The sequence below is a fragment of the Beta vulgaris genome, chromosome 4 (genome assembly GCF_026745355.1).
Source record: "Beta vulgaris subsp. vulgaris cultivar EL10 chromosome 4, EL10.2, whole genome shotgun sequence".
NCBI classification, from domain to species: Eukaryota; Viridiplantae; Streptophyta; class Magnoliopsida; order Caryophyllales; family Amaranthaceae; genus Beta; species Beta vulgaris.
The window spans coordinates 1,423,159-1,493,357 of record NC_079205.1 but is presented as its reverse complement, the minus strand read 5'-3'; the positions used below and the strand labels follow the sequence as shown (position 1 = coordinate 1,493,357).

Sequence of the window (70,199 nt, the reverse complement as noted above, 5' to 3'; positions counted from 1 at the left end):
AGCGCAGCCCTACTAGTGAAGGGCCGCGCTTTTGTTCAAAAGCGCAGCCCTACTTAGTCAGAAGGGCTGCGCTTTTTATAAAAGCACAGCCCAAAGCGTAGTCCTTCTTAAAAAAATTTGAAATAAAAAAATCGCGGGCTTTCAAATATTGAGCGGGCTTCAAATATATTATCCTTCCTTCTCTCTCCTCTCTCACGTCCCTCATCCATTTTCCTCTTTCTCTCTCCTCTCTCACGACCCTCCTCCCTTTCCTCCTTCTCTCTCAAAAACTCCCAGAATTGCGACAAACGCGACAAAAAGCCTGAAATGATTTGCACGAATCATGCCGATGGAGTCCGATCCGATTGCCTATTGTGATACCTTTTCGGAAGCAGAACGGGCCAACGAGTTCGTTTAAGGCTCCAAATAGGCATTTTAAGTGATTCCGAATTTTTTTTTCCTTAATTATGTATTAGGGTTTTGTTTTATGTATTTAAACATTATTAGGTTAATGTTTGGAGGTAGTTCTTGTATTTTCAGATCTATAATTTCTTAATCTTTGTTTTTATTAATGTTCTTGTATACTTCTCTTTGTTTTGATTAATGTTCTTGTATACTTCTCTTTGTTTTGATTAATGTTCTTGTATTTTCATCTTCGTTTTGTTTAATGTTCTTGTATTTTCATCTTTGTTTTGATTAATGTTCTTGTATTTTCAGATCTATAATTTCTTCTCTTCTGTATATTATTAGTTTTTGTTCCTTTGTGTCATTTTCGTTTCGTTCTTTTTTTTTTTTGTTATGGGTTTAGTAATTTCATTTTCGTTTCTCTTCTCTTCTGTATAATTTCAAAAAATGTGAGATTATGAGTCAAAAAAAATATTATTTTTTTTGGTAGGAAGGGCTGCGCTTTTTAGGTAAAAACGCAGCCCTTCTAACTTAGAAGGGCTGCGCTTTTACCTAAAAAGCGCAGCCCTTCGTTGTGAAGGACTGCTATTGAAAGGGCTACTGTCAAAAAGCGCAGCCCTACAGGCCTTTTCAGCGCAACCCTTCTTCATTTTTCCACTAGTGATAATTGTAATCTAATTATCTAAAGGTGGCAATGGAAAAATGATACAAGAATATGATGGGTAGTTATAACTTTATATGAATATATATTTCTTGTAATGAACGTAGATATTATCATAAAATGAATATAACCAAAAATAAATAGAGAATATAAGGGCATCGAAACAAAAGGTAAAATTGGAGAAAAGAATAGGTATGTAGTTATACTATTTTCCTCTAACTAGACACGAATTCATTTAATAAAATTTTTGTAAATAGGTTGTTCGATTCATTAGGTTTGGCCTAAGTTACGAGTAAGGAAAATTTTCATTTGTAATTATTATACTTTCAAATGATAACACTAAATATCACTTTGATATAGTGGTTAAAACTTTATTATATAACTTGAAGGCACAAGATTGAGCCCTATACTATGAGCTTTTTTTTTATCGTATGTGGATTGCATGGAGTATAATGCCCTTATTGGAGAGCGATATGTGACACCGCTCCTTGTTTAAAAAGCCTTTTAACATATTAAAACTAGTCTTTCGGCTCGGACGATGTCCCGGATCAGTTATAACGGTTAAATATATTATTATTCACAAAATTTTATAATTGAATTTATTAGCTTTTCGTAATATTCTATCTAGTGCGAAATTGAAAAATGAACGTTATGGCTTGATAAGTTGTTGAAAAAAAAATTTAAGTAAATGAGGATAAAAATAACGATTTCAATGAAATTAGGGCAAGAGAAATGTTACTACTTAATATAAGTCTTAGAAATCAAATAGTTGTTTATGTCTTTATAATTATGTATAATTATAGAATTTATTATGTTTTACTTTGAAACATTAAGCATTGAACTTAAACTGGATTCGTGGTTGAACTTTCACATTTCATTTCAAGGTCATGTGTTCAATATATATGAAACACTTGATAGGAGTGTTACGTGACACCATTCCTTTGATAATTCTGCCTTTTATTCCAGTTCAAAATTGTCAAATGGGTTTGAAGTGTGGATGCAGCATTGTCTTTCTCATACTTGGCGCTAAATATTCCACTGAGATAGGAGGGGTGATGAGATTCGAACTCGTGACCTTTTTGTCACACTTGCTCTAATACCATGTCAAATGATCAACTCAACCAAAAGTTTAATCTGATGGTTGAGACCCCATAAATAGATTTATACTCTATCAAAAATCATAACCCGATAACCTTATTAAGAAATGAATGGTCTCAACTTGCAGGCATTCATGAGCTCGTGGAATTTGGCATGCAAATGGAAGGGCAAAACGGTAATTGAGATACCTCGTGGGACCTACTTGTTAAGAAACTTATTACTTGTTGGGCCATGTATGGGCCCAATAAATATCCACCACATAGGTGTTCTTAAGGCCCATAACAACAACATTAAGATTGCTTATTGGCTAGAATTTAAATATGTTGATAACTTAACAATCTATGGTGGTGGTATTTTTGATGGGCAAGGCTCAAAATCATGGTTGAAGATGATAGAAGATGGCAACGTTAACTCCCTTCCAATAGTAACTTCTCTATAACTATGAAGTCTTTTTTTTTAATCTATGGTTGGAAACTTTTGTAATTTACATGTTTTGTAATATTTGAAATATAATTTGCGAATTTTTCACCATATATTCCCGATAAATTCTTTCATTCACCATATACCCTCGATGTTTTCAAAATTCACCAGATCCTCCTCAATTTCTTAATAATTCACCATGTGCCCTTAATGATTAACGATTATCAAGTTCTTTGATCATTAATCCATAATTTCGTCACCAAACCTTAAGTAACCCTATTTGAATCGTTAATCTTAATTGTCCACCATTAAATCACCACAAATGACTCCTTTTATCACTCTTCCACCATAACTCTATTTCTTCTTCTTTGGCCTTTGGTGTTCTTTCAATACTAATTTGTTAGGGTGAATGAGTGAAATAAGGATTAATTAAGGTTTAGCAACGAATTCATGGGTTAATGATCAGAAAGGCTAATAATCAATAATCACTAAGGGTACATGGTGAATTATCAAGAAATTGAGGTGTATATGACGAATTTTGAAAACATCGAGGGTATATGGTGAATAAAAAAATTTCTCAAAGGTATATTGTGAAAAATCCGTTTAATTTTAGTATAAAAGTAGTCTTAGTCACTAAATGGATTAAATTAGTCATCGAAAGAAATTATCCTAGTAATCTCATATATTACTGTGTGTCACAGTCATTGTCATTAGATTTTGTCAAGAACTCAAGGATCGATAACATAATGTTCATCAATAGCAAAGGTAGCCACATCAAACTATTTGGTTGCGAAAATGTTAATATTAACCACATAACAATATCAGCACCAAGTGATAGCCCTAACACTGATGGAATCAACATTGCATACTCAAGGCAAATACAAGTATCAAATTCCAAGATTTCAACAGGAGATGATTGTATTTCAATTCTACCTGGAGCTAAAGATGTTAACATCACGGCTATTCGATGCGGGCCGGGCCATGGGATTAGTATTGGGAGCATGGGTATGAAACCCAATGAGCCTGCAGTGAATGGAGTAAGTGTAAAGAATTGCAACTTCACTAATACACTTAATGGTGTAAGGATTAAGACATGGGGTACTAAGAATGTTGGGCATGTTGATAATGTATCATTTGAGAACATTCTTGTTGATAATGCTAGCAATCCCATCATCATTGATCAGAATTATTGTCCATCACATCATTGTCCCAAGGTAATTCGTTGCGTTTAAATATACTCTACCTCATCTGCTTTTATTTAGTTGCTATATATGTTATTTTTTTTTGGAAATTGAATCACTAGTTTTGATCGATGATTTTGATTTTTTTTAATAAGTAATAAAAATATAGTTATGGGTGGTCTTGTGATGTGTAGATTCATAATATCAATTTTTTTTAATTTTTACTTAATTAAACGAAATAAGAGATATTAAGGGTTATATAATGTTCAGAAAATCGCGCACTAACAATGTAGCAACTAAATAAAAACAGGAGTATTACATTATAGTCTCCTGTATTTAATCAATAGTAACATACATGTTTGTGGTTTATTTTAAAGCTTTAAATTAAAATATCAGACTTAGTCTTCATTGTTCAAATTTACATCTCCGACATTCTATTATTTATTCTTTTAACGTTTATAATTCTTTTTTTCCAAGAGGTGATCTAGTTTAACCCGTCCCAAAACTTTTCGGCAAAATTTTCCGGCTTGATTTTTGAAATATGCCTGGCTTGACCCAATTTCGAGCAAAAGAAACTTCGACTTTGAATATGATCTTTAGGCTTGAAATATAGTTTTAAGAATAAACTAGGCTTAGACTCAAAAAAGCCTACCTGACCAGATTCATTTCCCAGTTCAAGCACAAAAATTCAGTTCAAAAATTAGACCTCACTATTAGTCGAACGTACACTACTTATCACATTATACATTTTTGTATAAACGACAAATGATATAATTTAGGATATGAACTAGTTCGTGTCCCGGACGATATGTTCCGGATTATTTACCAACATGTATTTGAGTCTTCTAAAATAGAAATAATATTTTATCTTTAAGTGATTTTTTCCCTCACAAAGATCAACATAAGTATTTATAGTAGTATTGTAAGCTATTTATAATATAAGCTTTATTATTTTTATACTCTTATAATAATCTATATATGTTTGTTTGTTATTGTAGGGAGATTCGCATGTTGAAATTAGCAACGTGAAGTTCGTGGATATAAAGGGAATTTCCAAAACGTACGTTGCAGTTAATTTTCAATGTAGTAAATATAAAGCATGTGAAGTTGAGACAAAAAATATTAACTTGATGTATGGAATCAAAAAAGGGCCGACAATATCATCTTGTTACAATGTTAAGGGTGTTTCTTCTGGATATCAAAAGCCACCCTCTTGCATTTCTTAAATCTTCAACGTAATGTGTTGTAAGTTGCAACTCCAAGTCTTGTGTAACTGTTTGAATGCAGGAATAAACTCAATAAGTTAAGAGACAATCATATATCCATTATGTAAAAATACATTTGCAAGACACACCAGTTACAAACTAGTTCTTGTTTTGCGCGGTGATACGTCTCGGATTATTTAGCAACGTGTATTTTGAAATTTTCAAAAATAGAAATAATATCTTGTCTTTAAATAATTTTAGGATAAACTAAAAGGAACCAGATCAAGCAATACAGCGAAATCCCTTTGTATTTGCTGAATCAAGTAGTAGCTATTAGTGAGAAAGTTTATCATTTTGACATAGTTTCAGGAAGAGCATTCTTGATCGAACTATGTTGACCACATCCGAGTTTTCAATACCTTCATGTTAATAGTCTTGAACTTCAACTGATGATTACAATTTTCCATACCTAAATACCAACAAATCAGACTCACAACTCCCACAAGAGAGAAGGCGATCTCCACAATAAAGACTAAAATTTTCATAACACGGCTCGAGAAACTATCATAAGATAGATACTTATTATTCAGTTTTACAAGGAAATAAACTAAAAAATGAAAACAACAGAGAAAAAGATACTTAACATGGATAAAATCATCCATGACAGCTCCTAACTGATGAAGAAGAGGCCGGAGAGAAGAAAGGGGAGATTAGAGATAAATTTACACATTGTTTCTTTGTTGATCTTACATTAAAAGTTTGTATCACTCTTAGCTCCATTCGATTGAAAATTCATTCTTTTAGTAGTATCTTATTGACAGATAGCATATGAGTGATATGACTTTCAAATAATAAATTGAGTTCTCTGACTGAGTGGTAGTAATTCAATGGAGTACCAGCTCAAATTTCAGAATAAAGCCCATGGTTCGAATCATTCCAACAATATGTTGGGACATTGACTTGTGGCGACAATGAGCCTTTAAACATGTTGTCTTTTGGACTGTTTAGCCTTGTATCCAACTTGGAGCTAGTGTACCCTGCATGCTAGTAACCTAACAGGGGTTCATATTTAGACCAATTATCTTTCTTAGTAAAAAAAAGAATTAAGCTATCTCTTATATATATAATTCTTACATTAGAAAAAGACATTTTTCTTACAAAAAAGGATTTGGCAGTGTGTAATTGGTTGTTTCAGCCATTTTACTTTCTATATTTGTATTTTTATTAACTATAGATAAGATATTTAGCAACCACCTAAGGTTGGCCACAAGCCCATAGCCAAAAGTCCAATCCCTCTTTATCTCACCCAATAATAATTAATTAATTTTCCAACCAAAAAAAATAATTAAAAATAAAAATAAAAATAAAAAGTTGAAGAAAAAACATGGAGGAAAGAAGAAAGAAAATGGGATCAAAAACTGATAATTTAGAAGTTTAACACACTGCTGATCACTGAACCCTAAACTTTCACATCGATCTACACAAAATTAAATAAAGTACCAAACACCCAAAATTTAAAATAAAAATACCCAAAAAAAAGCAAGAAAAACAGAAAACAGAAAAAAAAAAAAAATTATCACTCAGTCAATCTTCTTCTCCAACCTAATTAGTAATTACCCACTTTCTCTCTCCACCAAAATTCTGCTTCTTTTTGATGATTTGATAAAAATTCATCCTTTTTATTTAGTTTCAGCTGCGAAAATTAAAACTTTTAGCTGGGTTTTTGTTTGATGCTATTTTTGATGGGAAAGAGATAGTACTGTGAACCCATTTCAGTTTGAAGCTTATTTTCTCTCTCCTAAATCATAAACATGAGGTAACTTCTTTTTCTCTGCATTTTTTTGTATCTAATATGTTATGGGTAATCTTGATTTTGCTTTTTTATAACGCAAAGTTTGTTTCTTTATGTGATTATGGATGTTTCAATTTCAAATCATGTTCTGGGTATTTGAGATGATTCCATTTATTTTTCTGTTTAATTTTTTTTTCCCTAATTTTTACGTGTTAAAGTTGCTGTTTTTGGTGAAAATTGCTGATTCTTAGGTAATATTTGCACTCTATAGTTTGTAATTCTCCAAGATTTGGGGAAAAATTTTAAAAAATTCTAATTTAGGTTGATTGTTTGTTGTTGAAGATGTGAAATTTGAATTTTGAAGAATCTTAGATCATTATCCCACTTGCAATTGTTTTAGTATATAGTATGCATCAGATTAGTTGTTATAGTATGGTTATTTTGGATTAAGTTTTCATGCTACCATTACCAATCTGAGAATCAACAGTCTGTAGTGGAGAAATGCTTTAGTGGTGTATGTTAATGTGTGAATGGATGCAGGTCTAATGTGACAGGAGTAGGCTTCTACACCTCTGAACCACGCAACTTTAACCGCGGTTTTGGGCGTGGAACTCCTAAACAGTTTCAACCATCTCAGACTCCAAGTCATCCATCTCCGCCACCACCTCGTAAAGGTGATCTTTTTGTAGAGGCTGGTCGACTAGCAGTCGAGTATCTGGTTTCGCGTGGATTATTGTCCTCTAATGTGCTGTCTGGCAAATATCAGAATGGTATCCTAAGAAATAATGCTGGGGAACCACAGGATCTTCGTAGTTTGCAAGATAGGGACAGTAGTAGAAGGTCCTCAATTGATCAGGATGTAACCCTATCAAGGAGTTATTTGAGGGAGAGGAGAAGACTTGGACCCTCTAGAAGTATCGGCTCTGACTGGAGCCGCGAGAATGAGAAGGAAGGATCATTGACTGAAGAAGCAATTCCTTCGAGGGCCATGGAAATTGATAATGATACTTTAAACAAGGATACATCTAAAGATACTGATACTAGTTTTCAGAATTCTCATCCAGCTGAGCCAGCTAATGAGGTGATGAAACCTTCTGATGATTTAGACTTAAAGATGACTTCTTTGGTGCAAAACAAGGATGATAATGAGATAGTGGAACCTTCAGATGTGGTGAATGCCGTGCGTGAGGAGACCAAAAATGGCTCTGATAATTATGACAAGGACAAAGATACTGCTATGAACAATCTGGCTATTCAGCAAGATGAAGAAAAGAGCAGTTCTTCTACTCTTATTAACAGCAACAACCTGACGACTGATTCACTTTTGATCAGCAAGGAGAACAATTCCAGTGTGACAGAACATGATTCTCTTGACTCCAAAAAATATGATACCATGAATGATTCAGAAGAGACCCCGAGTTCCAAATGTGTTGTTACTGATATATCTGATCACTCTTTCAGGGAGGCAGGAGTACTGAACCCTGCATACACTGTTGATCTGCAAAAATCTATGGAATCTCTGCCATTTACCGATAAAACGTTTTCTTATGAGCAAGAATCTGGTGGATTGCCTGAACTGGGGATGTGCAGTTCTATTGTTAAAGATAGAGGTCAAAAGCGGCCTGTTGAGGAGGATAGTATGATGGAGGGAGCCAAGAAAGCTAAGCAACAATGGCTTTCTGTTGCTCCAAGTGATGAGTTTTCACAGCTTCCGGATCTGAGCGACAAGCATTCGATTTTACCAACGAAAGGGTCTCTTAGCATATTTAATGTGTCTGCCAGTCAGGAGAGCTTTACCAATATCTCTTTGCCTTTGAAAGCCAATGTGGAATCTGATATGAATCAAGGAGAGAAGCAGCTTCTCTCAAGCTCATTTAAAATTTGCGACCTCAACCTGATGGAAGCTTCTGATATGCATGAGCATCATGAAGTTCCTGCTATGTTGTATCCCACAATTTCAGGTCCCAGTCGAAATTTACCAGTCGATATTGATCTGTCCATGAGTAACAGTTGCAATTTAACTAATGATTACAACGACACTGGATCAGTGAGAAAAGATATTGAAATAATTGATCTGGAAAGTGCTTCTTTGGAGGGATGCAAAAGCCCTAATACTTCAATGAAAAAGTATGTTATCCAGATTGACTGTTTCCTTCCCATTTCCCAATAGCTCCTTTTTTTTCTTGTTTTTTCTTTGTTTCTGTTTTGTCTTTTAAGAAGCATTACATTATTTGTATATTTTGATTTGACCTTGCACTGCCTCTTCATGGTGAAGCCTGTATGTGCTAATGAACGTCTTTGACCTTATGTTCCATTATATGTTTTATCAATGAGCAGTACGGAAGCTGGCATTACAAGCCTGGAGAGCTTTCCAAATCCACAAAATACCACCGATAATCCAGATGGTCAGGATGGGTATGGGTTCATGATCTCAGAGTTGCTTGGTAATGATGTCCCAAATTGTTCTTCAGTTCAGCCTGATATGAATTCTTTGCACAATGACATGGGAATAAATCATAGCGAGGTATAAACCCCTGATGATTGAAAAAATTGTGTGATCTCATTATGTTGTTGGCTCAATTCCTTATTCAAAACCTTTTATTCATGCAAAAGGGATCTTTTAAAATGTGGGTGTGTAATTAGTTGGGGACTAGAAGGTCGCTGACTCATTGTGTAATAAACCAGAATGAGTTATACATTGGTGACTTCCTGTTTTGTATATGTGTACTTAGTGGGATAATATCAATGAATTCGTATACGTTTTACATGGTTGATATAATACTAATGTAAGCTCTTTTGGATATTCACTATAATGATGTTTCCCTCGTGTTTCATGCTTGGCTTTTTGAGTCTTTGTATTGGATCCTATACAGAGTGTTCCTTCTGCTTTGCTGTATTGTGTTAAAATATGTTATAGTTCTCTCTTCTCTGTTTAAGTAATGAATTGGCTGATTATTTGGTGCTACTTATTGCAGGGCATGTTCAGTGAAGACGATCCAATCTACATGTCCTTGGGAGAAATTCCTCTAAGTATGCCAGATATTTAACTTGCTGGTATTATTGTTTTTCTTATATGTAGAAACACTTAGCTTCTGAGTTCCAAGCTGTTCGCTGGACAAATAGTTGAATTTACAGGGACACTTACGGCTTACCATTGCCCTTATGTTCACTTGTTGGACCTTGTTATTTTAGGTACAACATTCCTCTATGCATGTTCAGTCTTTTTATTGACTGAGAAGAATCTTGATATTTTAAGACTGTTGCACAACCACAAGTCATTGTTTTTGTGATAGTTAGTGATCCTTGCTTGTATTATAGCTCCACTTAGACCCCCCCTTCCTGTTTCTCCGAAATGAAAAGTAAAAAAAAGAAAACCCGATTATTTGTTGGCTTGGAGAGCTACTTTGGAAAGCAGCTGCTGAGAGGCTCTATAATGGCTTGGTGCTATATTATTGTTTTTTTAGTTCTTAAGGGCTCGTCGAGTATCATTGTCAGTATGTTTATTTTGAAAATTGACAACGAAAAACTGGAAAGTTCTTGTGGCTATCGTATTTATGTTTGTGGTAGTTAAAACAAACTGAAAACCGAAAACAGAAATTGTTAACAAACGGACATTAAGGTTTTTGTTGTTACTGTTGTCATTTTGTGTAGAAGTATTTGTTGATGGGCCACTTCTTATATTTGAATCTCAATTTGCAGCAGGTCTTTTACGTGCTTGGGAGCAGCCTACACAGGAGAGAAATCCTTTTGAACTGTAGCTCAGTAATCATGGGTTGCAGATATCACTGTAATCAGGTATTCTGCCTGTCCTTTATTAATCAGTTGTTTCTAGAAAATTTGGTGGATCATATTTTATCAAAAACTCAATTTTATTGTCACGGATTAATCTATTGGGAAGCAAATTGATATTCCTACGTTTCTATTGGTTTTGTTCTAGTTGCTTTGTCGTGATCTCTAATGCGCACTATTGACCATCAGTGCTTTAGTAATACAGTTTAAAAGTTATAGAAAGTGGAACACAACTAATGTAAACGAAGGGGGTATTTATATGAAATTTTCAGTCACAATAAGCTGGGGTGCTTCTAAAGACGCAATGCTAGTATTTAACTGATCTCTTTTGAAAGTCTCTTATTGGGATGTGCTTTAAAAGGCATGAAGGCATGTGGATTTTGTAGCCTAGGAATAAGGATCTAATGTGCCCTCTTAGCCTCTTGGGCAAAGCAAAGGCACATATCCATGATTAATTATACATTTCATTCATTTATATGAAGAGTATATCAGAAACCAAATTTTGTAAAAATTAGCTATAAAAGATAATGCAATCTCGTTGTACTCTTAAATTAGTAATGGCTAACGCATGCGCCATCATTTCTTCATACAAATATTAAGGGACATTTATAAATCAATGCTAGCCACCACACACTTTAAAGTAATTCAATTGTGACTTTGTCCTATGCTTTGGCTTCGGTTAAATCTTTGCTTGGTTATTTTAGGGAAATTTTTAACAATCCGTTAAGTGTTAGTTAGCTAGTTAACATCTTAGTTTTTTAGAGTATTTAATATATTAATCAAGCACTTAAGAGGGCACCTCCTGTGCCTTTAGGGCCTTGGAGGTTTTTAGAGGTGACTACCTTAGCACCTAATACACGGTAATACCCTGATTGAGGAGCTACATTACTTCAAATTTGTGGGACTTGTAGGAAAGACATACTTTAGGTAATAATAATTATAACAACTTTCACTGATTCGGTATTCCATTTTCAGGGAACTTTACCCTGGGCTTAAGGCTTTGTTCTCCTTATCGTACATTCACTCTTTAAGTTTAGATATATTTTAATGTACGTTCAAAAAAGTGCTCATAAGGCAATAAGTCCATTGCATATAAGCCTTGATAAAGAGGCAATAAGTTTAGATAAGGGCTAAAAGAAGGCCAAATAAGTTCCAGTAAGGTCTAGTTTGTTGTAGTAACGCTCATATTGGTTAGTATAAGCTCAGAGAAAGTAACATAAGTTCACATCAATTCAGGTAAATTAAGTTCACATCAGCTTAGATAAGTTAACATAATAAGTACACATCAGTGTAGATTAATTAATATAAGTTCACATCAGTCCTAGTAAGTGAAACTAAGTTGAAGAGAAGACATTGTAAGTCTTCATTTTTGCCCGTCAAAAAAAAAGTCTTCATTTTTGTGCGACTGCGTCTTGTCATATAAGCTTAAAATAGGGAAACTCATATTCCGAAATGTGCTTGTGGAGTTGCCCCTTGTAGTTATGTTAGACAAGTGGCAATTTTATGAAAATTTGGTGATTTAAACAATATTAGACCATGAAAAACTCCCTCTTTTTTTAAATTTTAACATGAGCTTTGGCTTTTTAAGCGGCTAGAATTAATTGCTGGAAGTTAAAACTTCCATTGATGTTGGCATGAAATTGAATCATAACATGAGAAGAGCCTGTAGGAAAATATAATCTCGTATTCATCTTGTGCAGAACTTGCTTGTTTGGAGTGCCTGTGAATGTGATTGAACTTCATGAGGAGCTTTGATTTGCTGACAAATGATGGGGATAACTGGAGTAGCTTAGAAACATCATAATGTTCCAGCAGGACACCGTTGCTTCGATGAAACTTCTGATTGAGGTCTCAACTCCGATCTACCAAGTTCTGAGATCAAGTACTCATATCGCCTCTCTCTTTCTCCTGCCTCATTAGTACCTAGTGTGAACTTGTTGAATATATACAAACTATATGACCTACTGCGACCACTTATTATTACTGTTGTGGTTTACATCGTCTAGTTATTTCCTAGTTGCCAAAGTATACTGGCTAGTGGCTACATCACTCTATTTCGAGATTGGTTTTGGGGGGAAAGATGTCTTTGTAACATTGATCTGTAAGGAAGATTTGATGACGATTATTCGTCAAATGAAAGCTGATAATCTTCATGGAAGAAAGTTTGGATTAGGAGCACTAGCAAGAACAAGCTTGGAAGGATGTTCTCTATCCTACTCTGTAGAATCAATGTATAAAAGCTGATAGTCTCTTGTGTTGTAAACGGGTGGATAATCTCCTTTGAAATCTAAAGGTGATTTCGTTTATAGTAAGGCCTTGTTCTTTTGGACTTATTTTCAGTTCAGTTTCGTTTCGTTCCGTTCAGTTCAGTTCAGTTTGCCTAGTATCCTGCTCTTCTCCCCCTCTTACTTGCAGGTTGCTTGGTATGTGGAAATGATAGAATGAGTGTGAAAGATCAAGATTTCAGGGAATGGGAAGTGAAATTGGTCATTTTCCTGTGATTTGGCATTAAAGCTTTGGAAATGGAAACGAAATGAAGTGAAATTGGTCATTTTCCTTGTTCTTTGTGTCAATGCTCTTCAACATAATGTCACCAACCTCGTGTCACCGCGTAGAAGACCTTGCGTCATTGCGTCAATGTCAACCTGATATTTCAACCATAACAATCATCAATTTCCTAATTAATACTTTGTACTGATATTTTGGGTATAGTTCACCTCCTAAACTTTTGGAGAACAATTGCATAGCGCCACGTGTTCCAAATTGCAGACCGCCACGTGACCCGTCACAGTATATGACATAGCCCATGTAAGCTTGAATATAATAAAATTTCTTTTTGTTTTAGATAACCCAAGAAGTTGTGCAAGAGGTTTGAATCTCTTGACCACCAAGATACATCACACTTTCTGTAACCAAAGTCTAAATCGACCTACTATATGCTTTTGCCTAGTTAAAAGTGTTGGGAAACAGAAATTGAAGTACATCAATGAGGCCCTAACTAGATCTGTAAGCCGAAATCAAAACTGCCCCTATGAAGACATACTTCTATAATTAATGAAATGTAATCCAAAAAGGTACTCAAGGCACCACCTACTGTCAGGGACGGAACTTATCGGGATTGGCAGGAGTCATGATTTCGGCCAATATTTGAATTTTCTTAAAAATTAAGGTTGAAAATGTAATTTTTTTTTTAAAAAAAATAGTCTAATATTTATATTTTTGACCTCTTCTAAAATATTTTTCTGGTTCCGCCCCTGCTCATAGCCCCGCACCCAATAGTTGCCTTTAAATCATTTATACAGCGAAAAAAATTGAAAAAATAATTTTCCAATCGTTCTTTGAAGAATTACTCAGTTTCACTTGTGATCCGTTCTATGAGAAACTATATAATCAGTTAATCACTATGCTTTAATCTGTCGAGGCAAAAAAATATATAATTATTTAATCATTATTGGCTTACACTCTCTTCTCTTTCATGCTTTTCATATAGTAACCTATTCTTTTAAGATAGACTCTCTATAATGTGATGATAGATTAATGCTCCCTTTCACACTCTATACTCATTAAATAAAGTAAAGAAAAAAACAAGTAGATCCTAACTTTTTATGCCTATTCATACAATCATTAACATTCTCCAATTGGTCTAATGTTTATCGAAATTAATTGGATAATGTTTGTCTTAATGTATAACTTTTCAAAAAAAAAAAAAAGAGGGAGTAATTAATTTAAATAACTTTTCATATTCATCCAATGCAAAGCTAATAAACAAATATTCAATAAGGTAACATTTTAGTAGGATAATTTGATTAATATGCTATTGTTTAAAATATTAAACCTCATTTTAGCATGTATTGCAAGATTTATGTAATTAATTATATCTTATTATTGACATGGATTGCCACCAAATCACATACTTCTTATGATTCCCATTGTACAATTTATAATCATCTATCAAAGGAGTAATTAGCTTTAGAGCAAATAATTTGCAAAATCTTTAAAATAATAAGTGTTAATTTCACATATACTCCCTCCGTCTTTTATTAGTTTACCCCTTTCTTTGGGGCACATTTGCCGAGGTACTAATTTGAACCTTAATATCTCTAATTTTCGATAAGCAAAAATTACAAAAAGTTGATATTTGGATAATACACATTGAGACGAATCCAACAAGATCTCACATGACTATATTTTTCCTTAAATACAAATTACAAAAGATAGTCAAAGTCATGTATGTGAATAGTGTCAAAAGTCAAAAGGGGTAAACTAATAAAAGACGGAGGAAGTATTTTTCATATCATTTTTGCTAAAATAAAGCTCACTACATCTCTACTGCCTCGTTGAATGTTGCTCCGGACTTAAACTCAACTACATACATCAATTACTCACCATCCATCAATTACTCACCATCCTAAATTCGGCAGGTGCTTTCCTTAAGCCGTCGATTCCCTAACTTTCATCCTAGTTCTTGCTAAAAAAACCCTACTTAAGCACTTGATTCTTCTACTCCCTCTTTGTTCTTGTGTGTGATATTTTTCTTGGTCCTACTATAAGGAGTTTCCCACCGCATTTGTCGGATGGACTAATCTCTTACGGGAGTTTGCATGGATACCTTAAAAGATAGCATTTCTCTTAATTGAGATTTTTTCCACACTTAAAGGCCAAAACTCGAACTCGAGACTTGGTTAAAGAGCGAGAGATGTTTAACCACTCACACCAACTCAATTGGTTGTTCTTGGGGTGTGATATAACTATATAAGCATATCAGAAAATGTTGTTCATATGCACGAGTCGTGTAAAACTTTTTAATTCAATTTGTTGAACGATTAATTGGAACAGTCTACACGTTACTGCATGACAGTTACTCCTAATATATAGTTTTGTTAAATATAAAAATCTTAAAGCAAGCTACTAAATGATACTTATACAATATGATTATTTGACTACAAATTGCTTAGATCATGATTATATCATCCAACGGCTATACTTGTGTCATGCTTTGTGTAGATGACATCATACGTCTTCAAGAAACTTTGCTGCTGCCGTTAATATCCAGTTATCTAGTTTATCTAGTTTTCAACTTCCAAGTGTCACATTACTAATATAGTCAAATGCTCACAATTTAACTAGATAACTACTCTAATACTTTCTCTGTAATAAATTACTAACAATATTTGATATTATTTGTGAGAGGTAAAATATTTAATTGTTGCGAGTAATACGTTATGTAGAGAGTAAATTTAATTAAGATCGATGTTATCAGGATCGGGATACTACTTTGGATAGTAGGGGTTGGTAAGATCGAATCGGTGGGATCGGATTGTAGTATCGTAAGATCCTACAATTCTATAAAATAGTGATAATTATGCTAGAATATGGTGAGAAACTTATGTTAAAATTTTACACAAATTAATAATGACTTATTTCATTAAAAAATGGTGATGGTTTTTCAATACTATAAGATTTAAGTAACATGCAACCAAAATCTAATAAGAGAAATATAATATCTAAAATTACTTTATAGTTTTTTTTTACGATAAGATCATATCGTAGAGTCGTAGAATCGTATTAAGATCCTACCATGTGATTTTTTTATAGTTGGGTAGGATCAAAAGATCCTACAAAATTAAGATCCTACGTAGGGTCGAGATTGGTGAGGTCCTTCCGGTAATAGGATTGTAAGATCTGAATCGTGATTTTAACAACAACTATTAAGATGTATCAAATAATTCATAAACAGGCAGCCTCACTTGATCTTACTAATTTTGTACATTAGGAGTTTCATATTTAGATGTAATAATTCAAATTATGTATATTGTTAGTGACTCAGTTTAATTAGTGATCTGTAAAGGATGTAGTTGGTAATCTTTATTGATAAGATTAGTGACTAGTCTTGATGTAATGCAATATGCTGGTCTTAATCATTTTTAAGAAAAGACAAATTTTGATTTGTTGATGAAGATTTGTGAGGCATTGCACTAGATTTCAATTCTACTTCTACAATCAATTGGATGAGGAGTTAAGTACACAGGAGGGTACTGAACTTTGAGAAAAGTTTCAGTTAAGGTACTAAACTTTCAAAAGTTCCAGTTAGGGTACTCAAAATGGATGTCTGTTAACTTAGGTACTAAACTTTGGTTTGTACCGTTAACATCCCCAAAAATAAAAGAAAAATGTGACATGGCATTCATTAAAAAGAAAAAGCTGACATGACATTAATTATAAAATTCCAAACTCTTTTCTCTCTCCTCTGATTCCTCACCCTCTTTTCTCTCTCCTTTAATTCCTCAACCTCTTTTTACTTTTTACTTTTTGCTGCCATTGCAATTCTTGGAACTTTTCTTTATTCACAGGTACTAAGGTGTTGTTTGGTTGGAGTTGATTTCCCTTGGAAATACAGATTCCTAGGAAATGTCTAAATGGTGTTGTGTTTGGTTGGAGGAAATTGGCAAAATCATAGGAATTAGAACTTCCTAGGAAATGAAAATTCCCACAAGACATGGGAATTAACTTACCAAGCCCCCCCTTGGTGATTTGAATTTCCTAGGAATTGCAATTTCCTATGGTTTCAACCAAACACTTTATCTAAATTCCTAGGAAATTAAGAAGGGAAATTACTTCCCATGAAATATCAATTCCCATAGGAAATTAATTCCCATGCGAATCAAACGAATCCTAAGAGACATATCCTCTCCTCAATTGTTGAATTCATGTTGCAAGCTTGACCATGTCTATATAATACTATTCAAAACATAATAGTTCAAATTCACTTAAAAAAAATATGATTGAAAATGTTAATTAAAAATCTAACTCGGCTGGGTATCTTAACTTTGTGATAGGCCAAACTGTAAGAGAGTAAGCAGGCAAATAGTAAGGAATGTAAATTGGTGAAAGTTCGGTTGAGGTAGTGGAATCGGTGAAGACTATAAACAGAAGACTCGGATGATCGTCTCGTTAAGGTATTAGTCGATGCCTAATATGACTCGATGGAATCCAGATTCTCGATGGGTCGTTCGCTCTTGAAGTGAAATCTTTTTTTGCACCTATAGGCATTTGTTGAATGGTTCGTCTATATAATCTTCCACAAGTTTCCTGCAATGCTGTGTATATGATCACCATTATGTAGTACTTGAAAGCTGAAGCTGAGCATCTTTGTACTAAACTTGTGGATCTGCAGATTACTAATACAGTGCTCTAATTAATTTAGTGAAATTATGAAAAGAAGCAGAATTTACTAATATTTCTTCCATTTGCTTCAACTTTTTCATTCTCTTACTCTTCTAGTCTTCTTCGTTTGAACTTGTGTGATAAAGTAAGCCAAGTAAAGAGTTATAAGAGTTATTTTCTTATGACATGTTTACAAGCATTTAGACTGCTTTATAACATGAACAATCAATAGAAGGTTCATACAGTATAATTTCGGATAAAGGAATAGTAATATTAGCAGGTGATTTACTTAGAGGAGAGAGAAAAGAGGGTGAGGAATCAGAGGAGATAGAAAAGAGTTTGGAATTTGTATAATTAATGTCATGTCAGTTTTTTCTTTTTAATGAATGTCATGTCACATTTTTCTTTTATTTTTGGAGATGTTAACGGTACAAACCAAAGTTTAGTACCTTAAGTTAACAGACATCCATTTTGAGTACCCTAACTGGAACTTTTGAAAGTTTAGTACCTTAACTGAAACTTTTCTCAAAGTTCAGTACCCTCCTGTGTACTTAACTCATTGGATGAGATTTAGTTCTATTTCAAAACTTTAATAGATCGAAAGACCTATCCTAAAAGGTTTTATCAATCAGCAATGTGAAAAATGGTATAAAAAAGTATCGGATCTCATCTACAATGATCGTGGTTTTACTAATTTAGAATTTTATTTGATCAAAATTGTTCTGTATTTACTAGTTTTGAATTGTGGACATCATATGTGATATGACTCTTTCATTAATAAATTAAGGTAATTCTTTAACTTTTTTTTTTACTGAATAACTTGTTATATTTCGCAATAAGTTATCGTTAATGGATTGTCATTAGAGATAAAGTTTATCTAATTTTAGCGTGAAAATGTTTTTGTCAAAAAATTAGGTGGCAACTTTACAAATAAAATCATGAGATTATAATTATTGTCTACATAAAAATCTAATTTGACTATTAATGTAAATTTATACTCCCTCTTTTGTTTTTTTTTGTCTTGCTCATTTGAATGTTCTAGTCAAAATTAAAAACCCTAGCTTGATCATGTTTAACGATTATTACCTATAAACATATAGCCATGTGTGATTTTGTTAGATTGATTTCGATATGTAGTTTATATATATTAATCTTTTATAATTTTTAATAATACTTATTTAAAACTATTAACGGTCAATTATGTAAGTTAGATATTGTATAAAAGTAAGTAGTCAAGATATAAAAATACAGAGGAACGGTCAATTATATATGTTGGAGATTGTATAAAAGTAAGTAGGCAAGATATAAAGATACAGAGGAAGTAACTTTAAAAAGGTTGAATTGTAAAGATTAGATCAAAGTCTTTGATCAAAATCTAATACTCTTTAAGAATCTTTGAAATACAGTTATGTTCTTCTCTAGCAACATGCATCTACACCTTCTACAAAGAATTCAAAGTACACTGTTTACACTTACAGAAGTTGGTAATGGTGCCAAAAAGAAAATAAAAATCATCATGCTTATATCACCCATCATATGTTTAATGACCTTTATTAACATGGTCCTAGTGTAATTAATTTAAGCTTGTCCCACAACTTTGATATTTTCTTTATCTTTAAAGCTAATTAGCCCAACACTCCATACAATAATTTTATGTCAAATTTTACAAAACTTGATTAATTATATACAAAAACGTCTATAAGTGAAAATTATCATATAAGATTTTTTATTATATATATCCAACATATGAACTTTTATAATATGATTTTTTAAACAATTTGTAGGAAAAAGCATTAGTCATTACATTAAAATAATAATAGCTATGTAGAAGTAGGGTTGGCAATCCCTGACACGACATGAAACCGACCTGAAATTACTGAAAGAAACACAAACATGAAAGATACGAAGTCAACCCGATTAATTACATTTATTATATTATGCATCTATTCCACTTTTTATATCATTTTTGATTCATTTGGGGGCCAACCTGAAATTAACACGAAACTAAACACGAACATGATCCATTGACACGAATTGCCAGTCTTAACTACAAGTACCTCTACCGATGGTAAATCTTTAATTATGTGCCCCTTATATATTTATAGGAAAATAATTTTATTAATTATCCTATATAAATAATCAGAAAATGAGTTACAATGAAAATTTCTCATAATTTTATAATCGATGAACTAGTCCAAATATATTAAACCTACTTTTAAATCAAGTCATTATCTAATGGTACTCGACACGACATAATTCATCTAAAAAAGAGGCAATAAAGATTTAACTCACCTTAGAAAAGAGTGGCAAATGATATGTGAACCACTTTCAAAACCCCATTGTCTATTTATCACACAAGTGAAAATGAGATAAATTTCATCATGTTTACAAATTGCAATGGATTGAAGGGAATTCCACCGGCATAAATGTTTGACTACCTTAAGTGGGACCAATTAGGAGAGTTATATGGATCTTTCCTTAGCCATGTATGAACAATTTCCACCTCAAATTTTTTTTATTCCCTGAAAATCCAGACATATTATATCATTTATATCATCCAAAAGGTGATCATGGCCGTGTCGGGTTCGACCTGGCTCGTGCCTAAAAAATTACCCATTGGTCGGGTTGGCCGGGCCAAATTTTTCTGCACATAGCCTGCTATTTCGGATCAAATGGGCGGACTTTTTGGGCAAAAATTATACTAAAAAGTCATTTTTGGCTTACCTAAAGCCCGACCGAAAACAAAAAAAATCAGACCGGACCTGAATGCGGGCCAAAAAAATCTGCCCAAACTTGCCCAAAAATCGGGTCGGGCTGGAGTTGAGCAGGTATACTTCGTTTGTTCTTTCTAAACGGTAACATTTTCTTATTCGAAGGTTATATGTTTAATTTTTTTTCTTATTTAGTAATTTCTCTCTTTATATCTCTTGCATCACATGGTCTCTATTTTTTTTATCTATCTCTGTTTCTCTCCACTTGACATGAATTTTTCAAAACAATGAAATATATTGCAATAATTATAAAACGGACGAAGTATATGATTCCATTAAAAAATCTTCCATGGACCAACCTATTTTTATTAAGTTACACACATAAAAACAAATTGTAAATATTCTTCATGATTCCATTAAGAAGCACTACTATGGTTATGTCATATATGCATCACTAACACGTTATATGACATCATGTAAACAAGAGATTTAAAAGATTGCCCATATAGGCAAGTAAGCTTCTAATTAGTGGGACCCAAAAACTCATAAAAATTGGGGCCCACTAGCCAAATGAAACTACTACTAACGAACTTACTCTTCCTATAAATACATGCATTCAAATTGTTATTTCTAGTCAAATGTTCTAAAGTTTGAGAAATTTCAAACATAACATTAGAATAAAATTTTACAAGAACAAGTTAATAATATGTTAGAAACAGAGGTTTGTGATGGTGTTGTTGTTAATGTTCCACGCCCTATTGTTAGAAAATTCCAAGCTAGACCTCAACGTGAAGGTGTTGGTGCTGTTGTAAGAAGAAGCATTGGCCGGTAAGCCTTTTTTACGTCGTTTTTTAATCGTTTCATAATACTCGCTACACTTTTTATCGTGAGAAATTTTATATTACTTGCTACACTTCCTTATTGGACGATAAAGGAGAGGTTCGACAACTTATTATAAGCTCAAATGGTCTCATTCTAAAACCAACTGGCATAAAGAGATCACGCTTATTAAGTTGTTGATACCGCTCATCATATTCAGTGTGTAACAAGTACTTATATTCACATGTGGGTCGTTCGTGGTATCTGAACATCATATTTTATGTGTTTGGCTAAATAGGCACTTTTTTTTTCAGGTTTGAGCTCAAATACTTTGATCCTTTTCTTGTTTTGGATGAATTCTCAGGTGGGTTAATGTTAATTTCTATTATTTCCCCTATTTTCCTCTATTTTTAGTCAGTGGAAAAAAAAAAAAACATGGTTATATTTCACTGGCATTGCTAAAAAATACTTTTTTTTTTTACAGTTTCTGCTCCTGGTGGATTTCCTGATCATCCACACAGAGGTTTGTACTCTAATTTTTCAGCTCAAGAATATAATTATTAGAGTTTTTTTCATAAATTATTCCTCTTAATTTGATTAATTTTGTGCTCTGTTTTATTGCTAATACTAATTTTCTGTTCTTTTTTTTCTGTTCTTTTTTTATAGGATTTGAGACAGTGACCTACATGTTGCAGGTAAAAACATAGTTCATTATTATCTAATACAAATTAGATAAATTGCATTGTAATTAAGACTGATATTCTATTTTTATCAATAAAATAGATTACTAAAAGAAAAGCATTTATCCCAATGTGCTATCACATGTTCAGTGAATTTCTTTCTTTAAGACAAGATTAGTAACAAAATATTATAATCTTGCTTAATATCCTGATTAGAAGATAATGTGAATATAGGTGATAGTTTTTTCCTGAAGTATTACAACTTTGGTAGAACTTGATTTAGTATAATAAAACGGTTTCTCGTGTTTCGTAGATAATTTTTCATTTGAAACCGCAAAGGAGTATCCACATTAGATTAATTTGGTTAAGATATCTTAATGACTTCAACTTGAATTTCAAGCAATATGAATGCGTTTTCACCAACAAAAATGGCCAACTAAAAGTGGGGTTTTCCTGTTTATTTTGGATGTGTGTAGAACAAGTTGCTTGTTGTTGCATCTTTGTCTTACTATTGCATGGCTAATGAAGTAGTAATATGCTTAATTTAGCTTTCAGGAAGTGACCTGCTAACTTAGATCAATAAAATACTAGCCTTCGTTAATTTCAAAATTTGTTATTCTATTAGATACTCCATTCGTACTTTATTTATGATTAAACTTAAATGTGAAAAATTCAACAGATAGATGAATTTAGATATATTAATTCGCTAATGTAAAAAAATAAAAAGGTTGTGAGTGATTGTTAACATTAATTTTTTGTGAATGAATATTGAACAGAAAGAACAAAAATAATGAGTTGGTTTAACTGAATTAAAGAGTATCAAAGATAGTGAATGTTCAGACTTTTCATGTGCACGTTATGTATGCCATCTTTTTTTATAAGGATAAATATTTTGTTCATTTAATTTTTGATTGAAGTATTTGATGCATATACAAAAATAATGAGTTGGTTTAATTTTTGAAGTATTTTGTTCATTTAAACTTGTTTTAAATGGCAAGTTGGAATGAGAATTTTTAAATGATTTGCTTTTGTAATTTTTTTCATTCCATTGATAAGATCATTAAGGGTATTTTAGTCACTTCAAAAGAGGACACCACACCTTCTCCCTTGGCTTATATAATAGAGATATATCATTTCTAGAATAATAATAACAATAATATATATATATATATATATATATATATATATATATATATATATATATATATATATATATATATATATATATATATTATGTGCATTAGAAATTCAAACTTGGACCATTCTTGTTGAACAATACATGAGAATAAAAAAAAATTATACACATAGGTTGAGAACTTGAGATACACTTAGAAAGAGACAAAGAGTCAGTTATAAAGCATATCAATATATTATTTCAGGAAACAAATTTTGAAAATTTTGATTTTAAAAATAAATGTTAGTAATAATATTTTTAGGTATAGAAAGTATAGAAAGATACATAATAGTGATATATCCGAAAGCTTATTTGCGATAATAAATGTTACGTGATAGGAGTAATATGAATCTTATGATAAATGTTAGTGATAATATATTACGTTAAAAACACCTAATTTTGAAAATAGTTTGAATTTGGATCGATTGACAGAAAACGTGTAAATTTTGTCAAATCTACTTAAATTAGACGGTATCAATTATGAATCTTATGATACAAGAAGATAGTAATAATTAATACTTTATACAATAGTATTTGGCCTAATGGTAAGAAATGTGTTTCATTATCTTTAAGTCTTAGAATCAAATGTAATGAAGGACTCTTTGGATAATGGGATTCTCTTGTTCCCCCTTCAAATTGGCCTAATATACTCTGTTGAACTAGATTGATGTAAGATAGTTAATGGTGCGTAGTGCACTATCTTTTAGGAGAAACAAAAGAGATGTTAGAGTGATTTTAAGATTCAGTGGGGTTGACCACTCTAATACAAAGAGCACATGTGTTATTTTTTTTGGTCGTGGAATTTCCCCGCCTTTGGCGAATGGACTAATCTCCTATAAGAGTTTGCATGGGTATCATAGTGGGTATTTCAAAAGACAGCATCTCTCCCCGTTGAGATTTTTCTCATACCCAAGACCCGAACCCGAGACCTTGGTTAAAAAGCGAGAGGTCCTTAACACATATTATCGGTACTTTAGAAACATGTTTTGATTTGGAAATATACACATGACACAATCATATGTGCCTAATGTTAGAAAAACACATCTTAATGGGTCCTTTTTGTTATTTAATAACATTACATGTCATCATATGACATTGCCCCAAAAATATACTATACTAAGTTGTTTCAACTTTCAACCACTAAGTATTAACTATTAAGCCATTTTATGGGATATATCTTATGCTAATCTGGATACAGCTAGAGCTTAGCTTGTTGTTGGTGAGAAAACATGCCATCATGCTTGAGGGCTAATATGGCATGCACATTATATCATTGTCTAGTGCTTGGTGGCCTGTTGGTCCATGCTTCAATTGATTCTTTTTTTCTAAAGTGGCAAATGATTTTCCCATATTCTCACTTGTCTAAATGTCTAGTAATTAGATTCTCACTTGACCTGAGCGAGATACTGATCCAGTAGGATCCTTCTTCTTACTAACGGATCCTCAGTGGAGATCCCAAAAAAAGAAAAATTAAATTCTCACTTGTCTTGTGTGCACATACATGATGAAATGATTTGAACAAAAGAGAATGTCAAAAGTTTTTGGGTTGTATCATTATATGCATGTTCTCATTACCAATGGAATAATACTTTTAGAAAAGAACTCCTCTTTTGTCATATTACATAATCGAATTAAATATTTTATCAGATCACTTACTGTTTATTTTGTTTCCTAAATCAACTAATTCAGATGTAATTTATATAACTAAATTTTTTTCCTGTAAAATTATTATTTAATTTTTGATTTATTTGATTCAACTTATCGACAATCGAATTTTCGGTTGAATTTGCCTTGAGCTATTTGTAATCAAGTTGTACCTATACAACGTTTCATAACGAGTTTTAGGGACCAGGCTGACAATAATAAATATAAATAGCTAGTGTGGATCAATCATTGCCATTAAGACACTAATTAGTAATTAACTATATCATATTTTAGAAAATTGTGTTTGATTTTTCTTACTAATTAATAATTATGTTGATCATGTTTACAGGGAGCTCTTACACATGAAGATTTTGCTGGGCATAAAGGAAGCATAGGTACTGGTGATGTGCAATGGATGACTGCTGGAAGAGGAATAGTGCACTCAGAAATGCCTGCAGCACAAGGTGTCCAAAAGGGTTTGCAACTTTGGATTAATCTATCCTCTAAACACAAAATGTAAGCAACTTTTGCATAGTTATGTTTTAGCTAGTGTTTTCCACAATAATATTGATAAATACCTTAATTAATATGAGAAGATAGATTAACCTAAATGAATAATTAAAAAATAATTAGGTTAAATCAAGTTAATAAACTAGGTTTTACAAATGTGATGAGGTTGGTTATGTGAATGTTACTCCATTATTAGAGGATATTGGGTAACAATTAACAGTTTTCATAAGATTTTACTAACTGCAATATATATAGTAACCTCATTTTCTAAATAAGTGCAATAATTTGACTTTTAGGTTTGTCGGCGCACAACTTTGACCATTAGTATCTCTAATCATATATTTATAGAAGTTATAAAAAAAATTGATTTTGTGAAAATATTCATTGAAACAAGTCCAACAACATTTTATATGATCATTTTTACTTTTATATACTAATAAAAAAAAAATACGATCAAAATGAGGTATGTGAATAATGCAAAAATCAAAGTGTTGCACCCCTTTCTCGTACTCTAAAAAGGTAAAGAAAGAGGGCAAAACTCAAAAGGCAATTAATAAACTTGTTCCTTCTGTTCAAAGGTATCTTCATTTTCATTATCATGACGTCGATATGATTTTCACCTTCCAATCAAGCTTATATTTAATTTCATACATTATATATATCAAGTTTCTAACAACTTTTACTTTTTTTTAAAAAAAGAGTTTTTTACGGGGATATATCAGGGTAATAGTGCATTTTATAGGGATATATCAACCTAAATTTAAGTTTTGTTAAAAATTACCAAAAACACTATTTATGACGAGAAAGTTAAATTTTCGGCCTTTTGACTTGCGTAATCACTCTTTGTATACGATTTCAGGGTTGAGCCAAGATATCAAGAAATACAAAGTAAAGATATATCAGAAGTTGAGAAAAATGGTGTGAAAGTTCGAGTTATAGCAGGAGAAGCCTTGGGAAAAAAGTCATTGATTTATACTAGAACACCAACTTTATATCTAGATTTCACTTTAAAACCAGGAACAAATCTTCAACAACCAATTCCAAAATCATGGAATGCATTTGTTTATGTTTTAGAAGGTGAGGGTATTTTTGGAAGTTCAAGATCTTCTTCACCAATTACAGCCCATTATCTTCTCCTTCTTGGGCCTGGTGATGGGCTTATGGCTTGGAATAGGTCCAGTAAATCTCTTAGGTTTATTTTAGTAGGTGGTGAACCATTGGGTGAACCATTAGTTCAATATGGGCCTTTTGTGATGAATACACAAGAAGAGATTGATCAAACAATTGAAGATTTTGAGAATGGTGTAAATGGATTTGAGAGAGCAAAGTATTGGCAGTCTCAAGCAATTGTTGATTCTTAGAATTATTATTTTTCGTTACATGAGGAAAGTTAGGACACCCTTTTCTCGATGAAAAATTCTGGCGAATCAAGAAGAACATTGTATTTTCTTTCAATTTCTTGTCTTTACAAGTAGCCACTAATTAGACGTAGTAAAGGATGATGTTTGATTTGAAATTTTTTTTATATTTGACATTGAAACCATGAGATAGAAATCTCATATGTAGAGTTTTATTTTTTTAAATATTTTTTTATATACATATAATAAAAAGCTTATTATATGTTAAAAGGATGAGGTATCAATGTAAAACTATGCAAAATTGTTTCTTTTATTTGGAGATTGTAGGTAATAAATGTTGCTTCTACATACCTTCGGCTTCATGATTTACTTGTTGTACAAGTTGACAATTTGATTCAAAGATCACATTTTATTGGTTTGATGAACTACTACTACTATATTGGGGTAAATTATAGTCTGATCTGATTTATTGTTGCTACTAATTTCTAAGTGAATTTTATCAAGTAGGATTTCATTTAATTTGGTATTAAATTTCTTAAAGGAAATTACACATATGTTTTCTTAAGAGTTATATACAAGAAGATAATTTAGACTTTTTTTTAAAAAAAAAACATGGCATTGATCGGCACATCAGGTTGTCATATTTTTTGAAATAAATTCCATTTTTACAAAATGTGATGTATATATTCCTTAAGAGTAGCAAAATCGTCACTCTTATAAATAAATAATCAATCGTTACAAGAAACAAATATGTTGTATATTTTTAACTGTTATAAGTTACAATCATAAAACATACTTCCTCCGTTTCTTTTTACTTGCAACGATTTGACTTTTACACTATTCACCAACTCTACTTAGTTTATGTTTGGTATATAGTTAATGAAAAATATATTCATGCAGGATCTTATTAGATTCGTTTGAATGTATATTTTCCGAATATATACTTTTTATAATTTTTATTTATCGATAATTAAACGTATAGATGGTTGAAATTATGCATTGGCAAGCGTGAAAGTCAAACTGTTGCAAGTGAAAAGAAACAGAGGAAGTATATTTAAGAGGACCCAAGAGGAAAATGGGGGAGTTTTTGAATGATTGTAAAAATGCAAGGTTGTTAATTATTATGCATGTTATAAGTATAACTATTAGAAAATGTGAATATCTCCAAGAATTAACCTTTGCATAAGTGGCCAAGTTGCTGAATTTCGGCTCTTATATAGAGACATACTATCTTTTAGGTTCTGTAATCCTCAATTTATTCTTCTGAAGTTTACTTTTTTCAAAAATTATTAAAATAGGAGGTTTTATTTTCACATAAAACTAGACAAATCCAAGTCTGCATTCTATTTTACTATCTCTATGCATCTCGCACAGACCTAATCGTCTCTTCTATTATCCTTCTTTTATTTCCCTTTAAATCTCAAACTACAATCGACAATTTCAAAAAATTAGGAAAATTTGACAAAAAAAAACTTTTTCAAATATCCATTTTGCGAAAAACAACCTTATAGTTTTTGTTACTTACAACCTTTAACTTCAACTTATTTGCAAGATGAAACCTCAACCCTCTTTTCCGACGTTGACTGCCACTTTCCAACGTCGACCCACATTTAGAACATTATTATTTAGCAATTTGAATTCTATGAACTTGAATTTTAGTTTATACAAAATTGAGGGATTACCTTATAGTTTTTGTTACTTACAACCTTTAACTTCAACTTATTTGCAAGATGAAACCTCAACCCTCTTTTCCGACGTTGACTGCCACTTTCCAACGTCGACCCACATTTAGAACATTATTATTTAGCAATTTGAATTCTATGAACTTGAATTTTAGTTTATACAAAATTGAGGGATTTGTCAGAATGATTAATATAGAAGGAAATAAGAGATCAAATAGAAAAGGATGTAAATAAAAAGGTTTTATTCTTATGGATTGAACTGAAATGGATTGAACTGAATGAATATTGTAACAAGAAACTAACTGAATTTTGAACTAAATTTTCATTAATTCAGTTCAAAAGAATATAACTTAAATGAATTAACCACCTCTTCCTCACTTAACTTACTTTAATGAATGGAATTATCATCAATCATCATAGCTCCCCCCCCCCCCCTTTATCTCTAAAACCCTAGCCTCCCTTATTCCTTCTTTATCATTTAGGGACTGTCATTGATGTTTTCATCCATGGTAAGCCCCTTTTTCCCTTTCATTTTCAGTTTTAAGTTATTTTTCTTGTTTTTTTGAATGAATTAGTCTCTTTTGATGGGATTCTTTTAGTCTATGTTGTGGAGATTTCCTTCTCCTCTATGGGAGTTATGAGTATGTTTTTTTTTTAAGGTATGAGAAATTGTTCTCATTGGTTGAAGTTCGAGACTCATCATGAAGGTACTGGAACTTCGAATGCGTTAAACATGACTCGATCAAGAATGTTCTTTCCAAACTATGTTTGAATGATAAACTCTCATCATCAATAGCTGCTTGGTTCAGCAAATACTAGGGGATGCGCGGTATTACTTAATCTGATTCATTATAGTTTCTTCGAACACAAATTTGATTTAAGCTTGTTTGATTGTATCTTAGTTTTCTATTAATATCTATTTTAGATGTCGGTTGACTTTCAATTAGTGAAATTTGTCGTTCAAAATAAAAAAATAACTCTAATAAGTTAAGACGAATCTAGCATAGATCTAATCTATGCAACTTGACTTTCACGCTTGCAAACACGAACTTCAAAGAGAGAGTATAAATGGAAAGAAAACCTGCTAAGTGACGGCAAAATCACGCCAATGGCGCAAATCTAGCAACAACTCCAGTCTCCAGATAGTAGTTGAAAAGAATGAGAAAAACACCAGTTACACCATAACCCACTTAACCCACTAAACATCATCTTCATCATCTTCATCTTTCTCTCTCCTCTTCATCAAATCATCATCAATGGCAGGCACACCAAAATCAACCCACAATCACAATTTCCTCACCCACAAACTCCTAACAAAAAAAACCTCTTTAATAATCCTCCTTCTCTTCACTTTCAACCTCATCTTCATCTCTTTCACCTACCATTTCCACCATTATTACTCTCCTCTCTCCTTCAACCTTCATTACCTCAATAAACCCCACCCTCTCCACGTCACCACCACTCAACTTTCTCTCTCCTCCACATCATCTTCATCAAAACCATGGCCTATTCTCCCTTCTTACCTCCCATGGACACCACCCTCATCTTCTCTCTCCTCTTGTGAAGCTTTCTTTGGTAATGGCTTCTCTAAAACACTCACTCTTCTTCCTCGTACTACTACTACTTCTAGTACTAGTTCTTCATGGTTTCGGTGTCATTATAGTAAGACTCTTAGGAGCTCAATTTGTGAAGGTGGGAAAGTTTTGATGGATCCGAGGAAGATCCGGATGTCGGGTGGTGGTGAGAAGATTGATGAGGTTGTTGGTAGGACTGATGATGAAGAATTGCCGGTTTTTGAAAGTGGTTCGTTTCGATTGAGGCGAAATGAAGGGAAAAAAAGGGGGAAAGTTTTTGATGAGAAGGTTTTAGATGAGTATGTTAGTGAAGGATTGATTGTTAGGCATAGTATGAGAGAGTTGTTTATGTCTATGGAAGTTGTTGAGGATGAACTTGATTTTCAGTGTTCACAGGTTAGGGTTTTTTTTTTGTTTCAAAAATTTTGATCATTGTTTTTTTTTTTTGTTATATTTGTTGTGGAAAATTGTTTGTTGAATTGATTGTGGGGAAATTTGGAAGATTGTGTGGAATTGGATTTAAATTGGTTGAAATTGAGGTGGAATTTTGATCTATGTTACTCAGATACGGATTGAGTGTCTACTCGGATACGGGTGTCAAAGTGTCCGACTCGGCTATTTTGTAGAAAAAAGTCTAAGTTTTTAGTTTAAAATGAAGTATCCAAGTAAAGTGTTGTGTCAGACACGACACAACACCTTGTTTTTGAGGTAAATGAAGGTGTCTGATGGTACAATGGATTTTGGAATTGATATTGTGAAAATGAATTGTGTTTTGGATTGAAAGATGCTAGATTGAATGATTTTAGTTGTATTTTGGAATTTGGATGGAAGGGAGTATACTTCATTTGTGAATGTTGATTGTTGATATGAAGAATTTATTGTTATATGTTATTCGATAATGCTTATTTAAATATTGTGTTTTGTATTAAAAGATGGTAAATTGAATGATTTGAATAGTTGTATTTTGGATGAAAAGGAGTAAATTTGTGAATGTTGATTGTTGAGTGAATTATATGGAAAGAATGTTATGTTGATTTATGATGTTATATTGGATACTTGCATTGATAAAGACTTGTATTTTGGATTAAATGATTTGTAGAGTTGTATCTTGGATGGGAGGGAGTATATTTTTGAATGTTGAGTGAACGACATGGAAAGAATGTTTTCTTGATTTATGATGTTGCATTGGATTATTGCGTTAATATTAGGAATTGTATTTTGGATTGAAAGGCGATATATTGAGCGATTAATATAGTTGTATTTTGGGTGGAAGGGAGTATATCTGTGAATGTTGAGTCATGAGTGAACAATATGGAAAGAATTTATGAAAGTCTGTTAGATTGAGTTGAGTGACTTGTTAATTTTGGAAACGTGATTTTGGATAGTTGTTGAAGTGACTTTAAGATTTAGTGATTGTACTGTTGGAGGATTGTAGAGTGCTAAATTTGCTTAATTTCATTACAATTTCTCATTGCTCATTGCTCATTGCAAAGTAATTTTATGCAGTCTAAGTGTGTAGATTTGAGCTAATGTTTTAAGTGTGAATCTACTTTAAAGTTTAAACTGAGATTTAGTGTCCTGTTTATTAGGTTCTGAAGTTGATTCATGTCGATTTTGAGGTTGTATGTAGTACTCCCGACATCCTCATTCAATTATCCTCTTAGATTTAGATAGTAGGGTATGGTATCTTGTAGGTCTTTGGGTGGATGGAGTAAAAGTAAGAATAAAAATTGATTCACTAAGAAAGAGAGTTAATGGAGATCCCCATAGCATATGCAAAAAGAGAAGTATGTATGAATATGGAAAGAGAGAGAGACACTGAGAGAGATGTAGTTAGTAGCGGGATCCACATTACATTGGTTGAGTAGATTATGTGGATCGAAATTTCAATTGAAGGTAACAACTATGATCTATGCACTCACTAAGGCTATGTTCTTTTCACGTTATTTTGAGAACTTATTAGTTGTTCTTATTAGAATCTAGACTAGATCAGAAAAATTCAGACAGAATCGAATGGGACCTTTTTAATTTAGTGGACTAATTTAGTTTCCTGTTAGTAAAAATTATGAATATTAAATTTTGGAAAACTACATATCAAGACAAATTCAAAAACATCTGACATGAATATGTTTTTACTTTTAGATTGGCATATATGGTCAAAGTTCACAGTTAGAATAGAAGATCAGACCGAGCAGAATGATCTGAACCAGAGTAGACTAGATCTCATAAAAATGCAGACAAAAATGAGCTTGGTGACCGTCATTTCTAGTTTAAACTCTAATGAATAGTTTCCTCACATCGTGTTTATAATGAAATCATCTGAACGATAAGTGCCCTCTTTTTGATGATCATCTAAGAATTGCAAAAGTGGTAAGAATTTGAGAAGTAGCTTGGGAGAGAAAGAAAGAGAGAGACAGAGACAAAAGTGTCCTCTATGATTAATGAGCTTCTTGTGATCCTTCTCTTCCTATGGGCTAAAACTGGATAATATCGAATCGTTTTATAATAGGCCCTCTAAGATTGACAAACGGATGCTGTTTTAGCATAATATTCATCCCTTTCCTTCCATTTTCAAACCAATTCCTTTTTTCTTGTAAAACACAAGAACTGTTGTTCACCCTCTTATTCAGTTGCAGATCCACAGCCACATCATGTCCCCTTCTGTTTTTTTCTCTTTAAAAGAAGATTGTATGTTCATCAAGAAATCTGGTGATTTGGCAGAAATAGAATAGGCTACATTGAAGTACGGAATAGGGATGATGTCCGAAGAGATACAATGAAATATATAAGTCAATAAAGTGCTGTGAAACTAATCACTTCATACTGTTTTTCCAATTTCAATCTCTTGCTTTTACTTTTGCAGTTATGCTTTGTGTATAAAGGATTAAAGGTTTGGTTTCCAGCATTTAATCTTTCTTGATTATGTGATACAACTGTTTTTGTTTGCAGTGGATTGAGGAGCCAACATTACTGCTGACACGGTTTGAGTATGCTAATGTGTTTCACACATACACAGATTGGTATAGTGCATATGTTAGCTCTAGAGTGACCGGGTTGCCAACACGGCCAAATGTGGTTTTTGTTGATGGCCACAGTAAGGTAAGAGGCATTTTGATGCTTGTTCATATAGGAAGCTGTTTTCACGTTTCTCTAGCATGCTTGATTGTTACTTGAATAATTAAACTGTGTATCTGTGCTTTCGTCACCGCTTCATCTGTCCTTAGATTAGAGAAGCTTGAAACTTGAAAGTAAGGTTTGTATCTTTATGAACATTGGCTCTGAACAGTGAGATTGTGTTGTTTGGTTATGTGCTTGGACATAATTACCCGAAGAAAAATTCATGGGCCAAAACTGAAAAAAAAAAATATCATACGCCTGATTGAGAATGTTGATTGTTGGGATTCTCTAAATTGGAAAAAAGCCTAGTCCTGAATTCCAGAATTTTCTTGTATAAATGTGTGTTCGAGTTGAGTACTTCTCTTTACTTCTTGCTTCCATATTTAGCCTAACATGACTAGGTCGACCAACTTTAACATCCAACATCATTATTTATGGCTTTTCTTATGTTTCCAGACACAGTTAGAAGAAACATGGGAAGCACTTTTTTCAACCATCAGATTTGCTAAAAACTTCACTGGTCCAGTCTGCTTTCGCCATGCTGTCTTTGTACCTTTGGGATATGAGACAGCCTGGTTTAAGGGTCTGAGTCAATCTATCGATTGTCATGGGGCTTCTGCAAAGACCCTGTGGACAAACCCTGATGATCATAAGACTGCGCGACTATCTGAATTTGGGGAGATGATAAAGTCGGCTTTTGACTTACTTATTGATACACCCAGAAGTCCGAAGCCCTCAGAATACAATGTACTGTTCGTTCGACGAGAAGATTATTTGGCACATCCACGTCATGGTGGTAAAGTTGAATCTAGACTCAGCAATGAACAAGAAGTGTTTGATGCTCTGAAAGCATGGGCTTCTACCTATTCTCAATGCAGTATAAACCTTGTAAATGGGCTGTTTGCTCACATGTCTATGAGAGAGCAAGTCCGAGCTATAGAGGATGCATCAGTAATTATTGGAGCTCATGGGGCAGGTCTCACCCATGTGGTATCAGCATTACCAAAAACTGTGATTCTTGAAATTATTAGCAGCCAGTTTCGGCGTCCTCATTTCCAATTGATCTCCCAATGGAAAGGTTTGGAATATCACGCCATTAATCTCTCTGGAACTAGTGCTAATCCGACAAAGGTCATTGAACGGCTTAAACGGATCATGAAAAGCCTTGGATGCTAAAGCATTGTATATTTACTGCATAGCTAAGCGAAAAATGAACAGCCTGTCATGATGGATCTGGAATTTACCTTTCAGGCCTTGGTGCGAGTAAATGCAACTTCTTGTATTGTGCTATTATTAGGAGCTAGGATGGACATTAGAGAAATATAGTTAGATTTGAAGAGTTTTGGTCATGGTGGCTGACGATTTGAGGATGCAGCTTCCTGAGCATTTACATTGACGGGAGCTATTTTTCTGTGATTTGCTTCCACGGGCAGCTCTATGCAAGGTTAGTTTAGAATGTAACATCGTGATCGATTTGTACTTTAATTCACATCACCAATTTTCACCTAGGATTACAGGTAGTTTGTTTGAGTTGTCTTCGGGTCATGCTTAATTTATACCCGCTGTATCAATGATAAACTGTGTATAGTTAAATGTATTGATGGTCGATGACGATGATATCCATTATACAGAGGCTTCTTCCTCAAAATTTTCTTTTTCTGGGTTTTTGATACTATTGGGACTTCTATACACTACCTTCTGTTCGACAGGGCCAAAGTTTCTCATCTCTGAACTCCAGTGGTATCTTCTTTTCAGAATTCTCATCTCGGAAACTTAGTGAGCATGTCATTAAGGCTCATGATCATTGACACTTAGTGTTCTCATATTGTGTAGCTCTTATATAAATTGGTCGAATTTAGACTGTACGACGATTATTAGCAGCGTAACAATAACATTTTAAGAATTTTATTTTTTTGATAAGACGAATGATGCAAAAATTATTATGCATTCTAGAGTATTCCTTGAGTTTTTGCTTGTGAAATTTAGGTAGAATTGTTCTCATGGTGGCTAACATTGAATCACACATTGTGAGGTGATAAATTCTTCTCACTGTTATTCTTCAAGCTGCTCCATGCAAAAAAAGGTATAAGGTGGGCTTAACTTAAGGAGAGGTACTTATATCTCATGTTGGAAGATGAAAATGAAACTATGAAAAGTTTTTAGTGGGGTTGTTACATTACATATCTATATCAGAAGAATAGGGTGTTTTTCTTTCTCTATTTTTTTTTGCTTGTTAGGGCAGAGGCCAGAGAGTAGGTGTTAATATATGATTTTTGGATTGGAGCATGTTATACTGTAAGGTCGATCTGCTTTTTAGCACGAATACTTCTTTTAGGTCTCGTACTCGATATGATATGTATTCTGTATGGATATGTGTTACCCATTCCTAAAATTTCAAAATTTTACCGTTTTCTATCCGCATATCCGAATCTTCACCCGTACATGTATTCTTCTCTGTGCAATCTAGTGGATCTGTATGCCAATTGGCTTTGTAAAGAACAATTTGACGCTCATGGATCATCTTGCTGTTTTTGTCCGACTCCTGATGAGTGTAGCTGCTTTTTTAGATTTGCTAAGACACTAATAGGTGGAGTTCAATTTGGAGGATAAATATTGGTTTATATCCGTTTTTAATAGAATTTAATGTATGGTGGAATCAAATTTATTTCGAAGGATTATATTGTAATAGTCTATTAGAAGGAGGTAGTCTACCCACTTGGAAGATGTATTAATGTTCCAATCTATACAAATATATAAGCATTAAATATATTTCTTTAAATGGAAACAGTTTAAGAATTCAAGACACATTTTCACATCAATTGAGGTAACCAATGCTTGATTTAATATTTTTTTTCCATTTTAATCACCTTATACATAGCCCTAAGGGCTATGTATATCATTTTCCATATATTAAAAGGCGTTCTTATCAAATGAAAGGTGTCACGTGACACTCTACCAAAAATATCAACAATGTATAGTTATTATGATTCGAACACATGATTTTTGAAATGAAATGTGAGAGTTTAACTGGAGGTGATCATGGGCCGGGACGAATTGAGCTTTTTCCAAACAAGTAGCTCGTTTCGTGCCAAATCGCTGGTCGGACCAGGCCAAGGTTTGGGCCAAAAGAAACGCGCCAAAGCCCAATATTTTGGGTCGGGCCTGGGAGGTTTTTAAGTTTTTAAACTTTTTTATTTTTACTAAAAAAATGAGAATTTTCGATCTATCGATTAAAATCGTAATTTTTCAGGTTTAGACCAAACCAAAACCCAGAATCGAGATTTTGTCTAGACTGAAGATTGGATCGATCCAAATTCTAATCTGATCCGGTTCAATCGTGTTCTTTGCACAATCCTAAATCTAACTTATAAAGTTATAACTATGAATATCCGAACAAAAAGAGTCCCAACTTCCATTTAATACATCCTTTTTCTCCCTCCTTCCTCCTCCCTCCTTCCTCCTCTTCCTTCTCCCTTGCCACTAATCCCTGAAAAATAGCCCTAGCTTTTTGGAGCTCAAAAATGGCGTCATCCAATCCATTGATGTTCCACTTCCTTTTTAATCAATGCATCAAACCCATGATGTATCTCAGATTTCCCTCCAACATCTTTCTTTATAATCAGTGAATCCTTCCATGGTTGCCACATCCATCATCATCATCTTCATCACTCACTCACTCACTCTAACCATCATCATCTTCTTCATCATCATCAAAATCATCAATGTCATACACACCAAAATCAACCCGAAATCACCATTTCTTAACCCACAAACTCCTAACAAAAAGAACTTCCCTAATAATCTTCCTTCTCTTCTTCACCTTCAACCTCATCTTCCTCTCCTTCAACCACCCTCAACTTTCTCTCTCCTCCACATCATCAAAACCATGGCCTATTCTCCCTTCTTACCTCCCATGGACACCACCCTCATTTTCTCTCTCCTCCTGTGAATCCTTCTTTGGCAATGGCTTCTCTAAAACACTCACATTTTATCCTCTTATGACACCCACTAGTTCTTCCTGGTTTCAGTGTCATTATAGTAAGACTCTTAAGAGCTCAATTTGTGAAGGTGGGAGGGTTTTAATGGACCCTGATAAGATTAGGATGTCTGGTGGTGGTGAGAGGATTGATGAGGTTGTTGGTAGGTCTGATGAGGAAGAGATTCCTGTGTTTGAAAATGGTGCGTTTCGATTGAGGCGAAACGAGGGGAAGAAATGGGGGAAGGTTTTTTGAGGAGAAGGTTTAGATGAGTTTGTTGTTAATCATGGGTCTAATGTGAGACATACTATGAGGGAATTGTTTCAGTCTATGGAAGTTGTTGATGATCAACTTGATTTTCAGTGTTCTCAGGTTAGGGTTTATTTGTTCGGAGATTGCTACATTTACTCACTGGATAGACTACCCATTAGAAATAGACGATTGAAAAATAGTTAATTATGTTGAGTTGGACTCTACTGATTATTATTATTGTTTATATCTAGTGGGTAGATTATCCGATGGGTAGACAAAGTTTTTCGCTTTTTCTTTACTAAAATTTTGATTTTCTTTTTGTGGGAAATTGTTTGTTGGACTAATTGAGGTGAAATTTGGAAGATAGTATTTTAGTGTTTGTGGAAAATTGGAGTGGAGTTGATGTTACATTGGGTTTTTTGCATTAATATTGTGAAATGAATTGTGTTTTGGATTGAAAGATGCTAGATTGAATGATTTGTATAGTTGTATTTTGGGTGGAAGGGAGTATATTTGTGAATGTTGATTGTTGAGTGAACTATGTGGAAAGAATGTTATGTTGTTTTATGATGTTACATTGGATAATTGTGGTGATATTGTGAAATAAATTGTGTTTTGGATTAAAAGATGCTAGATTGAATGATTTGTATAGTTGTATTTTGGGTGGAAGGGAGTATATTTGTGAATGTTGATTGTTGAGTGAACTATATGGAAAGAATGTTATGTTGATTTATGATGTAACGTTGGATAATTGCGTTGATATTGTGAACTAAGTTGTATTTTTGGATTGAAAGGTGCTAGATTGAATGATTCGTAAAGTTGTATTTTGGATGGAAGGGAGAATAGTTGTGAATGTTGATTGTTGAGTGAACTATATAGAAAGAATGTTATGTTGATTTATGATGTTACATTGGATTTTTGTGTATATATTGTGAAATGACTTGTATTTTGGATTGAAAGATGCTAGATTGAATGATTTCTATAGGTGTATTTGGGATGAGAGGGAGTATATTTGTGAATGTTGAGTGAATAATATGGAAACAATTTATGATACTCTGTGAGAAGTTGAGTGACTTGTTATTTTTGGAAATGTGATTTTGGATTGCTATGGAAGTGACTTTAAGATTTAATGCTTGTACTGATTCTGCTTAATTTTCATTACAATTCTCATTACTCGTTGCAAACCAATTTTATGTAGTTTAAGTGTGTAGATTTGAGCATTGTTTGTAATTGCGAATCTACTTTAAAGTTTAAACTGAGATTTAGTCGATACTCCAATTCATTAGGTTCTGAAGTTGATTTGTTTGTGGCTATTTCGAGGTTGTATGTAGTATATAATTTGTTTTAGATTTAGTTGTTTCTCTTTCATGACTCAGAATTTTAGCTTGTACTCCCAACGTCCTGAATCAATTATCCTCTTAGATTTAGATAATAGGGAAGTGTATCTTGTAGGTTTTTGGGTGGATGGAGGAAGTAAGATTAGAAATTGATTCATTAATAGAGAGAGTTAATGGAGATCCCCACAACATATGGAAAGAGAAGTATGTATGAGTTTGGAAAGAGAGAGAGATGTAATTCGTGGAGGGACCCACATTACATTGGTTGCGTGGGTTAGTGGATTGAATTTTCAATTTAAGGTAACAACTATGAGCTATGCACTGGCTAAGGCTATGTTTTTTTCACGTTATCTTGAGAACTTATTACTTGTTCTTATTAGGATTCAGACTAGATCAGTAAAATTCAGACGGAATCAAATGAGACCTTTTAAATTTAGTGGACTAATTTAGTTTCCTATTAGTAAAATTTATGAATATTAGATTTTTGGAAGCTACATGTCGAGACAAATTCAAAAACATCCGACATGAATATGTTTTTCCTTTTATATTGGCATATATATATGGTCAAAGTTCAGTTAGAATACAATACCAGACCAATCAAAATGATCCGAACCAGACTAGACTAGATCTTAGAAAAAATGCAGACGAGAATGAGCTTGGTGACCTTCATGTCTAGTTTAAACTGTACTAAGATAGTTTCGTCACTTTGTGTTTATAATGAACTCAATCTGGACGGTAACGCCGTCTTTTTTGATGGTCATCTACGAATTGCAAAAGTGATAAGAATTTAAGGAGCTCGGGAGAGAAAGAAAGAGATAGACGGAGAGAAAAGTCTCCTCTGTGATTGATGAGCTCCTTGTGATACTTCTCTAACTATGGGCTGATACTGGATAAAATTAAATCGGTTAATCAATATCCCCTTTAAGATTGACAAAGGGATGCTGTTTTGGCATAATGTTCATCCCTTTCTTTCTATTTTTAAAATTCCAATCCCCTTTTTTTGTATACCACAAAGAATCGCTGTAGAAGTACTTCATGGCCCTTCTGCTTTTTTTCTCTCCTTAAAACTAAAGAAGTGTATGTTTATCAAGAAATCTGGCTACTTGGCAGGCGTGGAATAGGCCACATTGAAATACAGAATAGGGATGATGTCTGAGGAGATACGATGAAATATATAAGTCACTAGAGTGCTTTGAAACTAATCACTTTATACTGCTTCTTCAATTTCAATCTCTTGGTTGTACTTTTGCAGTTATTCTTTGTGCTATAGGTTTGGATTTTAGCCTTCAATCTTTCTTGGTTTGACACGACTGTTTTTGTTTGCAGTGGATTGAGGAGCCAACATTACTGCTGACACGGTATGAATATGCTAATGTGTTTCACACATACACAGATTGGTATAGTGCATATGTTAGCTCTAGAGTGACTGGGTTGCCAACACGGCCACATGTGGTTTTTGTTGATGGCCACAGTAAGGTAAGAGGCATTTTAATATTTATTCATATAGCAGTTGTTACATGTTTCTCTAGCATACTTAATTGGTACTTGAAAAGTTAAACTGTGTATTTGTGCTTTCCTCACTTCATCTGTCTTTAGAGAAGCTTGAAGAAAGATTTGTACCTTTAAGAACATTGGTTCTGGACAGTGAGAGTTTTGTTGTTTGCTTATGTGCTTGTTCATAATTACCTGAAGAATAATTCACGTGCCAAAACTGGAAAGAAAAAAAAAACATTTTCAGCATACGCCTGATTGAGAAAGTTGGAATTCTCTGAACTGGCAAAAAAGCCTAGAGTCCTGATTTTTCTTGAATGCATGTGTTGGAGTTCAGGACTTCTCTTACTTCTTGCTTCCATATTTGGCCTAACATTACTAGGTCAACCAAGTTTAACATCCAGCACCATCATTTATGGCTTTTCTTATGTTTCCAGACACAGTTAGAGGAAACGTGGGAAGCACTTTTTTCAACCATCAGATTTGCTAAAAACTTCACTGGTCCAGTCTGCTTTCGCCATGCTGTCTTTGTACCTTTGGGATATGAGACAGCCTGGTTTAAGGGTCTGAATCAACTGTATCAACCTGTCAATTGTCACGGGGCTTCTGCAAAGACCCTGTGGACAAACCCTGATGATCGTAAGACTGCCCGACTATCTGAATTTGGGGAGATGCTAAAGGCGGCTTTTGACTTACTTATTGATACACCCAGAAGTCCGAAGCCCTCAGAATACGATGTACTGTTTGTTCGACGAGAAGATTATCTGGCACATCCACGTCATGATGGTAAAGTTGAATCTAGACTCAGCAATGAACAAGAAGTGTTTGATGCTCTGAAAGCATGGGCTTCTAACTATTCTCAGTGCAGTATAAACCTTGTAAACGGGCTGTTTGGTCACATGTCTATGAGAGAGCAATTCCGAGCTATACAGGATGCGTCAGTAATTATTGGAGCTCATGGGGCAGGTCTCACCCATGTGGTATCAGCATTACCAAAAACTGTGATTCTTGAAATTATTAGCAAGCAGTTTCGGCGTCCTCATTTCCAATTAATCTCCCAATGGAAAGGTTTGGAATACCACGCCATTAATCTCACTGAATCTACTGCTAATTCGACAAAGGTCATTGAACGGCTTAAGCAGATCATGAAAAGCCTTGGATGCTAAAGCACTGTATATTTACTGCATAGCTAAGCAAAAAATGAACAGCCTGCCATGATTAGGAGCTAGGATGGACATTAGAGAAATATAGTTAGATTTGAAGAGTTCTGGTGATGGTGGCTGTCAATTCGAGGATGCAGCTTCCTGAGCATTTACATTTACTTTTCTGTGATTTGCTTCCACAGGCAGCTCTATGCAAGGTTAGTTTAGAATGTAACATTGTGATCTATTTGTACTTCAATTCACTTCATTAATTTTCACCTAGGATTACAGGTAGTTTTTTTAAGTGGTCTTGGTTATCAACTTATCATCCTTAATTTATACCCTCTGAATCTATGATAATCTTTGTACAGTTAAAAGTATTGATGGTCGATGATATCGATTATATGGAGGCTTCTTCCTCAAAATTTTGTTTTTCTGGGTTTTTGATAGTCTTGGGAGTTCTATACACTGCAGGGCCAAAGTTTCTCATCTCTGATATCCAGTGGTATCTTGTTTTCAGGTTTCTCATCTCAGAAACTCTATGAGCGCGCTCATGATCAGACACTTACGGTTCTCATATCTTGTACCTCTTATAAATTGGTCGAAGTTAGATTCTACGACAATTATTTAGCAGCGTAAAAATATCATTTCAAGACTTATTTTTTTGATAAGACATTCAAGTTCCTTTTAGATGGTCTTCAGTCTGCAGTCTTCAGTATGTGGCGGACAGCGAATACAGCGACGTATGATGCAAAAATTATTATGCATTCTAGAGTCTTCCTTAAGTTTCAGATAGAATTGTTCTGGTGGTGGCCACCACTGAATCACACATTATGAGGTAGTAAATCTTTCTCACTGTTATTCTTCAAGCTGCTCCATGCAAAAAAAAGGGATAAGGTGGGCTTAACTTAAGGATAGGTATTTACATCTTATGTTGGAAGATCAAAATGTTTTTAGTGGGGTTGTTACATATCTATATCAGAAGAATAGGGTGTTTTTCTTTCTCTATTTTTTTTGCTTGTTCTTGGTAGGGCAGAGTGTAGGTGTTACTATATGAATTTTGGATTGGAGCATATCATAGTGTAAGGTGGATCTGTATGCCAATTGGGTGCTAGCTTGTAAAGTACAATTTGATGTTCATGGATCATCTTGCTGTCTTTGTCCTGACTGCTGATGAGTGTAGCTGCTTTTTTAGATTTGCTTAAACACTAACAGGTGGAGTTCAATTTGGAGGATAAAGCTTGGTTTGTCGAGTGGGTAGTTTACTCGCTTCTAATATTATTTAATGTACGGTGGAATTCAACTCAAAATGAACAATTATATTTTAATGGTTTATTAGAAACGGGTAGTCTACTTACTGGATAAATGTAATTTGGACTTTGGTAGATTTTGAAGGTGTCAATTGAAAAAGTTTTAGTATTAGTAGAAATACTATTGGAACGTTTTTGTAGTATCAAATTTTCCTTCTAAGGTAGTTGGTTGTTTTAAACGTATGTTTTTAAATGTAAATTTGTAAAGAAGTCACATGTTTGTACAAGGTAATGCTAGTCTACTCCTAAAGAATAATTTTTTCTTCTTCAAAATTAGTTTATGTTACGATCCATTACCTTTTCATAGGTAGTACTTAGAGGCAATTTTAATATAATATTTTCTCCGTTTCAATTTAGTTGTGATACTTTTAAAATCATGGACTCTTAAGCAATTTTTGGAGAGGAGAGATATAGAGAAAGAAAATAAAAATGTCACATGTGCTAAGAGAGAAATAGCGAGAAGTTATTACCAAAGATAAAAGTGTCGCAATTAAATTGAAATTTTCTAAAATAGAAAGTGTCACAACTAAATTGAAACGGATGAAGTATGAAAATCATACGTTCGACAGTTCGAGGACAGGGTTGCATTACTTTAGACATTGAGGCATGACTTTTCATACAGACTTACTACTATCTAATCCAATACCATAACCTCACGCCAAACAACTAATCTTTCTGAGAAAGGTTCATGCAGTAAACTTATTAGCTATTCTAGTCAAGGCTTGGACGCAACAATAGAATTAGTGGATGAATTTGTGTTGTCAACATCATAACTCATAAGAATTGTAACAGTAAAACTGTTAAGGCTTGATTCTTTTGGACTTAATTTGGTTGAATTGAACTGAATAGAGTTAAAATGATAAATTAACTGATTTGAATTTAGAGGAAAAAAAATATCCTCGCCTCAATTTGGCCCTTTATTACTTCTCTTCCATCATTATCATCATCAATTCATCATTAGCCTGATCTTCACCCCTCATGAGTCATGAGATGCTCATGGTACACCCAAGACTATTTTTACCAAATAAGCAAAATGAGCGAATGAGCAAATGAGCAAAATGAACAAATGAGCAAACATTTCTACTCATCTAAGAAAATGAGCAAACACTTTTATTACAAAATGAGCAAAATGCCCATATGAGCAAATTTGGTGTCAAATGAGCACCTGAAGTTCTAATTTATTGCAAAAATACCCCTAGGTGTACCATGAGTAAACTCCTGAGTCATGACTGATAACAAAGATGTAAAATCAAAAGCACATGTAAATATCTTTACGGAGTTATTTGATATTAAGTTGGCTTGAAGTCTACTCACAATAAAGTCAATTAAATAAGGCTTTCAGTAAGTAATTATAATTTTTAAGGGCGATTTATATAATTTTTTCATAGTTATGATAGATTTTAAGAATTCGATCTCCACTTATATGTGTTTTAGTCTTGTAAAAAGTTGTAACAATTTTCTTATTCTTCCATCTTGATTACATTATGTGCTAACTCATTAGTCATTAGGTATCCCTTCATAAAGAGGATATCCTAATATAATTCTATTCCTTACTTTGTGTTAAAATATAATAATAATTGTACCAAAAAAGTTGTGCTCTTCAAAAGAAGTTAATTATTTTGGCCAAATACTACTAGTAATAAATACAACAAATGTCATGTCTTTTTCTTTGATATAGTCTTCCCTGTTCACCCGATCTTTCGATGTATTTAAGACAACAAACAAAAAAGAAACATCAATGATTTGGAATTCTTTTCATTTATTTGGTCCAAATCAAAGTTCCAAAACACATGGCATTTGTCCCCTATTCTAATAAGACCAGCTTTTATTGAAAATAAGTCAAGGTTTACCTACAATATAATCGTACAATTAGATTAATTCATCTTTCTTTTTTTAGAAATCGCGAGAAATCGTTTTATTAGCTAGATTAAGCTCCATCAAAAATATGATATTTTATTATTTTGGAGAAAAGAGTTCATACAAATTAGTTCATCTTTCTTAATTTGCTGCGATATTAATTTGAATTCATTTAGGGCCTATTCTAGAGATGATCATTTTGGCCCGGCCCGGCTCGTTTTTGGGCCGGATTTTGGGCAGAATTTTTCGGCCCGCAGGCCCGGCCCGACCCGGTCGTGTTTTTTTTACTTTGGGCAAGCCAAAAACAATTTTTTAGTCTATTTTTTGGCCCGGCCCATTTTGACCCGCAAAAGCCCGTTAATTTAGGCCCGAAATAGCAAGCATTGGACACAAAAATTCGGCCCAAATTTAGGCCCGGCCCGGTCAATGGGCAAATTTTTGGCCGCGGCCCGGCGTGCCCCGCCCCTTGATCACCTCTAGCCTATTCTTCTCAACTTATTTTCAGTTCAGTTGCAATCAGTTTAGTTCAGCTCCAGTTATCATTTTTGTTAGTTATAATTGAATTCATTTCAGTTCAATTCAGTTCAGTTCAATTCAGTTCGGTTGAAATCAGTTCAATTTAATTCAGTTTTTTATATCGAAGAGAACAGGTCCTTAGTAAACATGTTCCACAAAGTCTACTTTAATTTGGACTCATGGTTAGAATTATATGGGAATAATGTCATAGTAACTTTTAAATTAATAGAATTACATACTTCTTCAAATCCTATATATAATTACATATCTTATACTGTATTCATTTCTTATGTAATATTTTCATCCATGGTTCGTTATTTATTCCAAACCCATTTTATTTTTTTCACTAGCATAAAAAGTTATATGTAAATTTTATCGCTTATATATAATATACATAGAAACAATTGGCGCTACAAAGAGGGGTGTCTAAATTCCATACCGATTTTATTGGTTCTACTGAAGTATAAGAATGAAATATACACATTACGCACAATTCATAACACATGACTCACATACGTCGATATCTCATTATATGTGATTATGTTATAAGAGTATATTCCAAGTTGCCAACAATAACCTAATTAACTAACAAGAGCACCATACTCAATACTCCCAAGATGACTATATACACACTACTTGCCGTCTCCTAAACCCATATCTATCGTTGAATCAAACATCTAGAGCTAAATTTTTTTGGTCAGATATTATCGATATCGGTGACTAATTCCCTCACTTTTGGGTGCTTCACTTAAATGTAAAGAGTTGGTCAAGAATCTTTTTTCATTTTCAAAGGTTGAGGATGTGAACCCTCGATCAATTGGTTAAATATCAAAGTGAGGAACCACTATGCTAAGGCCCTCTTTGGCAATAGTGTTTTAGGTAGCGGGTAGCGGTTGCCGGTTGGACAAGGTCAAAACGCTACTTAAAGAAAATTATGAGTGTTTGGTGAGGTAGTGGTTGTATTAGCGGGTAACGGTTGGAGTAGATTATGGGTAGCGGTTGTAGGATGTTAATACAAGTAGCGTTTGAGATTTATAGGTAGCAGTTAGCGAATAAACACTATATAGTAAATGTCATTTATTGTAGTCTACAATCTCAACAGCTACTTTTGCCAAACACTCTTAATTAAACAATTACTTTAAACGCTAATCTCTAACAGCTACTAGTAAACAGCTACCCCCCAACAATAATTGGCCACGAATTTTTAGTGTTGCGAGTTGGTGGTTGTGGAAGTGGCGCAATGAAAGGAGTTTCACTGCTACCCCAAATATTCCCATAGATCAGGTTAGTTTTATACTGGCGCGAGTTCATCAAGTGGAGTTAGCATTTTCGAGAAATTTGCCGGATCCGCAGCATAGAGTTAACAGGCGTACTGAAGTCCTTGTGAGCTGGAAATATATCCCCCATTGGGATGGGTTAGGCTCAATACAGACGGAGCCTCAAAAGGGAACCCTGGAAGGGCTGGTGCTGGAGGACTTATTCGGGGGCATCGAGGTGAATTATTTGAAGTGTTTGCGGTAGACTGTGGTATCTGCTCCTGCACAAAAGCTGAACTTATGGGTGTTTTGCGTGGTCTATGTGTAGCGTGGAATGGAGGTCATAGACAGGTAATAGTGTCTGTGGACTCGGAGGTGGTGGTTAATCTGTTGGGTGGGGATGTCCTAGCCAACTCTCCCTATATTCATCTGATTAGGAAATGTCATGCTTTGATTCATTCTCGTGATTGGGCAGTCAAAGTCGAACATTGTTACCGAGAGGCCAATAAAGCGGCCGATTGGTTAGCAAACTTTGGTGTAGAGATGGAGGAAAAGTTCAAGGTTATAGAGGCGGTCCCTTCGGATCTTCGAACCGTTTTATTGGAGGATTTGGGAGGAGTATCGTGGCCTCGAATGGTTCCTTTGAATCGGGTTGGAGGAACTTGATGGCTGGGCTGCGTTTTGTTTTAGTTTTGTTTTTTAGTTTTGGTGTGAGTGTCGTTTTTGTTTCGTCGTTTTCCTTTTATTTTTCTCTGCTTTGTTAGTCGGTTTGGATGTCTGTAATCCTCTTTCTTCAACAAAAAAAAAAAACAACTACAACTACTGCAACAACTAATAGCTACTAAAACCGCTAATTTTGCCAACCAGCCTAAGACCACTGGGTTAACATTAGCTAATATAAATAAACAGAAACATATACACTTTATAGAAGTTAAGTGAACATTCTACTTAGTCAAATAATAAATACTGATTTGGTCATCATTATTCACCTGATCAAACCATGCATACACTTCTTTATTTCATTATTAGACACTAATAACAATGCATAAAATTCAACCCATATAATAAATTAAGTAAATCCAACCATCCCAAAAAAAAAAAAAATCTCCATATATTTTTGTCTTAACTCAAAATTCCAAAAATACATAACATTTGTCTCTTCTTACTATCTATCTCTCTTTCTCTCTCCTCTAACCTACACCAAGTACAGAAAACAAAGATCATCAACATCATCATAAACAAGGAAACATAATATTTGTACTACCATTAACAAATTTAGAAAGCAAAAAAACTCATACATGTGCAAACTATAGGTTAAAAACATTAAACATGTCATTTTAGCAACATACTATTCTTCTTTTTCCTTCATTTCTTCACATGCTACCTAACTTCTACCTGTATAATTATACCCATCATTTTAATCACCCATTTTTTGTTGCTTCATTCTCATAATATTGCATTTTATAAGATTTTCATACAATAAAAGTTTGTATTAAGAGCTAGTTTTAATGCCTAATCCTTGGAAAACTCTTCTGAAATTTAAGTTTAAGTTGAAGTCAAAATCCAAGTCCAAGATTCGAACCCCTGCCGATATGGTACGCAGAGTTGGGGAACTTTTGATTCTTCTTCATGATGATAATGTCACAGTTGATCATGGCACTAAATGGGGTGAAAAGGTTTGATTTTTTCTTTTCTTTTTTTCAAATTTTTTTCATAGCATTATTTATTTATTTATTTATGTTATTGGGTTTTTTTTTTTTTGTGGGATATTATTATTTATTTTTGATATGGTGATTTTTTTATGTTTATTCTTGAGTAATTGAAGTGTTATGAATGATGGGTTTTTTTGTTTGTTTGTTTTTTGGGTGATTTTGATATGAAATGATTGGAAAATGCTGGTTTTATGTTGATCTTTTAGTTTTTTTTTGGTGTTGTATGATGGGTTTTGATTTCATGAATTGTGTAGAATATAAAGTTTCAATTTTGTTACTTTAATTCATTTGTTGTGTGTTATTTAATCTCAAGGAAATGGACCATTATTAAGGAAAAATTAAATCTTGATGACTTTTGATTGTGTTAGTTGTTGTGGAATTGTAACTGGAATTTAATTTGTAGGATTGAGTGGGATGTACAAATTAACCCTGTTTTTCTGATGTATTCTGAGCTTAATTCTGTTTCTAAGAAAGTATTTTGGATTTTCACTGATAAAATTTGGCTTCATATTAGTATGATGATGAGAAAGTGAAATTTAAATTATCAAGCACACTTTTATGTTGGTGCAGGAAACAGATTATTGTACTGATTTTAAGTACTGATTTATGCACTTTGATTAATGAAAAAGGAATTTAAATTCATATAATCGCGAATATGATGATCTTGATGTTGAAATTTGGATGATGTTTCATTACATTAGTGCTATAATTTTGTGTGTTCAGATGGAAGAACTAGGTAAACTCATTGCAGAAGTTAAATCCATCCTTTATGGCACTAGTGAAGCTGAACCTGTCCCGGAAGCTTGTACACAAGTAACTCAAGAATTTTTCCGAGAAAATACTCTTCGGCTCCTCATAATTTGCCTTCCGAAATTGGACTTGGAGGTGAGGTCGGTGTGGCCTTCTACAATCAATTATAGACCAATTTTTCTTCCTAGATTACTTGTGAGATTGATGCCATCTTTTAGTTTGCATACTTGTTAGCAGTAAGTATAAGTTTTGGCCAAACTTCTCTTTTCCTAATGTTGCTTATCATTATTAAAAAGATGATCTCTCTTAGGCCCGAAAAGATGCTACCCAAATAGTAGCAAATTTGCAAAGGCAACAGGTTAATTGTCGTCTAATTGCGTGTGATTACTTGGAAGCCAACATTGATCTCATGGATACCTTGGTCTCAGGGTAAGTAAACACCTCTGAGCTTCAATGGCTTCATCAACCTAAGCTTTATCACTTTATTTTCACTTATTTTAGGAAATATAAATTCTGAAAAGTTAATGTAGTCAAGATTAGTTGAGGTAAGTTCAAATAGGTTGATAGGTAAAATTCAAGTGAAGTGAACACACCCTTAAAACGTGATTCAACTATTTGACACCAAATTGATCTTATCGACTAATTATGATAAGGTATGAAGACCACAGACTAGCCTTGCACTATGGTAATATGCTCAGGGAGTGTATTCGGCATCAAAGTATTGCAAAGTAAGTTTCTAAGTGACCCAAAATCATGGTTTTAGTCTCTTGGCCTCTGCTTTATGACAGAATGCTAAAGAATGCAGAAAAATGATCAAACAATGTCTTCCATTTATCTTCTTTGTTCTTAGATATGTGCTGGAATCACACTTGCACAAGTTTTTTGATTATATACAACTTCCAGATTTTGATGTATCATCAGATGCTGCGGCGACTTTCAAGGTTTTCATCCTCTCCTTTTGTCTTTCTATTTATTTGCACACTCTTGAATCTTCTTTTGCCTCATCAAACCTAGACTCCTCGGCAGATTCACTGCACTTTTTTTTGAATTTAGTTTTGACAATTTAATTATATTTCTGAGAGTTAGGTAGTACCCTATGACCATGTTTAATGTGAAGTATATGTTCTACAGCCAAACTGATTTTCGCTGATAAATCTCTTATTTACTGATCAAAACAGATCTTAACTGATTGAAACTGATTTTACTGTAACATTCCAAGCTAAGGTGAAGAAGGGCTAAATCGTAGGAGTATGTCTTAATCTTCCTTATATGTGATTTCTGCAGGAGTTGTTGACCAGGCATAAATCCACAGTTTCGGAGTTTCTGTCTAGGAACTATGATTGGGTAAATTACGTTCAACTTTGTTTATTCTCGGGGTTAATTGTTTTTGCTATCTGCATTCAGCGAGTTAGTAATGATTTTTCTTCCTGCTGTTTGTGACAGTTTTTCAGAGAATTCAACACTAAGTTGCTTCAATCCCCTATTTATATTACAAAACGTCAAGCTGCCAAGGTAAAACACTGTTGAGTATGATGAGGAATCAGATCTTCTGAAATCATAGATTAATTCTGAAACGAACTAGATTAAGTAACATGCATTAACGAGCAAGAGTAAAATTGGATCGATATATCAATTGTCGATTACCTGTTTAAGACCCTTCCATCTTTATGGTTCCAGCTTTTGGGAGATATCTTGCTTGATCGTTCAAACTCTGGCATCATGGTGCGATATGTGAGCTCAAAAGATAACTTAATGATTCTCATGAATCTCCTCAGGGTAAAAATGTTCTTGTCTTTGAAATTTTATTCTTCATTTGTTCATCGATTTGTAAAATTAACTAACTGTGTTTGATTGTTTTACTACAGGAACCAAGCAGGCCCATACAAATAGAAGCATTCCATGTCTTTAAGGTGTAAACCTAGTTAGTTTGATTTTTACATGTTTATGTTCTTACACGAACTAAAGTTATATGAATGTCACAAACATATGTGACAAAAGAGCTGATATATAACTTTAGCCTTATTCTTAAACTACTACTGGTTCTACTATACTAATAATACCAAAGAGCTGATGATATAAGAGATTTAGTGTTGTCTAATCTTTATGTCAAGATCATTGTTACATGGAACGCAGAACGTTCCGAAACGTGGTACGGAGACGGGAATGCGGAACGCAGCCTCTAGAGTAAACCAGATGGACTCCTAAACCATGTACCACGTACCACGTTCTGCGTTCCCAGACGCGTCCCCTTGAACGTGGAACGTGGCCACGTACCACGTTCCCGGTATCAATGGTTACGATGAAATATATATGTAGGGTACCATTAGTCTCTTCAATGTAAACTATGGCTATTGTGTATTTTGTATTTTGAACTCCTCAAATCAAATAATATCATTCTCCTCTCTATCCCGTTGATATAGCTGACACATTGTCATTTGTTAGTGGACCGTGTAAATTTTTATGTCATTCTCCGTGTTTTTGTTCTTTCTTTTTCATATACTCTGTAGTAACACTTTATTATACATGATAGCTATTTGCAGCCAACAGAAACAAGCCACCTGAAATCGCAACCATATTGATAGCTAATCGAAGCAAGCTTCTTCGCTTCTTTAGTGGCTTTACGTTGGACAAAGGTAAATAACTCCATTGCATAAATAAACAGATCATGTATATATTCAGATTTTCATATTTCCCCTGCTTCTTTTGCATATGTTTATCAGAGGATGAACAGTTTGAGGCTGACAAAGCTCAAGTTGTTAAGGAGATAGCGGAATTATATTGAAGCTGGCAGAGATCCGATAATGGGTTTCGAGGAACGCCAGGACTCTTTAGATGAGTTGAAGAAATATGGAAATTTTGCTACTAGGTCGAAGGAAGTTGGTATTCTTGGTGTGTTTGTTTGGTTGACTTAAAAAGTATGGGAAGTAGAAATCCTTGGAAAGTGAAAAACTAGGAGTTGTTTGGTTGACAAAACGTCAAAGCCATATGAGTGTCGCGACTCGCGTGTACTACCATTTCCCACATTTACATCCCATGATCAACCAATTCACCCAACTTATATCTCTATATTGTATTCATTCTAATTGTACATTGTGAGAGTTAGCATCTGTCCTTAAAATGGGAGAGGCGAATTTGTAAAGACAGTATAATTTTGATGGTATGAGTGATCAAAAGTTTGCCTCAATTTTTTGCAAAGTTTGCTAAAGAAGAGAAAAATGATTCCCGAAAAACTTTGCTACATCTGCCTTATGAATTTCAACCTCAAAGTGGTGACTGGTGTCTGGTGATTAAAGGTCACGAGTTTTTAACGTATAATAATCAGTTACGTGGGACATTTAGCATACTTAGGCCTCGTTTTTTTGGACGGAGAGAAATTGAACTGAAATTAACTTAACTAAACTGAGAAACTGAATCGTAGAGAGAAACTGAAGTGAACTGAAAATAAGTGCACAAAAATCCACAACTGCCCATATTTTAACTTATATACAAATTTTATGTTAGATTCCGGGCCTTTCCGGCAATGAATGATTTGAGAAAATTTGAAAAATGTAGTTGGAAACTGTAAAAACACAGAGCACAGAATGAACGTTATTCTGTCAAGAGAGCACTTACAAAGAAAAACAAGCAATGTGTCTGTCTAGATAAGAAGGGATAGTTACCAATTGTCATTGTCATGTAACTAGTCTTATATACACGCTATGAGTCCGAAATCAATTACACGTAATGAAACCTATTTCCCAACAAGCAATCAACTCAGTTCACATACATAGCTCAGCCAACATAGTTATACATTGCTGAAGTCTGCTAATTTCACCAACTTACCAGGTTTCTTCTTACTATGAACATATAATGAATCAAAAAGTTTGTAAAATATGCAAGACTTGAAGAATTAAGAATTTTATTCCCACTTCTTTTCTTAATACACAGGAAGGAAAACAACTAGGGCACTATCTTATGCTTTCTTCTTCTTTTCCTTTTCCCAGTACATAGCAGAAACATATACATAAACCAGTACAACAAGTTCTGATCTATTTTCTTCACTAAGAAAAAAAGCTAAGGTATTATCTGCCAATACCTGAAGTAATGGATTTTCCGACAATCTTAAAGCTTCCATCAATACAAATAAGTCTTCATCCTCGTGTCCTGTTTCTGTCAACTCCATAGAGTAGACAGTCGTGCCACTTAGAAGCATCGAGATACACATACATCTACTCTTGAGATACACATACATCTACTCTTAGCCTCGTGCTTCGACCAAAGACTGATGCACAGCCACTTGGCTTTTCCTTCAACTTCCAAAATGATAGTACATCTTAATCATAAGCTAAAAGATTCACATTCCACATTGAACCTTCCTTTCAGATAGTTGTATTTCTTTTTTGTCACAGAAAATCTCTCAATGATGAGCCCTTCATAGTTATGTTTCACATCCGATGTTGCAAAAACTCGATGATTGCCAGGTTTTTAGAATGGTGCAATCCAGATATCTTGAAAACCCAGTCCAAACGAGCAGAAACTTTGCATATACAGCACAGCATCAGTTTCCAACCAATAACTTAGCACACTAAGGCTCGTATTGATAAAGCCAGATACCATTTTTTGACTTTTTTCATAGCTGCAGCACAAATCTTTCCTCCTCTCACACCTCTACAACAACCTCGGAAGCACAGAAACCTCTAGGATCTGGTTTACTTGCATCTAAAAACTTTTCTGTGCCTGAAACTCCGGCCACAAATATGGCTACAATTCGAGGTTTCCCCGTTTTCTTAATATCTTCGTTTTAAAAACCAAAGTCTATTCCTCTACATAGACAACAACCATGCACCACAAATCATCCATCAGTAAAACATAACTAACGAATGCAAAGTTCAAAGAAAATCCCTACAACATCAAGCAACACCTTAATCAATCAACTCCACAAATCGAAACTTCTCATTTCGATTTGGCATCTAATGTTCAAAGCCATAACAAATCAACTGTAAATTGTGTCAATACTCGAAATACAACTTGGAAAGCAAGCAAAAACTAGACACTTCTACCTCATTTCTTCTTCTCACCGAACCCATGCTTTTTCCTAAGATACTCCCTAACGAAATCACTTCGAGCTTTTGTACGAGCTTGCTGAGGACCGACATTCTTGTAGGAGTAATGAATACCAACAACGAATAGAGAAATACCACCAACAAACATTCCCATTGTCACTGCCAGCTTTCCAGGCGTTGAAGGATAACATATACTCATCTTTACTACTACTTTGTCAGTTCATTCACCCAAAAAAAAATGCAGCAACTGACAATTTAAAAAAAAAAAAAGTCAACAATAAGCAATTTATCCAACTATATAAAGGTATAGTACATAATTTTTAGTCAAAATATAGTAAGTATATTATCCAACTGAAAAGTGATAGAAATTATAGTGAAGATGTGTTTTTTCCTTTTGTATAAAGCGACTAAGAGCAGTGATGTAGACAGAATTCGATTATAGGTTTTGGATACCACCCTCACAAAACTTTACCAATTAACTTATATGGCATCAACAATCATAGTGGAAATGTGATTCTAGTAATTGGATAACTAAGTTTTTTTTAATTCTACTATGAGGAGTTTCCCACCGCCTTCGACGAGTGCACTAATCTCCTGCGTGAGTTTGCATGGGTGCCTCAAAGGCTCAAACCCGGAATCTTGGTTAAGGAGCGAGATACTCTTAGCCACTCACGCCAACCCAATCCCAGTTGGTTATAGCTAAGTATGAGATCAGTGAAGCTCCAAAAAAAATGTTGGGTACATAGACCTGAATAAACTGATTCATTTAATAATTTGATTGAACAAAATATATGCAATATTTGCTTCAATTGAAATGAATCATTAACTCATGGAAGTGAAATAATTTCAATAAAGTTCCAACCTTATACTATAGAACATCAAAATTGCATAATTACATCTCGAAAAGTGATATATTGAAGAATCTATTGTGCGGTACTGTAATGAGGGTTGGATCAAAAAATTGAAAGTAAACTAGGAAATTAATTTAATTGAATTGATTTGATGGGTAATTTTATCAAATACTTCATTGCAAGTTTTTGATCTGAGAAAAAGAAATTACCTGTAAAGCTTCGTGAATCGGATCTCGGAAGAGACTATAGAATAGAGAGAGAAAGTGTTCAAAACTTCAAGAACGTTAGTTTTTTTTTTTTTTTTTGGTTGAACAAAGGAACATAACATTAATTAAGACAAACCAAATAAAAATTCCAAGTTGATTTGCAATTAGTTGGCGGCAAATTGACCAAATTGGTAAAAAAAAATGACCGTCAATGACAATTTAGTAAGAAGAAATCGTTTTAACGACAAATTTGGTAAAAGAAAATTGAGCTATGTCGATATTTAATCCAATTTTTTTCTATAATTTCCAATTTGATTAACACATGCACTTTATAAGATTTTATTTCAAATTGGGTAAATAGTGATTAGTGACAAGAGATGTTACTTAGATAAAAATACGAAAAATCTACATAAAAGACAGGTAAATGCACGTATTGAAGGTGATCAAGATTATAGAAAATATGGCCAAAATGTTATTAGGTATCCATTTTATTTACCAAAATTGTGAAAGTACAAAGTACGAAGAAGGTGAAGGGGATTCGAACCTATGAACTATTATTTATAGCACATCAATTTTAACCATTAGGTCAAGACATCCTTGATTTTAAGGCTTTATTTGTCATGTAATGTTTAAATTTTTTATTAATTAGTTGTATAGAATGACGATTGTGTGACCATTATGAAGACATGTAGCAGACGAATACTTGGATGATTGTGTGATAGGTAGAAGTTGTAAAATAAAATCTCCGCATATTTTAGAACGTTAGATAGTTTTTGGATCCCATGCAAGTTATGAGATGTTAGTCCATATTAAGTAGAAAGAAAATATATGAAATACAAAATTAATTCAAGGATTTAAATGAAATAACATAACATAGTACTCAAAATGTTGAGATTATATACAATGGATGAAAATATTAGTTTAAGTTAGTTGTAGTGACAAAATTTGAGATGTCTTTCTTTTCAAAAGCAAATTTCAATAAGTTATGATTAATCTCAAGATTGGTGATATTCATCACATAGTGATCCATATTAAAAAATAATTTATTTAACAGCAGAAGTACTATGTTTTAATTATGCATGACAACCTAGTGATCGGGGTAGAAATGAGAAAGATAATGAGGATTTTGAACCCAAATATAGAGCAAAATGTAACTTATTAAACTGGTAATAGGTAAATTCAATTTGAAATTGACATGGAAAGACACACGAAATCTAATACAAAATTATTGACCTAGTCATACTAAATTTAGTACGAACCAAATGTTAGCACATGTGATTTAAGAAAAATATAGAACGACAATGTTATAAACTAGTGGATATAAAGATCATTAAATGTAGATTGTAAAGGATGCCCGTATGAGATAAAATGCTACTGTATTATAAAAGATTACTTTCATTATGTTGAATAATGTAAAAAAAGGGATAGTATCAAGAAAATAAAGTGTCACTATGTTAGAAAGTTGAATATTTGCCATCGTGTAGAAATAATTTTCCACCATTTACAACCCAACTATGGAAAAAGAGAACATTATCTTCAGAAAGATGTTTTCTTCCAAACCAATCACTCACATCAATATATTAAAGAAAACTAAATACGATGCAACAAATCCTAAATCCAATCGAAAAGTAAGTCATGTGAGAAGACTATCCCCAAACTCGACCCCTTTTAATATACATCCTCCATTTTCTATTAATTACACCAACTAAATTTGTATACCATCATTTTACGCACAACTCTAATATAACATCATCAATTGTGATTTTTACGTACGAAAAAATATACTCACATTGGATTATTATTAGATTCATTTTGATACATATGTCAAGTATATTAACTTTTTATAATTTTGTTTTACTAAAAAAGGTAATTAAAAATATTAATGATTAAAGTTGTGTATTGACAAGCCTAAAAACTCAAATATTGCAAGTAGGGCTGGCAATCAGGTCGGATTGGGTCAATTTCAGGTTGACCTGATTTATATTTCAGGTCACTTACCAGTTATCCCTAACCAAATCCGACTTGATTCTAATTTTATTTCGAAAATCATAACCCAAACCCGACCTTATCAATTTCGGGTTGACTCGAAACCAATCCAAAATGACCTGAAATAAAATTCAACTATACATGCTAAGTTATGAATGTATGAGTTAATGACCTGCAATGAAATTTAGGTGATCCAAGAAATGGGCTTGACCCGATACAAATAAGAATAACAAACGATAGGCGGTATAAATTATGAAAGTCTGGGTTAATTTCAAGTTGATCTGGTCTAAAAATAGTGCGACTTCTAAATCATGTTATTCGGGTTATTTTGAGGTTCAAAAAGTCAATATGAACCTAACCCATTATATTTTCAAGTCGGATTGGGTCGACCCATTTCAGGTCGGATTATCAGATTGAGTTAATTTTTGTCAGCCGTAATTGCAAGTAATAAAAAGATAATTGTAAAATTTAAAACATTAATTTGCAACTTGACCTAATTTTTTTTTTTTTTGGCTAAACTTGACCTCATGTGTTGACTGTTGACCTTGAGTACTTGACCCCACTATACTTTCAAAACCCAAACTTTTGGGTCAAAATTTTCGGGTCGGGCTACTAATCTTTATTATCAAAAGCCCATTACAACTTAAAAAAACTAAAGCCCATAATCCAGCCCATTAAAAAGATAGTTATTAGGGTTTATCACTTTATCTCCCTCAATTTCTTCCTCATTCTCACAGTGGCTGCTCCCTTGCCCTCGTTGTTAATACCTTCAAAGGCTAAGTAGCCGAAACCCTAATTTCTTCTTCATCTCAACTGCGCAAAAATGGGTAAAATTTTCATACTTTCTCTCTCCTCCTTCAATTCATCAGATCTTATCTTCAATTCTATCTTCAATGGCGTTAAATTTTGATTTCGATTTTGCTTTTTTACAAATTAATCTGAGTTTGATTTTTTTTTTTAGGTATTTCTCGTGATTCTATGCACAAGAGACGTGCCACTGGTGGCAAGAAGAAGGCGTGGAGGAAGAAGAGAAAGTATGATTCTATTTTTAATCTTGATTTTTTAAGTTTTTTTTTTTAATAATTTTGTTTGGAGAATGTTTGATTTTGATGCGTTTAATATAGATATAGTATGAATTTTTTTATATCTTAAGTTATTTTGTAAGCTTCTGGTTATCGAAAGTTGTGATTTATGAATTATTTTGTGTTTGATTGGTTGATGATTTACTTGATTTGGTTGTTTGTGAGTTTTATGATGATTATACTACAATTATGTAGTGTGTGTTGTTAGATTTCTGAAAAAAAATGTGCGGTGTTGATTTATCTGTTTTTGAATTTGATTGGAATATGTTTTTAGCTACATTTCAGCAGTCAAGATTGTGTTTTTTTGCGCTAATGTATTGTTTTATAATAGTATGGAAAATTTGTGCTTATGAGACGGTCCTGTGCTGATAAGTCACTCCATCTGCACGCAACATAACTATAAGCTACATTGTTTTGCCGTGGTACGAGTGTTTAGCTTTCCTTACTTTCTTGAGGAAAGCCATCGATGCTGTGGCACACATATTTTGCTTTCTACTCCCACATGAGTTAGAGAATAGAGTTGATGATTGAGTTTTTCAATTGAATGAATTGGATTTTTGTTGTGTTACTTTAATTGGCAGAGTTTGCCATTGAGAGATTTATATCGATGAGCTGACAACTATTTTGACAATTTCTTTTGTGTTGGTATTCGATGTGTATTGTTTCCTTTATTGATTTTCGGAATGTCTTGATGCTCATATTCAGTGAGCTCTTTTCAGTGATCAAAATTGTCCTGTTTTTATCGAAGTATGTGATATCTCATACTTGTTATTTCTTTGAATTTCATGACAATTTTGTGCTTATTACACGGTCCTGTGCTGATAAGTAACTATATCTGCACGCAACATAACTATAAGCTACATTACTGTGTCATGTCATCATCCTTCAGTTTGCCTTAAATATTGAGGAAAAACATTGATGCTGTGGCGTACATATTTTGCTCCTGGCAAGTTTTGATTTGTAAATTCGTTGTTTCTTCGTGATTCTTCTAAAACCTCTATTTTGCTCCATGTCATCAACTTGTCTTTGTATCAAATGTTTTTAGTGTTGCACTTCATTTTAAGCATGAGCTGTACAACTTTGCAATATCATTGTCTTTCAGTATTGGTTACAGTTGAAACTTCTTTGGAGTTTGATAATTTCTTTTACGTCTGATGATTTTTTGGTCCTTGTTCATTGTCTTATCTTTTTTGATTGGCATTCTAGTTTTGCGTATTTTAACTCTACTCATAATTTTGTTTTGGGTATTCTTTAAAAGGTACGAGCTCGGGAGACAGCCTGCTAACACAAAGCTGTCGAGCAACAAGACAGTTAGACGGGTTAGGGTTCGTGGTGGTAATGTGAAGTGGCGTGCATTGAGGTTGGATACCGGAAATTTCTCATGGGGTAGTGAGGCTGTGACTCGCAAGACCCGTCTCTTGGACGTCGTTTACAATGCATCCAACAATGAGTTGGTTAGGACACAGACTTTGGTGAAAAGTGCCATTGTCCAGGTTGATGCTGCACCATTTAAGCAATGGTATCTTCAGCACTATGGAGTTGAAATTGGACGCAAGAAGAAGGCTGCTGCATCTGCTAAGAAAGAAGCTGAGGTATATTTTCTTTCCCAATGGTTTTTTATAAAGCGTAATCATAATTATAATTTATTATTGTTTGAGAATATCAAGCTCAAAGTTAGCCTAGCTTTGCTATTCAATCTTTTTATCATCTGTCTCTATAAGGTCTTACTTTTTGAGGGCTTTCTTTGTTAATGTTGGTTAAAATGAAGTTCATCTTTTCGTTCTGTGTCCTATTGACAGGAGGGTGAGACCACAGAGGAAGCCAAAAAGAGCAACCATGTTGCAAGAAAGCTAGAGAAGCGTCAGCAGACTCGCACTTTGGACGCTCACATCGAAGAACAATTTGGTGGTGGTCGTCTATTAGCCTGCATTTCATCCCGCCCTGGTCAATGTGGCCGTGCTGATGGGTAAGAAATTTATTGCAGTGTTTTGTTTAGGTCAGAAGAAAACATTATCTTGGAAAATCCATGTAGAGGGTGAAAAATAGTTCTTCCAAGGAATGAAAACATTGTCTTCTCCAAACGATGGCATGGCATATTTTCATCTCTATTGAGAAGAGGAACTTACTCTTTCTCATACGCATTTCCCGTTCACTTGTTGGGTTTTTTGTTTAACTTTCTAAAAGCGCTGCGATTGGTTTATCGCAGATACATCTTGGAAGGCAAAGAGCTGGAATTCTACATGAAGAAAATCCAGAGGAAGAAGGGCAAGGCAGCTGCTTAAGTTTCGCTATATTTATAGTCAGCTTCGAGAGTTCTCTTCATTTTTTTCGGTTGGTCCTAGTCTTCTCTAGTTTAACTCAATGGGAATTCTTCCAAAACGTTTTTGTAATCAGTAGTGTGATACTTTCATATTTACGTTACCTTGAGTTGAAAAGTTTTTGGCTCGCATTTCTCTCTTCTGTTTTCTGTTTCATGGTTGAGCTATATAACAAGTGATATATGAAATTTTTGGGGACATACGTTCAAGAAAGATATGAGATTCGAGAATTCGAGCGGCGAATACAGAAGGGCAAATAACCATTCTCTTAAATTTGAGGCTGCATTCGCCTCCTCGGTTTGCAATAAAGATTGCTGTGTTATTATTACTCTTAATCATGAAGATGAAGATGCATTATCAAATCAAATCAACTCAATTGTTCACACAAATTCAAAATGAGACACAATGAACATAAAGAGTAGCACCATCTAGCAAAACATCATGTAATTTGCTCTTAATCATATCAACGCAATTAGGCATAACAAGTACTGAAGATGCATTATCAAATGTTATTGCCATAATCTTACCATTAAGGCGATAAATATCAATAGCATACAAAATAACGTTAGCTAAATTCACATTATTATGTGGGTACTCTAAACTCTGTAAACGCAAGTATACGTTTTTAGACAGTCCAAAAATCATGAATCCAATGAGCGGTTACACGGAAACAATAAGAAACAATTTGAGAGCCGCAAACATCTAGAGTGACCGAAGACTAGACAATTCATTCACTAACATACGCTTTTGCTCTTGATATTAGAGGTGTATGTGGACTGCAAAAAGTTTAAAATCCAGTCCAGTTCAAGCTTGTCGGACTGGAGTAAAAATATTTTGGACTGGACTTAGACTCAAATTTTCGAGTCCAATAAATACAGTCCAATTCAAAAATAATTTTATACATAATATATATTTATTATATATATATATATAAATGTATATATATTTAATATTTATATATATAATGTATATATAATTAATATCTATATATATAATATAAAAGAGGTACGTGACTTATTTTATAAAATGGATATAATGAGCTTAATTATTCCAATTCAATTACGAGAAAACAGTGTGAATCATTGAATCTAATTCGAGGAAAAAATAATGTAATAGTCGGACTGGACTGAACTGGACTGGACACGGACTCAAGAAAAAATTATCGGACTGAACTAAACTGGACTCAAAAAATATTTGGATCGGACTTGGACTCAATTTCTCGAGTCAACTGAATTTGGATTTGGTAAAGTCCAATCCACTTACACCCTAACTTGATATAACTTCATTGAAGTTTCTTCTACTTCTTCCTTATACACTTTCTTGTGTTGGGGTTGTATTGTATACATGAGACTGTATAATCATTAAAAGCATCATTTTCAGCAAATAAAAATGGTTTCAGAGTTCTGATAATCAATTTGGATAACTCTTCCTTGTCTTTTTCATATTTATAAGTAAACAAAATTGATGCACAAGAAGATGATTCTTCAATCATAGTGTTCAAGTTAGGATTAGGAGGGGTAGGATAGTAATTTAGGTGCTCTTATAAGTTGGGAGATTAACATTTAACACTAACTAATATCAAGCAATTTACAATAAATAAATAAATCACCTTTAAACAAACAATTTAGAAGAACTAAAAGTTGAACACTTCTACATGATAGATCACAAAAAAGTTGCCAAATTTAATAATAAATAACTAAAAGTTGAGTTAGATCATACTAAAATAATGAATCCGACCCTTCTACATGCTAGATTGTGCCTTTTTTTTTTTTTCTCTTCAAGAATTTATAATTTTTTTTGTATAGATTTTTGATAAATAGAGAGAAAATTGAAGAATGAAAATGAGGTGTATTTAAAGGGGTTGTTGTCAGGTGGGTTGACAGAAAACCAGAAACAGAGAAACACAACAAAAGAGCCGTTTGTGCAACGGCTGAAAAATGGGTTTTGCTAATTTGGTCAGTTCATTGAATTCCCATGTTTTAATTACTCAAAATTTTGAGAAATTTATTCCAAAGTTGCAATCTTTTAAGCAAAGAGAAGAAACCCAGTTTATGAATTTCAAGTTATCAAGAAGATCAAAGAGTTTTCAAAAGATTGAAGTTGGGTGCTGCAAAAATGGGAATTTGATTGATTTTGAAGAAAGAACTAGCGCAAATGAGGTATTGAGATCTTCTGTTTATTTGATTTGTGATTATAGTTTAATTGATTGATTCTGGTTAGGATTAGTGAAACATTTTGATACAATTAGAAGCTTTTTTTTTTGTGGTGAATGTGCTTAATAACTTAATTAATTGATGGGTATGATTTGTGTTTGAATTTGTAATGAAGTGTGTACTGGTTTATAGAAGTAGGGTATTTTGTTTTTGATGAATTTGAAGCAGCTCATTTACCATAAATTTGTAGTATATTGAAGCATAATACTTCCTCCGTTTCATAATAAGTGAAACACTTAGCGAGAGCTTTTTTAGAGAAGTGTTTGACTTAGTATGGAACGGAGGAAGTCTAAGATTATAGAAGTTGGTAAATTGCTCATTTATAGAGTTGTCAACTTTATGATTGTATTCAGTTTGTAGGTACAGAAATGAGGACTAGCTTAGCTAAGTTCATCACTGTTTGCTTAGTCTAAGTAGGATGGACCATAATTACACCCTCTTCTCAATTGGAGAAATTTCTCAATGCATACCTCCATCCTTATTTCGGAATTCGCTTCGGAGATATAGATAGTGGCTTCTGTGAATTATTCAAACTCAGGCTCGAAAGTTTCATGATCCAAGCAAATCTAGCAGAAGCTCATGAATAGGCTTGTAATTTTTTCAAATTATCAATTAATGAAGTAAAATTTAACTTCAAATTGATAGTAAAAAACTCAGTTATGAAAATCTCAGTGACACGGAAGAGTATATACTTGGTTACTGCATAATTTTCAAACTCTTATTGTGTTTTGAGGTAAATTGAACTCGAATTTTAAGCTAGAAAAAGGCTTGAGACTTAGCTCAGGCTTGAATGCAAGTGCTAGGAGTCGAACAAATCAGCCCAAAGATCGAGCTCGGTTCTGTTTGTTAACACCCTAGATATAAAGACGAGAACCAGCAGTACCCAATGACTGCTTAATATCATAAGTTGGGACTTCCGTTTATTGTGCTTGCATATTCGACTTTATGGAAAATCAATAATTTAGCTTTGCTTCGACTTTTAAAGATACATTGCTGTCTGATGGAGGTTTCCTTTCATCCACTTCCCTTCTTCCGAAGTCTTCAGGTTTGCAGCAAACATTAACTAGCCATGCTAACACCTGAACCAGCCCGCGAAAACACAGTAGACTTGCTAAGAAATTCTTGTATCAATCGACTTCCGACGTGCTTGATTTTCTATCAGTCAACAAACCCGTTCCCTAGTGTGAAGTAACGGCCTGTTTGGTAGTTGGTTATAATTGGTGGTAACGGGAATGAATTTGTGTAAAATTGTAAAGAAAATCATTGTTCATTCCCCATGGTAATGCTAATTTATGCTAAAGTGTATTTTTCTTCTTGAATTTTAATTTCTATCCAATACCACCTTGTAGGTGGTAATGAGTGGTAATGAAAATTGCTTCCTCTTGGAGAAAAAACACAAGCTTAGGGGTGAGATTGTCTCTCCAAGGAGAAAAAACACAAACTTGGGGGTTGAAATTACCTCCACATGGATATATTAAGGGTCCTTCCCTTTTGACATTAGACTCTAACATTCATTCCCATTACCATCATTTATTAACGACTACCGAACAGGCCGTAAGAGTCATGGCCTTGTCCTAAGGTTATGAACTATAGTTTGGCTTTATTGATATGTCCACATCCCTTTTGCAGAACTATATCACTTGCTCGGTTACTTGCTGCATCATAAAGTTTGAACTTCAGTTTACGCCTGTCTTAAATCTTCATTTTTCTCAGTAGCTGATGCAGTGCTTTAATTTTTGCCTTTGAAGGTCAGAAAGGAGATTGAACGGTGTTATGAACTAATTCACAGGCTAGGTAGGGGAGTTATCTACATTGGCTCTGCTAGACCAGGATCTGATCATCCACATTATATGCAAGCTCTTGAACTCAGCAGAGAGGCGAGTTATTCCCACATTGTAGCTCTTGCTCTTCGTCATAAAACAATGATATTTCTGATTCTGTGTAGAAATTATTGTTTGTCAGAATCTGTATGTGTGTGTGCATGTACACTTCTTGTATTGGTGATTTTTTCGTGATAAAAGAGAGAAACGAGGATTTTTCATTCAGCTTCTCTAAAGCTCTGTTTGGCTAATGTGTACATATATTAGATAGAATCCAACTGTTCCTCGAGAGAAAAATTAAAGAGAGAAGGAAAATGAAAATGGAAAGGAGAAGAGAAAGAAGAAGGTAAGTGATAGATAGGAGAATATGGTTTTCCATCCTTGGGAGAACTATTTTCCATCACTAGAAAAAACTAATTTACATCATTTACGACCCAAACTAAGAAACATGGGAAAACCGTTTTCCTCCCAACACTAACATCGACTTTTTCCTTCTGCAGATTGCGTATATGTTGGGTAGCACAACATGGACTGGAGCTGGTCCGGGACTAATGGATGCAGCTATTAGAGGTGCACTGCAAGCTGGGAAGCCAGTTGGTGGATTTAAGATCGAGAAAGAAGCAGGTCAATGGTCTTCAACTGGCTCTCATCCTTACCTTCCTCCTGATACATATCTTACTTGCAGGTACCACTTATATTTTGTTTCATTATCCCTCTTCTTCTGCCACTACTGAAGCTTGAAAGCCATGAATGCCTCTAAATAATTGTTCACTTCCCTATTATTGGCTTATTGCAACATCTTTACCTACCGAAATTCTGTATTAGTTGTTGCTGTTTGCTTATAGTAAGTTAGTAACAGTCTTTTCTAAGAATACAAATTCTTGGATCAGACAGTCTAATTGGAAATATTTGGTCACACCAGGTATAAATCATACAAAAAACATTGAAAAAGTTTTAGCATGTATGATCACAAGGGTAATTATTTTACGTATTTCATTTAACTTTTTAATATTTTCCGTGTAACTAATACTTGGTCGAACCAATTGAAATATGCCAGATGTTTTTTAAAGAATCTACTCATACTAGCTTTCAGTTGCCACTGTACCATACCAATAGGCATGGGTTTCATATGCATCTATTCATATGAAACTACATCTAAGAATCGATCATCTAATTCCAAGATAACACAAGACTATCTTTAGAGAAATGGAAAATATTTCTTCTTCGCTCCGTTGCAAACTCAGGTAATCTAACCTTTCCAACGTAATGTACAGGTTTTTCTCTGCACGAAAACATGGATTTGTGGATGCTGCAGTAAGAAACAGCCCCTCAGATCGGACAGCTGTAGTTGCTCTTCCTGGTGGAATTGGCACTCTTGATGAGATGTTCGAGATTCTAGCGCTGATTCAGCTGCAGCGAATAGGATCAGAGCTTCCAGTTCCGTTCCTGCTCATGAATTATGATGGATACTACACTAAGCTGCTGGATTTTCTCGATGAATGTGAACATTGGGGAAACCTTGCAAAGGGAGAGGTGGAGTCATTATGGAAGGTGTTTGGTAACAACAACGAAGCTCTGGCTTATCTAGCTGAATTTTATGGTCTTCCTCTCAGCAATGAAGAGTTTGATGAACCAATTATCAACAATGTTTAATTCTACTCTAGTTTTGCGAGGTCGACCCAGCTTTTGAAGTTGAGCTAGAACTAGCTTTGGACCGAGAACCAGCTTCCACCCGTAAGGCCAATCATCGCCCTTTCGCCTCAGAAGCAGTTTTGTGATGTTTCTTGTATTATACCCACACAGCAGGAAGAATAACCAATCATCAAGAATGTTTAGTTCTACTCTAGTGTTGCGAGGTCCGCAAACAGCTTTAGTTATGTGATGTACTATTACACCCACACAACAGGAAGAATAACCAATCATCAAGAATGTTTACTTCTACAGTTCTACTCTAGTGTTGCGCGGTCCGCAAACGGCTGTAGCTATGTGATGTTTCTTGTATTACACCCAGAAACAGGAAGAATAACCAAATCATGAAGAATGTTTAGTTATACTCTAATGTTGCGAGATCTGCAAGTTTCAGCTTTAGTTCTGTGATGTTTCTTGTATTACACCCAGAACAGAAGAATATAACTTAATCATGTTGGTGACTTGAAGTATGTAAAACTCTAATTTGGCAATAAAAAAGCAATTAGGATTCTCATAACTATTGATCTGAATACCTTAATCATTAACCCCTTCCACAATTCCCTTCTAAATGAATTGGTTTTCAAGGCCTCATTAATTACTTATTAGACATTTATTCATACATGCTTGTGTTGAAAGCTTTGACTTCATTTACTTAGCAACCATTTTAGATATTTTTATCGATAAATTAAAAAATCGAGCTGTATAATAGCATCCAGAAACCATAGTAATATGTTGAAAGGTGTGTGTGACAATGTATACACGCCATGTGTCACCTTTGTTATTTCACTAGAATTGTCCAATAGAATTAGCTTGCAACAAGGTTTGAACCCGTGACCTATTGCTATTATAACATGACACAATTACCATCTCAACCAACTTTTATCATGCTTTAAGTGTTCACAATAAAAAATTTAAATTACCATATAGGAAAAGACATAATACAATAAGAAGCCACCAGAGAATCAACCCTCTTGGTAAAAATAAACTCGAAGGCGACCATCGCTTTGCATTATGAAAAAAGAAAACCTCACTTACAGAACTACAGAAGTGGAAGTAACGATGTGTAAATCAATAAACTTTGCATTATGAAAAAAGAAAACCTCACTTACAGAACTACAGAAGTGGAAGTAAGGATGTGTAAATCAATAAACATTAAATAATCTAAAAATCTATTTAGCATGGAAACTCTCATGAAGATCATGTTTTTCATTTTCGAAACTCGAGAGGACAAAATTTCTTTGAAAGACCAGAGAGTTTCTTGCCTCAATGATCTTCAGTCACAAAATGATTTTTTCCCAACCAAAGATCTCTTAGCTAACTCTATAGTCTATTATGTCCTATTATATACATCTTTTGTCGGTAATAAACAAAACTATAACAGATTTGTATGCAACAATAGTTATTTAATCCTAAATTTTGGGTTTCACGAGAAATGAACAAATGGGATGTTCAGAGGCTTTTTCGAGGCAACACAAATTTGCCAAGCACCCACGCAATGTTACAAGTCAGATCACCTTTCCTAGGATTGTTTCGTGAGAAAATATTACCAAACCCGGAGAATTCCAAAAATGTCCCCAAAACAGCCAAAATTGAAGATTATAATACACGCTTTCGTACTTTCCCGTGGCCCGAGATCCAGACAGCACGAGGTGCCTTCTAGGTAGGGTTGTTCAGTGTCGGATATTGGATTCGGTCAGAGGAATTGTGATTCGAATACGATCAAAAATTTTAAAAAAACCTAACTTTTCAAATCGGATCACCGAATTTTTGAATCGGACCTTTGACATTTTGGAAATTTTCCGATCCAAAAACCCGAATTTTTCGGATATAAGATCCGAAATCTTGAAATTGGATCGTACCGAAATTTCGGATCAAATCGACGGATTTTTGGATCGGATATTTTTGAACGGTCATACTTCTAGGGACGTGAGATATCATTGGAAAGGAGTCATGTGACTTGGAACGAACATGGGGATGCCTTTAAGTTCATTTCGAATCAATTTTAGGTTTCACGAGAAATGAACAAATGGGGTGTTCAAAAGTTTTTCGAGACAATGCAAACGGTCCCAAGCACCCGTGCAACATTAAAAGTCACGTCGGTACTCCTAGAAATATTTCGGGATAAAATATGACCAGGTTAGGAGAAGTAAATTAAATGTCGCAAAACAACCAAAATTAAAGGTTATAATACACGCTTTCGGACTTTCCCGGATTTCGAGCTCTGAACACCACGGGATGCCTCCTAGGGACATGAAAGGTCATTAGAAAGGAGTAATGTGGCTTGGAACAAATATGTGGATGCCTTTACGTTCACTTTGAGGCAATTTTGGGCTTCACGAGAAATGAACAAATGGGGTCTTCAGAGGCTTTTCGAGGCAGTGCAAATTGTACCAAGCACCTAAGCAACATTACAAGTCACGTCGTCACTTCTAGGAATGTTTCAGGAGAAAATATGACCAGGCCCGGAGAAGTCCAAAATTGTCCCAAAAACAGCCAAAATTGAAGGTTATAAAACACGCTTTCGGACTTTCCGGGGACCAGGCTTCGAAGCCGTGGGATGCCTCCTAGGGACATGGTGTGTCGTTGGAAAGGAATCATGTGGTTTGAAACATATATGTGGATGCCTTTTCCATTCATTTCGAGGCAATTTTGGATTTCACGAGAAATGAACAAATGAGCTTTGAGAAGCTTTTCGAGACAATGCAAATGGTGCCAAGACCCCGTGCAACGTTACAAGTCACGTCGGTACTCCTAGAAATGTTTTTGAATAAAATATGACAAGGCCCGGAGAAGTCAAAAAATGTCGCAAAAACAGCTAAAATTGAAGGTTATAATACACGCTTTCGGACATTCCCGGGGTCCGAGCTTTGAACACCATGAGATGCCTTCTAGGGACATGGGAGGTCATTGGAAAGGAGTCATGTTGCTTGGAACCAATATATGGAGGCCTTTATGTTCATATCGAGGGAATTTTGGGTTTCACGAGAAATGAACAAATGTGGTGTTCAAAAGCTTTTCAAGGCAACGCAAATTGTGCCAAGCACCTGCAAAACATTACAAGTCACGTCGGCACTCCTAGGAGTGTTTAGGGAGAAAATATGACCAGGCCCAGAGAAGTAAAAAAATGTCCCAAAAACTGACAAAATTGAAGATTATTGTACACGCTTTCGGACTTTTCCGGGGCCCGAGCTGCAAACACCACGGGATGCCTCCTAGGCGCATGGGAGGTCATTGGAAAGGAGTCCTGTGGCTTGGATCAAACATGTGGATGTCTTTATGTTCATTTTGAGGCAGTTTTAGGTTTCACGAGAAAATAAAAAATGGGGTGTTCAGAAGCTTTTTGAGGCAATGCAAATGGTGCCAAGCACACGCGCACTGTTACAAGTTACGTAGGCATTCGTAGGAATGTTTCGGGAAAAAATATGACCCGGCCTGAAAAAGTCCAACAATGTCGCAAAAACAGCCAAAATTGAAAGTTATAATACACGCTTCCGGAATTTTTCGGGTTCCTGGCTTCGAACGCTGTGGGATGCCTCTTAGGGAGATGCTAGGTCATTGGAAAGGAGTCATTTGGTTTAGAACGAATATGTGGACGCCTTTTACTTTCATTTCGAGGCAATTTTGGATTTCACGAAAAACAAACAAATGGGCTTTTCAGAAGCTTTTCGAGACAATGCAAATGGTGCCAAGCACCTGTGCGACTTTACAAGTCACGTCAGTACTCATAGGAATGTTTCGAGATAAAATATGATCAGGCCCAGAGAAGTAAAAAATGTCGCAAAAACAACCAAAATTGAAGGTTATAATACACGCTTTCGGACTTTTCCGGGGTCCGAGCTTTGAACACGACGGGATGCCTTCTAGGGACATGGGAGGTGATTGGAAAGGAGTTATGTTGCTTGGAACGAATATATGGATGCCTTTACGTTCATTTCGAGGCAATTTTGGGTTTCACGAGAAATGAACAAATGGGGTGTTCAAGAACATTTCGAGGCAACGAAATTGTACCAAGCACCTGCGCAACATTACAAGTCACGTCGGCACTCCTAGGAGTGTTTCGGGAGTAAATATGATCAGGTCCGGAAAAGTAAAAAAATGTCCCAAAAAAAGGCAAAATTGAAGGTTATTATACACGCTTTCGGACTTTCCCGGAGCTCAAGCTCCAAACGCCACGAGATGCCTCCTAGGCGCATGGGAGGTCATTGGAAAGGAGTCATGTGGCTTGGATCGAATATGTGGATGTCTTTACGTTCATTTCGAGACAGTTTTAGGTTTCACGAGAAAAGAAAAATGGGGTGTAGTTAGAGGCTTTTCGAGGCAATGCAAATGGTTCGAAGCACACGCGCAATTTTACAAGTCACGTCGGCATTCGTAGGAGTGTTTTGGGAAAAAAATATGACCCGACCTGGAGAAGTCCAAAAATGTCGCA

General features: G+C 34.2%; 8 protein-coding genes and 1 long non-coding RNA gene across 14 annotated transcripts; 8 read left to right on the top strand and 1 right to left on the bottom strand.

Moving 5' to 3' along the window:
• Nucleotides 1–2,249: 2,249 nt before the first annotated feature.
• Nucleotides 2,250–3,795, top strand: LOC104891960 (exopolygalacturonase-like). The gene is made up of 2 exons (XM_048641676.1): nt 2,250–2,318; nt 3,265–3,795. Exons 1-2 carry the CDS (start codon nt 2,250–2,252, stop codon nt 3,793–3,795), a joined length of 600 nt encoding a protein of 199 aa, XP_048497633.1.
• Nucleotides 3,796–6,226: 2,431 nt separating this feature from the next.
• On the top strand, nt 6,227–12,863 carry LOC104891801 (uncharacterized protein At4g26450). Of its 4 annotated transcripts, none has more exons than XR_007273124.2 (6): nt 6,227–6,765; nt 7,282–8,868; nt 9,079–9,265; nt 9,717–9,795; nt 10,444–10,536; nt 12,231–12,863. XR_007273124.2 is itself a non-coding variant. In XM_010677554.4 (6 exons), exons 1-5 carry the CDS (start codon nt 6,761–6,763, stop codon nt 10,497–10,499), a joined length of 1,890 nt encoding a protein of 629 aa, XP_010675856.1. In that variant the 5' UTR covers nt 6,228–6,760; the 3' UTR covers nt 10,500–10,536; nt 12,231–12,863. The 4 variants fall into 4 exon arrangements, 2 of the variants coding, with proteins under 2 accessions (XP_010675856.1, XP_010675855.1); XR_007273123.2 differs by having other exon boundaries at nt 10,441–10,536; XM_010677554.4 differs by having other exon boundaries at nt 6,228–6,765; nt 9,717–9,771.
• An 8,170-nt stretch (nt 12,864–21,033) lies between these two features.
• Nucleotides 21,034–27,009, top strand: LOC104891803 (pirin-like protein). The gene is made up of 6 exons (XM_010677556.3): nt 21,034–21,233; nt 21,539–21,588; nt 21,709–21,747; nt 21,891–21,919; nt 25,072–25,238; nt 26,092–27,009. The coding sequence occupies exons 1-6, from the start codon at nt 21,112–21,114 to the stop codon at nt 26,591–26,593; spliced, it is 909 nt and encodes a 302-aa protein (XP_010675858.1). The 5' UTR covers nt 21,034–21,111; the 3' UTR covers nt 26,594–27,009.
• Nucleotides 27,010–29,361: 2,352 nt separating this feature from the next.
• Nucleotides 29,362–34,622, top strand: LOC125491515 (beta-1,2-xylosyltransferase-like). The gene is made up of 3 exons (XM_010677557.4): nt 29,362–30,242; nt 32,796–32,945; nt 33,420–34,622. Exons 1-3 carry the CDS (start codon nt 29,529–29,531, stop codon nt 34,137–34,139), a joined length of 1,584 nt encoding a protein of 527 aa, XP_010675859.2. The 5' UTR covers nt 29,362–29,528; the 3' UTR covers nt 34,140–34,622.
• Nucleotides 34,623–36,342: 1,720 nt separating this feature from the next.
• Nucleotides 36,343–42,329, top strand: LOC104891804 (beta-1,2-xylosyltransferase). Its single transcript, XM_048642505.2, is given in 4 exon segments — nt 36,343–37,312; nt 39,856–40,005; nt 40,458–41,380; nt 41,683–42,329. Coding segments are annotated over 3 exon segments (1,506 nt in total). The 5' UTR covers nt 36,343–36,685; the 3' UTR covers nt 41,187–41,380; nt 41,683–42,329.
• A 4,908-nt stretch (nt 42,330–47,237) lies between these two features.
• Nucleotides 47,238–51,747, top strand: LOC104891805 (putative MO25-like protein At5g47540). Of its 2 annotated transcripts, XM_010677558.4 has the most exons (11): nt 47,238–47,777; nt 48,537–48,698; nt 48,874–48,992; nt 49,217–49,291; nt 49,414–49,504; nt 49,848–49,907; nt 50,007–50,075; nt 50,241–50,339; nt 50,429–50,473; nt 51,094–51,196; nt 51,284–51,747. In XM_010677558.4, exons 1-11 carry the CDS (start codon nt 47,610–47,612, stop codon nt 51,343–51,345), a joined length of 1,053 nt encoding a protein of 350 aa, XP_010675860.2. In that variant the 5' UTR covers nt 47,238–47,609; the 3' UTR covers nt 51,346–51,747. The 2 variants fall into 2 exon arrangements, with proteins under 2 accessions (XP_010675860.2, XP_048498461.1); XM_048642504.2 differs by lacking the exon at nt 48,874–48,992 and having other exon boundaries at nt 47,240–47,777; nt 48,537–48,703.
• Nucleotides 51,748–52,444: 697 nt separating this feature from the next.
• LOC104891806 (uncharacterized) lies at nt 52,445–54,819 on the bottom strand. The gene is made up of 2 exons (XR_789859.4): nt 54,666–54,819; nt 52,445–53,852 (listed from the first exon to the last, which is right to left on the bottom strand). It is a non-coding gene; the product is annotated as an uncharacterized LOC104891806 (long non-coding RNA).
• A 2,499-nt stretch (nt 54,820–57,318) lies between these two features.
• On the top strand, nt 57,319–60,179 carry LOC104891807 (40S ribosomal protein S8). The gene is made up of 5 exons (XM_010677559.4): nt 57,319–57,475; nt 57,610–57,682; nt 58,989–59,322; nt 59,530–59,696; nt 59,937–60,179. The coding sequence occupies exons 1-5, from the start codon at nt 57,472–57,474 to the stop codon at nt 60,010–60,012; spliced, it is 654 nt and encodes a 217-aa protein (XP_010675861.1). The 5' UTR covers nt 57,319–57,471; the 3' UTR covers nt 60,013–60,179.
• A 1,373-nt stretch (nt 60,180–61,552) lies between these two features.
• On the top strand, nt 61,553–66,169 carry LOC104891808 (probable cytokinin riboside 5'-monophosphate phosphoribohydrolase LOGL10). Of its 2 annotated transcripts, XM_010677561.4 has the most exons (4): nt 61,561–62,207; nt 64,010–64,138; nt 64,582–64,766; nt 65,356–66,169. In XM_010677561.4, the coding sequence occupies exons 1-4, from the start codon at nt 61,986–61,988 to the stop codon at nt 65,732–65,734; spliced, it is 915 nt and encodes a 304-aa protein (XP_010675863.2). In that variant the 5' UTR covers nt 61,561–61,985; the 3' UTR covers nt 65,735–66,169. The 2 variants fall into 2 exon arrangements, with proteins under 2 accessions (XP_057249807.1, XP_010675863.2); XM_057393824.1 differs by lacking the exon at nt 64,010–64,138 and having other exon boundaries at nt 61,553–62,207.
• The last annotated feature ends 4,030 nt before the right edge of the window (nt 66,170–70,199 follow it).

Coding starts and splice junctions, on each gene's coding strand:
- LOC104891960 (XM_048641676.1), top strand. CDS start 2,250: ATGAATGGTCTCAACTTGCAGGCATTCATGAGCTCGTGGAATTTGGCA. Junction 2,319..3,264: donor GCAAATGGAAGGGCAAAACG/GTAATTGAGATA, acceptor TGTGTGTCACAG/TCATTGTCATTAGATTTTGT.
- LOC104891801 (XM_010677553.4), top strand. Junction 8,869..9,078: donor CCTAATACTTCAATGAAAAA/GTATGTTATCCA, acceptor ATCAATGAGCAG/TACGGAAGCTGGCATTACAA. Junction 9,266..9,716: donor TGGGAATAAATCATAGCGAG/GTATAAACCCCT, acceptor TACTTATTGCAG/GGCATGTTCAGTGAAGACGA.
- LOC104891803 (XM_010677556.3), top strand. CDS start 21,112: ATGTTAGAAACAGAGGTTTGTGATGGTGTTGTTGTTAATGTTCCACGC. Junction 21,748..21,890: donor TCCTGATCATCCACACAGAG/GTTTGTACTCTA, acceptor CTTTTTTTATAG/GATTTGAGACAGTGACCTAC. Junction 25,239..26,091: donor CTATCCTCTAAACACAAAAT/GTAAGCAACTTT, acceptor ATACGATTTCAG/GGTTGAGCCAAGATATCAAG.
- LOC125491515 (XM_010677557.4), top strand. CDS start 29,529: ATGGCAGGCACACCAAAATCAACCCACAATCACAATTTCCTCACCCAC. Junction 30,243..32,795: donor TTGATTTTCAGTGTTCACAG/GTTAGGGTTTTT, acceptor TTTTGTTTGCAG/TGGATTGAGGAGCCAACATT. Junction 32,946..33,419: donor TTGTTGATGGCCACAGTAAG/GTAAGAGGCATT, acceptor TTATGTTTCCAG/ACACAGTTAGAAGAAACATG.
- LOC104891805 (XM_010677558.4), top strand. CDS start 47,610: ATGCCTAATCCTTGGAAAACTCTTCTGAAATTTAAGTTTAAGTTGAAG. Junction 49,908..50,006: donor TGTCTAGGAACTATGATTGG/GTAAATTACGTT, acceptor TGTTTGTGACAG/TTTTTCAGAGAATTCAACAC. Junction 50,474..51,093: donor AAGCATTCCATGTCTTTAAG/GTGTAAACCTAG, acceptor TATACATGATAG/CTATTTGCAGCCAACAGAAA.
- LOC104891807 (XM_010677559.4), top strand. Junction 57,683..58,988: donor GCGTGGAGGAAGAAGAGAAA/GTATGATTCTAT, acceptor ATTCTTTAAAAG/GTACGAGCTCGGGAGACAGC. Junction 59,697..59,936: donor CAATGTGGCCGTGCTGATGG/GTAAGAAATTTA, acceptor GGTTTATCGCAG/ATACATCTTGGAAGGCAAAG.
- LOC104891808 (XM_010677561.4), top strand. CDS start 61,986: ATGGGTTTTGCTAATTTGGTCAGTTCATTGAATTCCCATGTTTTAATT. Junction 62,208..64,009: donor AAAGAACTAGCGCAAATGAG/GTATTGAGATCT, acceptor TTGCCTTTGAAG/GTCAGAAAGGAGATTGAACG. Junction 64,767..65,355: donor GATACATATCTTACTTGCAG/GTACCACTTATA, acceptor CGTAATGTACAG/GTTTTTCTCTGCACGAAAAC.